This window comes from Carcharodon carcharias (assembly GCF_017639515.1).
Source record: "Carcharodon carcharias isolate sCarCar2 chromosome 27 unlocalized genomic scaffold, sCarCar2.pri SUPER_27_unloc_6, whole genome shotgun sequence".
Taxonomy (NCBI): Eukaryota; Metazoa; Chordata; class Chondrichthyes; order Lamniformes; family Lamnidae; genus Carcharodon; species Carcharodon carcharias.
In genome coordinates, this window is record NW_024470650.1 from 30382 (window position 1) to 102470 (window position 72089).

The window sequence follows — 72089 nt, forward strand, 5'->3', positions numbered from 1 at the left end:
TCTTCGTCTCCGGGCTCACTTCTTTGGGCAGGAGTCCTCTCCCAGTTCAACGGATCCTTTTACCCATCTTCAATATTCTCCCTCCACCTGGACCCCTCCCTCTGGATTCTTACCTTCTCTCGATCTTTTCATTGAGAACTGTCGGCGCGACATTAGTCGTCTCAATTTCTCTGCTCCTCTCACCCATTCTAACCTGTCTCTCTCTGAACTTACTGCACTCCATTCTCTCAGGTCCAACCCTGACATTGTCATCAAACCTGCTGACAAGGGTGGTGCTGTTGTTGTCTGGCGCACTGACCTCTACCACGCGGAGGCTGAGCGTCAACTCGCAGACACTTCCTCCTACCTCTCCCTGGACCATGACCCCACCACTGAACATCAAGCCACTGTTTCCAGGACTGTCACTGACCTCATCTCCTCTGGGGATCTCCCTCCCACAGCTTCCAACCTGATAGTCGCCCAACCTCGGACGGCCCGCTTCTATCTCCTACCCAAAATCCACAAACAGAACTGCCCCGGTAGACCGATCGTCTCAGCTTGCTCCTGCCCCACAGAACTCATTTCTCGTTATCTTGACTCCCTTCTCTCTCCCCTTGTCCAGTCCCTTCCCACCTACATCCGTGATTCCTCTGACACCTTACGTCACATCAACAATTTCCAGTTCCCTGGCCCCTACCGCTTCCTCTTCACCATGGACGTCCAATCCCTCTACACCTCCATCCCCCACCAGGATGGTCTGAGGGCCCTTAGCTTCTTCCTCGAACAGAGGCCCGAACAATCCCCATCCACCACTACTCTCCTCCGTCTGGCTGAACTTGTTCTCACGCTGAACAATTTCTCCTTCAACTCCTCTCACTTCCTCCAAATAAAAGGTGTGGCTATGGGTACCCGCATGGGCCCCAGCTATGCCTGTCTCTTTATGGGGTATGTGGAACATTCCTTGTTGCAGTCCTACTCCGGCCCCCTTCCACAACTCTTTCTCCGGTACATCGATGATTACTTTGGTGCTGCTTCATGCTCTCGTCAGGACTTGGAAAAATTTATTAATTTTGCTTCCAATCTCCACCCCTCCATCATTTTCACGTGGTCCATCTCTGACATTTCCCTTCCCTTCCTTGACCTCTCTGTCTCAATCTCTGGATAGACTGTCCACCAATATCCATTACAAACCCACCGACACCCACAGCTATCTCGACTACAGCTCCTCACACCCCACTTCCTGTAAGGACTCCATCCCATTCTCTCAGTTCCTTCACCTCCGTCGCATCTGTTCCGATGATGCTACATTCAAAAACAGTTCCTCTGACATGTCCTCCTTCTTCCTTAACCGAGGTTTTCCACCCACGGTCGTTGACAGGGCCCTCAACCGTGTCCGGCCCATCTCCCGCGCATCCGCCCTCACTCCTTCTCCTCCCTCCCAGAAACATGATAGGGTCCCCCTTGTCCTCACTTATCACCCCACCAGCCTCCGCATTCAAAGGATCATCCTCCGCCATTTCCGCCAACTCCAGCATGATGCCACTACCAAACACATCTTCCCTTCACCCCCCTTATCGGCATTCCGTAGGGATCGCTCCCTCCGGGACACCCTGGTCCACTCCTCCATCACCCCCTACTCCTCAACCCCCTCCTATGGCACAACCCCTTGCCCACGCAAAAGATGCAACACCTGCCCCTTCACTTCCTCTCTCCTCACCGTCCAAGGACCCAAACACTCCTTTCAAGTGAAGCAGCATTTCACTTGCATTTCCCCCAACTTAGTCTACTGCATTCGTTGCTCCCAATGTGGTCTCCTCTACATTGGAGAGACCAAACGTAAACGTGGGCGACCGCTTTGCAGAACACCTGCGGTCTGTCCGCAAGAATGACCCAAACCTCCCTGTCGCTTGCCATTTTAACACTCCACCCTGCTCTCTTGCCCACATGTCTGTCCTTGGCTTGCTGCATTGTTCCAGTGAAGCCCAACACAAACTGGAGGAACAACACCTCATCTTCCGACTAGGGACTTTACAGCCTTCCGGACTGAATATTGAATTCAACAACTTTAGGTCGTGAGTCCCCTCCCCCATCCCCACCCCCTTTCTGTTTCCCCCTTCTTTTTTTTCCCAATAAATTATAAAGATTTTCCTTTTCCCACCTATTTCCATTATATAAAATAAAAAAAACCCCACTAGAGCTATACCTTGAGTGCCCTACCATCCATTCTTAATTAGCACATTCGTTTAGATAATATCACCAACTTTAACTTTAACACCTATGTGTTCTATTGTACTATTGTTGTTGACATCTTTTGATGATCTGCTTCTATCACTGCTTGTTTGTCGCTACAACCACACCCCCCCCTCCACCTCTCTGTCTCTCTAACTCTCCGACCCTCACACACCCACTAACTCTGTTAGTTCTCTCCGCTCGACATTCTCTCACCCGCTCTGAGCAGCTTCGGACACAGATCAGCACTGCGCATACTCATGAACGGACCGCAATGCGCATGTGCGGAGAATTGCTGTCGTGAGAATAGGGCACATTCTGTCCCGCAGTGAATGCTGGGTGACCGCTCCGCCATTGAAGGGCGAAAATGTAGGTTATAAACCTATGTCCTGTAATCAGATACGATGGGTGCCACTGGGGCAAGGCATAAAATTGTTGGTTCAATTGATACAGCGACCAAATTGCTCTGGGCTCCAGCATAATTCTCTCCTGGGTGCAATGAACAGCAGAACAAACCCCTAGAGTTAGATCTGAACTCAGCGGAATCTCAGCAAATGGAGTGAGTTGGTGGCTTTTAAACCGTCCTTTGCCAATAGCAATCCTCTGATTGTGAATCAAATCCTTTGAACCTTTAAAGATGGAGTGTTAACATGTGGGCAAACTGAATAAAGCCCTTTGCTCACGTGAATGGCCTCCCACCGGTGTCTTGAAGCTATTAATGTACATAATATTTTGGAAAATACTTTCCTTTTAAAATAAAGGTTTAGTCTGTGGGTATATCTTATTTGGATTAAGGCTAGCTAGCCTGGGTGCTTTGATGTGTGCTAGTTTTGAGATGTAAGAGAAATAACGTGCATTTGCATTTTTAATCGCATTGAAAAAGTAGGGTGAAAACAGACACCTACCTAGCAGCTACCAAGCAGTATATTTATATTTTTAATAAAATTGGTATTATGAAAGGGCTTTCATTGTTAAAAGGTGGTGTTCAAAGAGGCTGGTGGGAAAATGAGAATTTGCATTCAATCAGTGATGGTAGGTATAACAAGACAACCATTTTGGGTGTGCAGAACAGAGGCAACGTCAGATCAAAAGGCAGATGCAAGCCTCTAATTGAGGAACAAATGAAAAGAACCTCATTTTGAATTCGTATGGTGAAAGTGCTTTGCCTAGTGTTTGGTTAAGTCTATGGGTTGCTGTTGCCTTCATGGAGATTAGTTTGGGAATTTGTTAAAGTTCTGACAGTAATAATTTGTAGCCATGTGTATATATATTTTAATCTGTTGTAAATTAATAAAATGTTTCATTTTGTTTCATTTAAAACTTGGAGAGCTGGTGGTCTGATTCCTAAATTTAGGGTCGCATCTCAAACATAACACATAAAATGATAGGTTGTGACAGTTGTTTAAGGTTTCCCTCTGGGAATTTTAAATAACTCCGCTTTACCAACTGCATCAGTCACTGCATCACTCGGCGAGACTGTGTTGCTGTATCAGTAATAGGGATGATAGGACAAATCCCTTTCCATTTCCACCTGGTGAACAATCTGTTTACAGTGTGAGCTTACCTGCACGTTTTCAGCTCAGACATGGATCTCGAAATCTGCTGGTAATGGGTTCCACATCCTTAACGCTACATAAGAACACGGAGCAGGAGTAGGCCATTAGGTCCCTCAAGCCTGCTCCGTCATTTAATAAGATCATGACTGACCTGACAGTAACCTGAAATCTGTACCCCGTCTACCCCCGATAACCTATCAACCCCTTGCTTACCAAGAATATATCCATTTCTGCCTTAAAAATATTCAAAGACTCTGCTTCCATAGTCTTTTCAGGAAGAGAAAAACATTTTTGCCTCTCTGTTTTAAATGGGTGACCACTTATTTTTAAACAGTGACCCCTCGTTCTAGATTCTCCCACAAGAAGTAACATCCTCACAACATCCACCCTGCTAGGTACGCTCAGAATCTTATGTGTTTCACTAATCAGGTAAAGAAAAGCAACATATTGCAGATGCTGGTCATTTGAAATAAAAGCAGAAAATACTGGAATTCTCAGCAGACCTGGTAGCCTCTGTGGAGAGATAAACATAGTTTTCATTTCAGGTCTGTAATCTTTCATCGGAACTGCATTACATCTGAACTATAAGTTATGCCTCTCAAATCAAAGATGCTGCCAGATGTAGTCAGGGAACTCAAGGAGAAGGGCGCTCTGGTACTTTTAAAATCTTGCTGCTTTCAAAAAAGAAAAATAAAACACCAACTAATCGCTGCAAGGCAGATATTCACCGTTGAAAGCAACTGGCAGGCATCAAATTCAAAGCACTTTCATGTCGCATCTCTTTTTGCTTCTGTGCCTGTCTTGTCTCCAGCTCCCGGGTCAATTAGCTGCTTGATGCAGACAGAGTCAGTTGGTGGGAATGTAAAACACAAGATGATAAGTTTGCAGACAACAGGGTAAAGAGACACCAGGATCTCATCTTCCTGATCCTCCCAGATTCTGATCCTCCCAGATTCTGATTGCAGATTATCCACAGTCACACTCTCCTTCTAGTCCATTTGTACGTTATACGAGCACATTCTAGTACGTTGTTCAGCTTTGAAATTGTTCATATTTTCACACTGGGTTTCAATGTGAAGGAAGCAGAGCTGTGATAAGCTTATATTATTCAGCAGATATACTGCAAGAAGGTACATAACAGGCTGATGGCAACAGTGCTCTTTGGACGCGGTGAGCTCCAGTGAAGGATTGGCACCATTAATGTGTCGTTCAATTAGTCTCGTGACAAACCTGGTACTAGAAATGATAAGAAAACTCGTTGAATTTTCTCCGTGTTTTGGTTTGTTAAGAGCTGAATACAATGTAAGAAAGTATATCTCGCTCGAGTGGGCTATAAAATGGCAGAATGACCCGTGCTGTTGGGAAACATAAAATTATAAAAAGTTAGAGCAAGGAAAGAGCAGTTTTGATTGGTTGATTGGTCAGGGGTGATCGCTGTGCCAGTACAAACAGTAAGGAGCAACATTTGTCCTTCTCCCGCCCATATTTGGCCTTGCACCACAATCTCTCATCAGTGCTTTGCAACCAGCCCTCCTTTTACAGTCATTCGCTCACTCCGCCTCTGTGTTCTCCACTTGTTCCAAGTGTGATTTTTCCAGCTCTGAGGCGATACTCTCACTCTTCTGCTTCCGGAAGAGCTGCTAAATGTTTTCAATCAATAAGTAATCAACACTTGTTTAAACAATTTCTCGAGATCCACAAACTTTTATTCCCTGAATAGCAATCAAACCCGGGCTGTGGCGGTGAAATCGCCGAATCCTGACCACTAGATCACCAGGGAATCTGCCAGTTTGTTTCTGGAATTGGCTTATCTACTCTCCGCTGCTTTGGCCTCTTTTTGTTCAACGGGTCGGAAATAAAAATAAAAGGCACAGGTAACATGGATAAGTCAGATTGTAAGGCTCGTGTGCAGCTTCCCTAGTGGTGTGGATTTGCCGCTTTCACTGGGCCATGGGCTGGGTTCGATTCCAGGTCAGCGAATGATAATTTATTGACCTCGTGCAAGCTATTAAAGTGAGTGTGGATAATTTCCTGATTAAAACGAGAAATGCAGACCACCTTTGCCACAATCAGTGGTGTGAAAGTGCAAGTTTTGCATCAGAGTTGGAAATGTCATCCGGTCGCAACGGCTCGAGAACAAACACAGAGGTGAAGATTGGGAATGAGAGAAGGGCTGTGATAGGTTGCAAAGCACTGACTATAGCGATGGTGATGCAAGACAAAAATATAGTGGTAATAGGGGAGATTTTACTGTTTACACCGATACAAATATCTCCCAGATCTGGTTCCAAATCCCATGTTAAATGAAGTGAAAACTTCTCGCTGAATCTTCCACTTCATAGCTGCACCTCCTTCCAAACAATGCAAACTCCTCCTGCATCTTCCATCCTGATATTTTTCTCCGTAACATTTTGATATGAAACTGCACAACTAATGTGAAAAAAGTTTGTGACAGTAAAAATGTGTTCACCTCTTCAGGAAACTGAACCACATTGACACACACAGAGGAACAGACACAGACATATATACCGAGAGTGACAGAGGACAAAGGGTTTGTCTCTAAGGAGAGACAAACACCCAGAAAGCAAGTATAACACCAACCTGGCTCTGTCTTTGTCCCACTACGACTCCAAGTTTCGTGAATGAACAGAAATAGGAAAATCCCGTTGGATGCTTTAGTGCTTGGATGGATTTGATTGGATCTAACTGATAATTAACTCTGTAGACACAGAGGTAAAACCAGGAATAATGAGCAGCGGGAAAACCCAATTGATTTGAACTCCATCGCTTTAACCACTCGACCACGGCAACTGGTACTATGGACGGGTTAATGTTGTTGGTATATAAGATGGCTGCAGCAGAGAAGGCGGGCTTTCAGCCCATCTTCTGCGTACCCTGTCTGGAAGAACAATTCAACTACTTCCACTGCCGTACATTCTCACACAAGCAATTACTATTTGTATTGCCTCTCCTCCTTCTCCCAATTAAAATTAAACCCAATACACGCCCGCATTCATTTTGAGCTGGCACTTTGACTTCAGAAGAGAGCATTCAAAGTGGTCCACAGGTCAACCACCAGTAACCTTGGCAGCAGTTCCACAAATAATGGAACCTGAATCCAGCACCTGAGGCTGTTTGGCCAGGCTACCTCTCTCAACCTGCTGTTTCCCGTCAACCTGTTGGTGTTTCCACTGAAACAGAACATTAAAAATTGGCTATAAGCTCCCTCGAGCCTCCACCACCACTTAATAAGATCATGTCAGATCCCCAAACTCTACACCAATTTCCCACCTAATCCCAATAGCTCTTCATTCCCTTAAAGCCCAAGAATGTATCCACCTCAGCTTTCAATATTCTCATTGGCTGGGGATCCACAGACACCCGGGCTACAAAACTTCCATAGATTCACAAGCCTTTGAGTGAAGAAATGTCTCCTCACCTCAGTCCTAAATGGCTGACACATTGTCCGGAGAATGTGAGCCCAGTTCTAGACGCTCCAGCCGGGGGGAAACAGCCTCTCAGCATGTTCACTGTCAAGCTGGCTCAGAATGTCAGACTTTTCAATGAGATCACCTCTCATTATTCTAAACTCCAGATAGAACAGACTCATCCACTTAATCTCTCCTCCTAGGGCAACCACCTCATCTCAGGAATCAATCCAGTGAATCTTGGTTACGCACAGACAGCGAGTGAATGGAGGGAACAAAGAGCACAAGAGTGAACAGAGATAGGGACACAGACAAAGATACTGAGAGAGTGAAAGAGAGCGAGGCAGATATACAGAGGCAAAGGGAGACAGTTAGGGACAGAGAGTGGAGAAGACACTGGGAACAGATACACTTCACCATTCCATACGATCGTTAACTTGGATTGACAGAGAGAAAGAAAGAGGAGAAAGAAAGACTTACATTTAAACAGAGCCTTTCACCAACTCAGGACAACAGGAGGCGCTTTAGAGCCAATGAAATCTTTCTGAAGTGTAGTTACTGTTGTAGTCTAATGACAGAGAAAGTTTGATACAACAGCAGATGACAAATCCGATTTTAAGAACTCCATCTCAACGTAGAATATTTCTTTCTATATATCTAAACATGTCATTGTTTGTTTGATGCGGATTCAAATGATGTAAATCTGTAGCTGAAGAAATATATTGCACCTCGAATCCCTGAAGAAACAACAACAAAGCATCCCATTTCTAGCAGGTCATCTCTCAGCCTTCTCTTTTCTGGAGAAAAGAGCTTCAGGCTGCTCAGCCTTTCTTGGTGATTATATCCGATCTGTTCCTTGAACATTTCTTGTTGAATTTTTACTTTCCTGGTCCTTGCGACACCTGACAGAAGTAGAAATAGTTTCTAATGTCCGAGGGATTTCAGGTTGGACTACTTGTGTTTACAAATTCATTGTCTCGATGTGTCCATTGCCTTAACCACTCAACTACAAGGACTCGGTGTCTGTCTGTTTAAATGTTGCTCAGTGACAATTTCAATCAACCTCCACTTTGAACCAAACCGACCCTTAGAAGCTGAAAAGTCTTCATTCAAAAAAGAGAGAAGGAAACCTCTCTTTTATATTTTAAAACAGCTCTTGTTGTTTTATATACCATCTCAACATGAAGCCACACAACTAACGTGAATAATGCTTGAATAGTAAAAATGAGGAACTGAAACACAGTGACGCACACAGATGAACACACACAGACATATACACCAAGACTGACAGAGGGCAAGGGGTTCTCTCTAAGGGGAGACAAACACCCAGAAAGCAAGCCTGACACCAACCTGGCTCCGTTTTTGTTTCATTTCTAGCTGCAACGTTTGTGAATGCTTGCAGACGAATGTAAATCAGAGCACGCTGGAGATTTTGGGTGGCTTCTATTCAACTTAATCGATGATTAATTGTGCAGGTACATTGAAAATTTCAGGAATGATAAGAGTAGCTAGTAGGATTCCAGCCTACCTGTGGAGATCCCAAAGCATTCAAAGCGTGTCACCTTAACAACTCAGTGACGAATACAAGCCCCGGATTTGCAATAATGACGTTTGTATAAAAGCATAAGCAGCTCCATCAGACGGTCATTTACCATGTCGTTCACATGCTGACTCTCTGGAAGAGCAAATCAACTGCCTTAATTCCACACCCAGCCTTTTCCCCCACAGCAATTCATATTTATATTGTCTCTCCTCGATCTTCCCAACAAAGTAAAACACCACACTGGATATAATGTGAGCTGGTATCTGTTGGTTCTAATGGGGCAGCTGCAGACACCAAAGAGAAGACTAAACATTTGGCCACGGTGGGATTCCAACCCACGCCTCCATAGTGACTGGAGCCTAAAGCCAGGGTCTGAGACTGCTCGGCCACGATAGAATAGCTGAAGGCATCAGCCATCGTTTCCTTCACTCGTGTTGCCACCAAAATAGAACAGAAGCAAAGGAGCAGGAATCGGTCATTGGGAAACTCGAACCAGCTCCGTCAGTTAATCAGATCATCCTACACTTTGTAACATACAGACATCATCTCCAGTGGGAACTTAATTATTTCAATGTTTCATTATTTCGATGTTGCAAATGATATTCCTTTTTTCCTGTGTGGCTGTGCGTGTTTACTCAATGAAATATTGGTACAAGGTAATTAGATTGTGTTTTTCCACTGAGAAAAATGAGGAGATGATTGGTCAGAATAAACTTTTTTCGAATGTTCGATTTGAAATCAACTATTTTTAAAATTTCCATAACTGTAAAATATTCGGAAACCAATTCTTCATGTCATTGAGCCAGGGAAACTTTCTTAATTTTCGCATTAATGCTCACACACCTCTTTCAATATTGCTTTTCTCAACTCAGAGTTTTCAAAGGGAATTAGACAAAGACTTTATGGGGGGTGGGGGGGTGGGTGGGGAATAGAGTTATGGTAGAGACAAAGAAATTCTGATTAATTAGAAAGCTCTTTGTACAAAACTGTTGTCGATCGGCCAAAATGCCTCTTACTGCGCTGTGCCATTTGATGATGACATTGTTGATCAGTCTGTCTCCAGCATTCCTAATGAGAACAGCCAAATTCCATTTCTTCAAAACAAAGACCCAAAGTACTGCTGCATGACCTCACCATTTAATATTTCAGTGAAGCCCATTGAGCTTTGCGGCTATCTCCAGTTTCTGCAGTGCAGTGATTGTCACATTTGCCTGACACATGATAAGATTCCTGGTTCAAGACTGCACAGAACCATTATCTAAATCTGCTGATTCACGTATGTTGAAGACAGTGTCTTACAGCCATGTGGCCTGGTCACTGCTCATCCTTCAACCAAACGCACCTGATCTGCTCATTGTGATTGGTTAATCAGGAGTGACTTTTGTCCCAGTCTGAACAACAGGAAGAAAAAATCCCTCTCATTCCCACCCACATTTTGTACCCTCATCCCTTTAGTCAGTTTCTTTCTCATGCCCTGTAACCTATCACACTCATTCCCTTTTGTCCTTTCACCACCTTCCCCTCGTCTCTGGACTTGTTTTCCACCTGTTACAACCCTGACTTTTCCAGCTCCGATAAAAGATCAACAAACTGGAAGATTAACACTGATTCTCACTCCACAGACGCTGCCAGGCCCACTTTCACTTGATAAGGAATCCCTGTTCATTGTGACAGTTCACACAGTGGGAGGGGAAAAGCTTTTCCTGGCTGGAAATTAAACCTGGGCTGCGGCAGTGAAGGCATCAAATTCAAAGCACTAAATTCTCCGCCTTCCGTTGAAGTGGAGGCAGTTTCCACTTATAAACCCAACAAATTTGATATTAACAAAGCGGGATGGAGAAAGACTCAGTTTGACCGTTGACACTGTCAGAGGAATGGAGAGATGGGGATCACCCATGAAAGCAGCAAAGTTTAAAAGCAATGGCGCTCATGAAGCAGCTCCAACTCACAACCGACAGGTGCAGTGTCATTCACTCTGCCAACTGATGATGTGTGCATCCACTTGTTCTGGTGTCTAACGTGCAGAAAGACAAATATGTTCCAATTGGAGCCTCAGTTTGTTCTGAAATTCAAAGTGTAGAAGGCAATCGACCTACAAAAGCCCCAGGGTTGTAATGCATTCCTTTCAATCATCAATAACATCATTCAACATAGAACCACAGAATTATAGGAATGTTACAGTGAAGAAAGAGGCCATTCAGCCCATCATGTGTTCGCCAGCCAGAAAAGAGGAAAAAGAAACCAGCCGCTCATTCTATTCTCACTTTCTGGCACCTTGTTGGCAACCTTGAGGGTTACAGCACTTCAGGTGTTGATCCAGGTACTTTTAAATAATTTCACCGTTTCAGCCTCAACCACAAACTTAGGCGTTGAATTCCAGACGCCCTCCACTCTCTGGATGGAAAATTTTTCCATTTTAATTTTGCATTCATGGGATGTGGACTTCACTAGCTGGGCCAGTATTTATTGCCCGTCCCTAGTTGCCCTTGAGAAGGTGATGGTGAGCGGCCTTCTTGAACCACTGCAGTCCATGTGGTATGGATACACTAACAGGGCTGTTAGGGAGGTAATTCCATGATTCTGACCCAGTGATAGTGAACGAACAGCAATATATTTCCAATCAGGATGGTGAGTAACTTGGAGGAGAACTTCCAGGTGGTGGTGTTTCCATCTATCTGCTGCCCTTGTCCTTCTAGGTGGTAATGGTCGTGGGTTTGGAAATTGCTGTCTAAGGATCTTTGGTGAATTGCCGCACTGCATCTTGTAGATGGTACACACTGCTGCTACAGTGCATCGGTGCTGGAGGGAAAGAATGTTTGTGGATGTTGTGCCAATCAAGGGGGCTGTTTTGTCTTGGACACTGTCAAGCTTAGTGAGTGTTGTTGGAGATGCACTCATTCAGGCAAATGGGAAGCAGTGTATCATACCACTGACTTTTGACTTGTAGATGGTGTACAGGTTTTGGGGAGTCAGGAGATGAGCTACTCGTCGCAGGATTCAAAGCCTCTGACCTGGCCTTGTAGCCACAGTATTTATATGGCTATTCCAGTCAGTTTCTAGTCAATGGTAATCCCCAGGATATTGATAGGTGTGGATTCAGTGATGGTAATGTCAAGGGGCGATGGTGAGATTCACTCTTGTTGGAGATGGTCATTGCCTGGCACTTGTGTGACACAAATGTTAATTGCCACACGTCAGCCCAAGCCTGGATATTCTCCAGATCTTGCTTCATTTGAGCATGGACTGTTTCAGTTTCTGAGGAACCGTGAATGGTGCTGAGCATTGTGCAATCATCAGCGAACATCCCCACTTCTGACCTTATAATGGAAGGAATATCATTGATGAAGCAACTGAAAATGTTTGGGCCGAGGACCCTACCATGAGGAACCCCTGCAGTAATGTCCTGGAGTTGAGGTGACTGACCTCCAACAGCCACAACCACCTTCCTTTCTGCTAGTGTGACTCCAGCCAGTGGAGAATTTCCCCTCTGATTCCCATTGGCTCCAGTTTTGCTAGCGTTCCTTGATGCCACACTCAGTCAAATATGCCCTTGATGTCAAGAGCAATCACTCTCACCTCACCTCATGAGTTCAGCTCTTTTGTCCATGTTTGAACCAAGGCTGTAATGAGTTCAGGAGCTGAGTGGCCCTGGTGGAACCCAAATTGGGTGTCAGTGTGCAGGTTATTGCTAAGCAAATGCTGCTTGATAGCACTGTTGATGACCCTTTCCGTTACTTTACTGATGATGGAGAGTAGACTGATGGGGAGGTAATTGGCCGGGTTGGATTTCTCCTGCTTTCTGCGTACAGGACATACCTGGGCAATTTTCCACATTGCCGGGTGGATGCCAGTGTTGTAGTTGTACTAGAACAGCTTGGCTAGGGGCGTAGCAAGTTCTGGAGCCAAGTCTTCAGTGCTATTTCCTGAATTTTGTCAGGACCTATAGAATTTGCATCATCCAGTGCCCTCAGAATTTCTTGATATCACGTGGAGTGAATCGATTTGGCTGAAGACTGGTATCTGTGATGTTGGCGTCCTCTGGAGGAAGCCAAGATGGATCATCCACTCCCCTCTGCTGGCTGAAGATTGTAGCAAATTACTCAACCTTATCCGTGGCACTGATGTGCTGGCCTCCCCCACCATTTAGGATGGGGATATTTGTGGAACCTCCTTCTGCAGTGACTTGTTCAGTTGCCCACCACCATTCACGACTGGATGTGGCAGGACTGCAGAGCTGAGATCTGCTCCTTTAGCTGTGGGACCGCTTAGCTCTGCCTATCACTTGCTGCTTATACTGTTTGTCATGCAAGCAGTTCCGTGTTATAGTTCTGGCAAACCTGTTGTTATTCACTTTACCATTTACCATGATGATAGATAACGAATGTGAATGAAGTTTGCAATAGTAAACATGTGTTCACTCCCCTGGGAACTGAACCACATTGAAACACACACAGACAAAAACATGGTGAGTGACAGAGGCTTGCGGAGAGAGAAATGCCCAGAAAACAAGAATACCACCAACTTGGTTCAGTTATTGTTCTGTTCCTGACTGCAAATTTAATGAGTGCTTGCTAATGAATGGAGATAAAGGAACATGGAAGCGAAGCAGAACAGAAGTCATGGGAACAATTTTATTCCATTTAATCAACTGTGGAGGAATTTGAAGGAAGAAACAGAGAACAACGCAGTCGGCAGGATTCAAGCCTGCATGGGGAGACCACAATGGATTTCAAATCGAAGAACTTAACCACTTGGCCACAACTAAAGCTGCTGGGTAAAACAGTCATGTTGTTCAACCAAAATCATAGAATTGTTGCAGCAAAGAAAACTGGAATCAGTCTCACCTATTTCCGGTCACCACACAATTTTTATCAATCCTCCTCATTCTTCCGAACAAAATGAAACTCTGCAGATATCGGCTTTCCCCAGCGCATCCTGAGGGATTTACTGAAGAGACCGAAAGAAAGCGAATTAGCTGGAATTTTGACAATGGTATGATTTGAATATAATTTAAATTCAGTTTCTGAAACCACTCAACCACACTTACACAGTGAACGTCCCTTCAACCATTGCTTCGAGTGCGACCAGCCCTGAATTAGAACAGAACAACTGGAGCAGGAATGGAACCATTTTGCCCCTCCAGCCCACCATAGTATTGGAGAATCAGAGACAATGTTACATTTGGCCCTGGTCTGACGAACATAGGAGTAATGAACAGCAGGAGGCCATTCAACACTTCAAGCATGCTCCAGTTTTCAATAAGATCATGGCTGATCTGGTTCTGATCTCAACTCCACTTTCATGCTCCCCCACCAGAGACCCCTCCACCTCCACCACCGTGCTCCCCCCCCACCCCCACCCCCGGCATAAGCCTTGATTCCCTTGTCTGTCAAAAATCTGTCTAATTCTGCCTTGAATAAATTCAGTGACCCAGTCTCCACTGCTTTCTGGGGAAAATAATTTCACAGACCAACGACCCTTTGAGAGAGAAAAAAAATCTCCTCATGTCCGTCTGAAAAGGGAGAACTTTTACCCTTATGGAAACTAACTGACCTGGTCCCACTCCCCCGCCTTTTCCCCGGAGACCTGCATTTTCTGTCCAATTCTCTTTTGAAATCCGCGATTGAATCTGCCTCCCCCACATTCTCAGTTAGTGCATTCCAGGTCCTAACCACTCGCTGTGTAACAGAGAAACCCCTTTGGAATTGTACAATTTATTTGATGTTGCCTCTCCTCATTCTCCTGACCAACATGAATCACAGTTCCCTCAATCAAATTTCAGGATTGTTTTTACAGTTTGCAGGAGGAATCCCCGCCATTGTATCAGTTAGCAGAGCGGTCAAAACGGGAATTGAATCTAGGCTGGGGTGGATGAAAGCACTAAACCTTTCTGACTTCCAGTGAAGCCAAAGGCAGTTTACATTCGTACAGGAGCAACTGTGATACTAACAAAGAGGATGGAGAAGGACTTAGTTTGAGCAGTGACACTGCTAGAGGAATGGGAAGCTGGGATTCACACATCAAAGCAGCAAAGTTTAAAAAACGGCGCTGTCCAGCGTGGGGCTTGAGCCCATGACCCTAAAATTAAGAACCATCTGCTTTACTAACTAAGCCATCGATGATGCTGTTGTTTCACATACTTCCAGCCCAACTGGAAATCAAAGAGTGAGAAGGAAAGCAGAAGAGAAGTGACGGGTTTTGTAGATCCCACAGGAAAGAGACTCCAGGATCAGTTCATTGTGACTGTTCACACAGCAACAAGAAAACAACATTCTCTGAGGAGGGCCAAACCCGGGCAGCAGGAGTACGAGCGCCGAATAATAGCATGTTTAGTTCAAACACAGAAGACTTGTTCAGCTAATAACCGTATCGAGTGTGTTAGATATGAACACGAAGTGAACAGTGAAGTGAAATATCGCCACAAACTGTGGATGTACAGCTTCCAGTATCCAAAACCCACCAACGAATCAATGCGGCTCCTCTGAAACTTTCAAGGCAAATATTGATCCTTTATAAGGTTCCGTTGCCAGAACTATAAACAGTCCTCCAGGTGTGATCTAACCGGGACTTTGCATAGCTGTAGCAAACCTTTCTCGTTTTTCTATAACCGCCTCTGTAACAGTTTGTACAGCAAGGGGAATTAAATTGTATATATCGGCTGAGAAAAATGAGGAGATGTTTGGTCAGAATAAAATTCCTTTGAAAATTCCATTTGAAATGAACTTCATTTTTTTTGAAAGCTGTTTAAGAAGCCCCAGGCTAAGTCTTCATGTCATTGGGTCGGGGGAATTTTGTTAATGTTCACGCACTGAGCATGGACACGGCAGAAGCTCCTGCACCTCTTTCAATAATCTTTTTCTTCACTCAGGGTTTTCAAAAGGGAATTCGAAAATGAATTGAAAGTGTCAAACATCATGGTTATGCAGAAAGAAAACGAAATTGAGACTAATTGGAAAGAACATTGTAAAAAGCTGTTATTGATATGATGGGTTGAATGGTCTCCTCACGTGCTATGCCATGTTATGCTGACATTATCAGATTAATTTGACGACAGCATTTCTAAATCTGCCACCTGAATTCCATTTCCGAAAATCAAAGGCCCAAAGTGCTGCTGCAGGACCTCACGGTTTAACATGATGTGTAGGTGCCTCTGGCTCTGTCAGGTATTGTTCTGTATTGGAGTGGTTATCACATGTGAAAGGTCCCCACTTTGAAACTGGGCAGAAACATGATCAAAATCTGTTAATTTAATGGTAAGCAAATATCCAAAAATACACGTTTGATGCTAAATATTAAGGGAATACAGTGTCTCACAGCCACGTGTCCTGCCAATCCGTCAGTCAACGTCACAAAAGCACACCATCCGCTCATTGTGACGTTGCTGGTTGTGAGAGTTTGCTGAGCACTAATTGGCTAAGTGTTTCCTACATCACAACAATGGCGACACTTCAAAATGTCCTTCATTGTCTGGAAAGCGCTTTGAGACGCCCGCTGGTCGGGAAAAGCGCTGTAAGCATTGACCAGGAGGCAGGGCTGTAAGGTGCTATATTCAACAAACTTGAATGAACGAAATGTGTTAATTTTTCTGCCCGATTTCGAACCACTTGTTAGGCAAACGTAATAACCACTACACTAAATACAAGTCTGTCTTTCTTTAATTATCCTAAATTCCAGTCCTCTGGCTAGTGACCCCCGTCAGTGGAAACAGTCTCTCCCTATCTGCTCCTTCAAACCGCCCCGTCCCCGTTGCCCCCACCCCCATCATTTTGAGCAGCTCCATGAATTCTCCATTTAACCTACATTGCTCTAAAGAGAACAAGCCCGGTCTCTATGATCTCTCCACAAAACTGAATTTCCTCATCCCTGGACAAGATGAAAGGCAGAGGATTGAGAGGAGATTTTGGAAAATATTGTCAGTTGGCAGGTAGGAAAATAGAGAAAGAACCAAACCAGAAACCCAGTCTCCAGCTTTGTGAATCTTTAGAAACTTATTGGGAACCAGAATCAGGGGAGAATGAAGGTTGAACTGCCCGACTGACCAGGGACAGTCAAGGCACCTTTCTCTTCTTTAAGATGCTGGAACATTGACTCTGATGTTATCAGTGAAATTAACAGATCTGAGACATTGAAAGGATTCTTGTTGCTGCACATCAGGAATTCAAACCTAATATCAGCTTCGGGACAATCAGAATACTTGGTAACAGACAAGACAGCAAAAGACTCGAAGGGAGATGGCACCGGTTGTAGGAGAGCTGGTTCCCAGTGACATAGATGTCTCTGCAGTGGGTGGGATCAGACTGTTTCCATGTATCCACAATGAATATCCCACTCATTTAGTTGGGAAGAGTAAAGCTGAGAAAGAATAATTGTCACTCCAGTAGCGGCAACCTGAAGCTGTCACTTGCTGAGCCATTGGTTTAGGTTATCTTATAGAGCATTTATGCCATTGCCAAGTCTCTGTGGTGCAATTGGTCAGCGTGTTTGGCTGTTAACTGAAAGGTTGGTGGTTCAAGACCACCCAGGGGTAAAGCTGTCACTGTTTTCTCCCCATCATTAATGCTCTGGTTTGTTTCGGGCCTCTGAAATCACAAGAAAATCCTCCCGCCCCCCACCCCCAAGTTGCAAACTCGGCTCCCACATCAAGCTTTGTTTATGGATATTCATTTCAGATATAACAAAGAAAATTAACGATCATGTACCACTGTCTAAATCAATACAGATCTATGAGGCGATTGGATTGAAACAAACCCATCAATTCGTCGCTCCACGGTAACTGAGACAGGAAAAAGTAACAATATTCCAGCCCCACACTCTCCAATCACCCGCTGCCAGCAGAAACATCTTCTTATTCTGCTGAATGTAATCTTAAGAAATACTGAAGAGTGAATCTAACGTGGCTGCAAGATCCAGCATTCAGTTCACATTCAACAACAAACAGGAATGAGAGTGATGTAACTTTTCCACAGTTGTGACAATGTTTTTCACGAACATCGAATGGAGTAACTTACACATGGCGAAATGAGTGGGGAAACCACAACGCTACAGAACCATTTCCCTGCCTGGATCCCAGTGGAGCTGTCTGGAATGTTAAACGGTGACGTCATGCAGCAGCACTTTGGGTCTTTGTTTTGAAGAAATGGAATTCGGCTGTTCTCATTAGGAATGCTGGAGACAGACTGATCAACAATGTCATCATCAAATGGTACAGCACAGTAAGAGGACCTTCCACCCACTTTATTTATACCAACTTTTTACAAAGGTCTTGCCAATTAATCCCAAATTCCTTCTCTCTTTCCATGGATCAGAATTTTGTCCCTTTCAACCATTGCCAAATTCCCTTTTGTAGAAGGAGTTTCTGCAGAATCCATGCAGTTTACCTTAATGAATAGTTATCTTACCCAATGAAATTAAGAGTTGGACTAGGGTTCCTTCTCCAGTTTTCGATACAAACATAAGTTATTTATGCAATTCCTTTCATGGTGAACTTACAAAATATGTTTATTTTGATCAGACATGTCCTCAGTATTTCCTCAGTCATGATGACCATGAAACAATACACTGATTGCCGTACAAACCCATGTGGTTCACCAGTCATTTAGGGAATTCAATCGGTCGTCCTTACCTGGTCCGACCTGCATGTGACTCCAGACACACAGTGATGTGGTTGATTCTCAACTGCCCTCTGAAATGCTTTAACAAGTTACACAGTTGAAGGGCAATTCGGGATGGGCAACAAATGCTGGCCAGTGATGCTCATGAAAGAATGAAGATCCATGATGAAGAGCGATACAAAGTGATGTTCTACCATCTCTCCCACTCCCTCATGTTCAATCACAGTATCAGTTGCATCTATCTTTAGGATGATGCTAGTCTTTGGATCACACTGGTAGTCATCGTTCAGTCAGTAAGTAACTGTGAATTTGCATTAGTAAACTCATTAATTTCTGTTGTTACCTAAAGAAACTTATTTTTTGTGCCTAGTCAGTTCATCCCTCTTGATCTTGGGGGAGTTTTTTGAGGCTTGGCGAAGGGCAGATTTAATGTGGCGGTGAGATGCTATATTCAATTAATATTCAACAACAGATGTGAGTTATGGAACTTTCCCTCACACTTAGATGTGTGAATCTCGATAATGTTTCGACCAATTTCTAGACAGGGGACATTTTGCGTGTACGTATTAACCACTGCACTACAGAAACAATGGGCAGAACCACATGGACTGACTTAGAGTATCAAACCGTGCAGTCTTACCGCACTTCCGGATCCTGTCTTGTGGAAGTACAATTCGGCTGAAAAATATAGCCATGCGGCAGAGAAACTGACCTGAAATTAGAATCATAAAATGACAGAGCACATGAGCAGGTCATTCAAACACTTCTCACGTGTGTGAACTATCCTATTGCAATTCGTCTGATTTATTGTCTCTTTCTTATAACCATGCCTTTTGGAGAAAATCATTCAAAGCCTGGGGAAGTGCCAATGTCACATGGCTGTGAGATAATGTATTCAGCTATTATTTAGCAACAAGCGGGAATTGTGCAACTTCTCACAATTAGATGACTCAATTTTGATTACATTTCTCTCGGTTTTCGAACCAGCGACCTTTCACATGTGAAGTGAATGTGAAAACAGTACTTGTTTCTCTAATTATTTATCGGATATGGACGTCGCTGGCGAGGCCACTACAGTACATAAACAAATTGTGAGAAAAAGGCAAAGGGACTTGTATGGAATGTCAAACTGTGTAGACATGCTGCACTGCAAGATCCTGTTTTACAGGAATAGAATTGGAGTGGGACATTTTGGAATGCTGCAGAGAAATTGATCTAATTGTAAATTGACACAGCTCATTAGAAGGCCATTCGACCCATCGGGTATGTGCTTTCTTCCACTTAGTTCCAATATCATTCTCTTTCTTCATAACCCTGCAGTTTTATTTTCCATTTCAAATAATTGCCCAATCCCCTTTTGAAAATTCTGATTGAAGAAAACCAATATTGAAAGAGGTGCAGGAGCTTCTGCAATGTCCATGCACAGTGTGTGAAAATTAACAAAGTTTCCCTGACCCAATTACATGGAGAGTTCTGCTGGGGATTCATATATGGTCTTCGAAATAAAAAGAAATAATTAGAATAAAGAGTACTCCTCACTCCATATCTACAATCTAATTCCTCTTGCTGCACAACCTGTTTCAGAGGCTGTTTTGGAACAGAGGGAAATGTTTAATATAGATACACGAAGCCCTGGTTAGATCACACTTGGAGAACTCTGTGTAGTTCTGGGAACGGAACTTTTTCAAGGATCAATACTGTTTTGCAGCATTGTCCAACCCATCGCCCACTTTTCTCCGGAACTTGGTTTTATCAGCTAAACCATATGCTTCAGCGAGAGTTGAACTCGCGATCCCTGGTTTACGAGACCAGTACTCTAACCACTGAGCTATGGAGCCAACTACCAAATATAATGCAAGGAAGGTTGACCATATTCAGTGGACGAGGATCAGGACGACATTTGATAGACCTGGCAATGTCTGAGAGGGAGAACAGGAAGTTAAAAGATGCGACATGAAAGTGGCAGAATTTGATGTGTGTCAGTTAATATAAACTGACGCAGTGCCTGGTGAATTAAATACTGGCAAAGGTACGAGATTAATAAAAACAGAGACATGGACAAGTCCAGCAATGAGAGAGACATGGTATAGGATAATAACAACAGAAACAGGGAACTGTGTGATATGAATGGAGCAGCATTAACTGAGACAGGGTCCAGTTTGATAGACACGTGGCAGGTTCTACTGGAGTAATAGCTGAGACAGAGTCTTGTGAAATGCAATTAAAAACATGTTCTAGTTTTCTATAACCAGAGACAAGCTCTAGTGCAGTGCCAACTGGGGCATGGCTTATTGTAACTTTAGCCGAGACCTGCTTCAGTACAGTCATGACTGAGATAGTGCCAACTGTATTGTGGCCCTCGTCCAGTACATAAACAACTGTGACTGAGCCAGTTACAGAAACAACTGAGAGGTGACCTTCTCTAATATGATCAGAGACATGTCCTAGTGTAATAGAAACAGAGATGGCGTCTAATTTAATATGAACAGAGACAGTGACATTTGCAGTAATAATTGAGACAGCGCTTGCTTTATGTGATGTGAGCAATCATGGTTACACCGCCATCCAATGGTAAAACTTTACTATTACAGGTGTTGTGAAAATGTTGATTCTATTTTCTGTTTCTGAGATCAATGGTCAAAATCAGAAATAATGGAAAACCTAGTCAGCAGGATTTGAACCTGTACAAGTTAACCCCAATGGATTTCAAGTCCATTGCCTTAACCACTCGGCCACGACTACAAGCCTTGACAGTAGAACATATATATTTCATATATGAAATCATAGAATAATTACAGCAGAGAAAGAGGGCCTTCTTCCTACCCTGTCACTGCAACAACCCAATCTTTTCTCCTTAACCCTGCAATTTATGCTGTCCCTCCTCGTTCTCCCTCATTCTGCCCAAACTGGGAATGAAAGAGTGAGAATGAGAGAGGAAGAGAAGTGATGGGTTTTGTAGATCCCAGGAAAAGAGAATCCAGGAACAGTTCATTCTGTCAGTTCACACAACAACAAGAAAACAACATTCCCAGAGGAGGGCCAGGAGTGGGAGCGTGTTTAGTTCAAACACAGAAGACTTGTTCAGCCAATAACAACATCGAGTGTGTTAGACATGAACATGAAGTGAACAGTGAGATGAAATAGTGGAATAGTTTCTTTACCCAGAGAGTGGTGGGAATGTGGAACCCGATGCCACAGGGAGTGGTCGAAGTGAATTGTACAGATACATTTCAGTGGAAACTAGGCAAGAACTTAAGGGAGAAGGGAATAGATAATTACAATTGTAGATTTAAATGAAGGTAATTTGGAGGAGACTGAAGTGGATCATAAACCCCGGAGCGGACTGGTTGGACCAAATTCCCATTTCTGTTTCCTCCATCCTGTGAGAATAATACTAGATTCTGCCGCCTCTCCACATGATTGAAATAGTTTATCCCTGTCACAGTTCATGTGAATACTGCCCATAACCTCTCCAAAGATTTTCCATCTTTCTCAAAATGGGAACATAATATTTCAGATGAGGTTCAATAAATGGTTTACAAAGATTCAGCACCATCAGTTTGATTTTGAACTCCAAGCCTCCATTAATAAAGCCAAGGACCACATGAGCTATTTTTAAAGAAAGCAGAAAGATCAGCTTATCCTGCTACCTTCGAAGATTTGTGTACATACAGCCCCACGTCACTCTATTCCTGTACTCAGTTCTCCACCAAACAACCTTTCACAGCCCGTGTGTTTTTTCTTTCATCTCCTCATTCCGAACACTGTCCACAAGCCTTGCAGAATGGCTCGTCCACTCCAATTTTGCCATTTCCTCGCTTCAGACCCGCTTCACCAGGAATAACTTTGTCTTACAAAATGGTGTGTTTACTTGGAAGTAACTGAGACACATCCAATTCAAAACACTGTCATGTCGCATCTGTTTCTGCTTCTGCACCTGCCTCTCCTCCAGCTCCCTCTGCCCATCCAACTCCCAGGTCAATTAGCTGCTTGATGCAGACACAGTCAGGTCATGAACACAAGCTTTCCCTGGAAAGCAGGGACAGAGAATGGAAGTCCCAAGCCTTCTGGAAGGGATGCGTTTGCAGATGACAGGGTAAAGGTAAAACACGATCTCTCTTCCTGGCTCTCCCACATATTGATTACATGAAAAGGACACAAGGGCAACCCACTGTCTGTTTAAATGTTGCTCAGTGAAAACTTCTATCATCCTCCGCTGTGTAACATTCGGGCACTGAGTCAACAAGCAGTCTGCACTCAAAAATAAACACAGCAAGTGGCAATCACATCTGGCAACATTTAAACCTGTTGTTATTCCCAGTACCATTTACCACGAAGACGCATTGCAAAAGTGAACAAATTTTGCGATAGTTAAAATGTGTTCACCCTTGGGTGAGCTGACACACTCAGAGGAAGACACACAGATATATACACCGAGAATGACAGAGGCCTAAAAGGAGACAACCACCCATGTCACCGACAGTTTTCTTCCATTTCTGGCGATTTGGTGAATATTTTCAGATGAACGGAAATGAAAGAGCGCGCAAGTGAAGTGGATAAAAAACATGGGAGTATTTGGAAGCTTCTGACTTCAGTTCAGCAGCAATTAGCAATGGAGACAGTGAAAAGGACAAACAGGGAAGCAGCAGGATTCGAACCTACGTGGGAAAACCCCAATGGATTTCAAATCCATCGCCTCAACCACTCGGCCACAACTACTACAGAAGCATAACAGTTCTTGAGCTAAAATTACAGAATGATTACAGTGCAAAACGCTGGCACTTAGCCCCACTTACTTCCGGTCACCCTGCAATTTTTATCGCCTCTCCTCGTTCTTTCTACCAAAATAAAGCACCGCAGGCGTCAGCTGCCCCAAGTGCATCCCAAAGGATTTTCGAAAAAGACAAACCAATTGAAATTTCGATCGCAGTGGGATTTGAACCCTCGGTTCAAAAGACATGCGTTTTATGAAACACTACAACCTAATTTCGAGGCCCTGGGCCGCTCGGACACACACCTACACCATAAACAGAAGCACCATAACTATCGCCCAGAGTGGTATCAGTGCTGAATTAGACCATAACAAATAGGAGGAGGAATGGAATCATTTTGCCCCTGGAGCCCCTCATAATATCACAGAATGAGAGCTAATGTTACACCACAGATAGAGGCCATTCGGCCGGGGTCATTGGAATATAGGATTTAGCAGCAGGAGGAGGCCATTCGGCGCTTTGCTACTGCTCCACCATTCAATAAGCTCATGGCTGATCAGGTTGTGGTCTCAATTCCATTATTTTGTTTGCCCCCAACCCCCATAACCCCTTCTCGATCAAAAACCTGTCTAATTCTGCCTTGAATAATTCAGTGACCCAGCCTCCACTGCTTTCTGGGGAAAATAATTCCACAGACTAACGGCCCTCGGAGGGAGAAAATATCTCCTCGACTCCGTCTGAAAAGGGAGACCTCTCACTCTTCTGGAAACTAACTCACCTGGTCCCACTCACCCACCTTTTCCCCGGAGACCTGCGTTTTCTGTCCAATTCTCTTTTGAAATCCGCGATTGAATCTGCCTCCCACACACTCTCAGGTTGTGCATTCCAGATCCTAACCACTCGCTGTGTAACAGAGAATTGTAGAATTGTACACTTTGTTTGATGTTGTCTCTCTTCATTTTTTCAGTCAACATGAATCACTCCATGCTTCCTGACACTAAATTCCAGGTTCGTTTTAACAGTTTACTGGAGGAATTCCTGTGCATTGTGACAGTTCACACAGCGGTAAGAAATAAGGTTTCCCCTGACTGGGAATTGAACCTGGGCTGCGATGGTGAAAGCGCAAAACCCTCTACACAAAACTCTCCAGCTTCCAGTGAAGCCGAGGGCAGTGTTCATTCAGAAGCCAGCGGCTGTGACATTAACAAAGTGGAATGGAGAGAGACTCAGTTTGAGCGATGACACTGCTGGAGGAATGGGGAACTGGGGATCACCCATGAAAACAGCAAAGCTTTAAAAACAGGCAGCACCCAGTGCGAACCCACGACCCCGACATATAGCGTCCCAGGGGCTACTGACTTAGCTAGCCGCGAACATTGCTTCCTTATGCAAAAGTTCAGGGAGATAAATGTTGTTTTCCACCTGGAGCCTCAGCTTGTTCTGAATTTCTAAGTGCAAAAGCCCCAAGGTTGTAATTCATTCCTCTCAATCGTCAATCACATCAATCACATCTTCCAATTCTTACCTTCACCTCCTTCCAAACATTGCATTATTCATACTGATGTTTTTCTCTTTGACATTTTAATATGAAGCTGCACATTTAATGTGAGTTAAGTTTGTGCTGATGAATATGTGTTGGCCCGTCGGGAAACTGAACCACACTGACACACACAGAGGAACACACACAGACATATACACTGAGAGTGACAGAGGCCGAAGGAGAGACAAACACCCAGAAAGCAAGGATGTCACCAACTTGGCCAATAATTGTTCCATTTCAGGCGCCAAGTGTAGCAAATGTTTGCATATGAACAGGCGTAAGAAACGCAGCGGGTTTGGGTGGTTTTCTTTTTCATTTGACTGATAATTTATTCTGCAGACAGTTTGTGTCAATTTGGAATGAGAAGAAGGGGAGTTGGCAGGATTCGGACCACGTGGAAAAACGCCTGAACCACTCGGCCAGGACAACTGGGTAAAGGCTGCATGTTGTTTGTTTAAAATAATAGAATAAATACAGGGAGTTCCAGTGAAAGAAGGTCTTCCAGTCCGTGCCATTGCCCCACCTTTTCCCAGTCACCCTGGGATTTACACTGTCTCTCCTCATTCTCCCAACTGAAATACAACACTGCACAGCTCAGCTGCTCCTTCACCGCACAGAGAATTTTTTTGGAAGTGTCTCAAATAACAATGCACCAGAAAGTTTAGCAGCGGTGGGAGTGAAGCCCAAATCACCAGCGAGATCGAAACCTGAACCAGCAGCTGAGCCCGCTCGGCCTCACTACCACATTCAGATTAGACACAAACATTGTCTTCACCAACGTAGACACTGAATTAGAATATAAAGAATATGATCAGGAATTGGCCATTCGGCCCCTCGAGCATTCTCAGCTACTGAATAAGATCATGTGAAAACTTCAATCATCCTCCACTTTGTAACATCTGGAAGTTTAGTTGCTGAACAGTCTCCACTTAAAATAAAGAGAGAAATGTCCTGTTAGCAGCTTTTTTTTTTGCTGATATGAAGTCAGAGAACTAACATGGATAATGACTGGGTGGTGAAAATGGGAAACTGAACCACATTGACACACACAGAAAATCATAAATATGCACGTTGTTAAGATTTGAAATTGTGCTTATTTTCACACTGTCCTTCAATGTACAGAAAGTAGAGCTGTGATCAGCTTATAGCTCAGAAGATGTACAGCAAGAAAGTACATAACAGGTGATGCTCACGGTGCCTGTTGGACTCGGTGTGCTGCATAAAACGATTGAGACTATTTAAATGACGTTCAAAGAGTCTGGTTCCAAATTCTGTGCTAGAAATGATAAGAAATCTCACTGAATTTGCCTATTGTCTTGAATTCAAAACATCACATTGAAGATAAGAAAGTTCATCTTAACCGTGGTGTTAGGAAACATAAAATGACAGAAAGTTACAGCAAAGAAAGAGGCCATTCGGCCATGTGTGCTGCTTCCAAAGAGCAGTGTGATTGGTTGATCTGAATGATATTCGTCACTTAGGAAGAATGGACAAAAGGGAAACAAGGTGGGGTCGCGCTGTTAATAAGGAACGAGATCGGTACATTAGTGAGAGAGGATCTTAGATTGAAGGGTCAAGATGTAGAATCAGTTTGGGTGGAGCTAAGAAACAGCAAGAGGCAGCAAACATTGGTGGGAGTTGTTTATAGGCCACCAAACTGTAGTGGAGTTTACTTTTACAAACTTCACCAAGGATAGGTTTCTTTGACCAAATGGTCTGTGTCGGATGAATAAAAGTGACGTGTTCAGCCAATCAGAAGAACCATTGCTGTTCGCTGGAACATGAAATCGATAATTTCCTCCTTTAAGACAGTTCTTAAAGCCTCCCCCTTTGACCGAGCTTTTAGTCATCTCACCGATTATGTGGCTCAGTGTCACACTTTGTGATAAAATGCTCCTGGGGAACGCCTTGTGACGTTTCATTAGGAAAAAGTAGCTTTATAAATATAAGTTGTTGTTGTAGTCCATACATAGAAAGAGACAAACTACTCTTATCTCTTTCATCCTGATATTTTTCACTGTAACATTGAAATGTGAAGTTGCACAACTAATGTGAATACAGTTTGTGCTCGTAAAAATGTGTTTACCTCCTCGGGGAACTGAACCACATTGACCCACACAGAGGAATACACTCGGAGATATACACTGAGAGTGACAGAGGCCTAAGGAAGGACAAATGCCATAATGAAATCGTGTCACAAAATTGGCTCCATTTTGTTTTTTCCATTTCCCACTGGAGATTTGCAGAAGGCTGAAAAATGAATGGAAATAAGAGAACATGGGTGTGTTTGGAGCACTTTTCCTCGATTCAAATGATAATTAATTCCATCTGTGTGCGGTTAAAATCAGAAATATGAGAAACGCAGTTGACAGGACTCGAACCTGCGCAGTGTAACACCAATGATTTTTCACTCAATCGCCTTAACCACTCAGCCAAGACTACAGAAACTGCGCGCATGCTACAATTGTTTGTATGAAATCATGCAATGGTTACAGCAGAGAAAGCTGTCTTTCTGCCCGTCCTCTCACTGCCATTACCTGACCTTTTCCCTGGTACCCTGCAATTTATCCTGTCTCTCCTCATTCTTCCGACCAAACTGGGAAAGAAAGAGTGAGAATGATCCAACCTAACCAATTACCGCCCCATCAGTCTACTCACCATCATCAGTAAAGTAATGGAAGGGGTCATCAACAGTGCTATCAAGCAGCACTGACTTAGCAATAACCTGCTCACTGATGCCAAGCTTTGTTTCCACAAGGACCACTCAGCTCCTGATCTCATTACAGCCTTGGTTCAAACATAGACAAAACAGCTGAACTCCCTGGATGAGGTGAGATCAGCATTTGACCAAGTGTGGCATCAAGGTGCCCGAGCACAACTGGAGTCAATGGGAATCGGGGGAAACTCTACGCTTGTTGGAGTCATACCTAGCACAAAGGAAGATGGTTGTGGTTGTTGGAGGTCAGTCATCTTAACTCCGCGACATCACTGCAGGAGTTCCTTAGGGTAGTGTCCTCGGCCCAACTCATCAAGGCCTTCGACAACACCTTCCAAACCCATCACCACTACCATTTAGAAGGACAAGGACAGCAGAAAGATGGGAACATCACCATCTGGAAGTTCCCCTCCAACTCACTCTCCATCCTGACTTAGAAACGTATCGTCCTTTCCTTCACTATCACTGGATCAAAATCCTGGAAGTCCCTTCCTAACAGCACTATGGGCGTACCTACACAACATGGACTGCAGCAGTTCAAGAAGGTAGACCACCTTCCCAAGGGCAATTAGGGATCAGCAATAAATGCTGGCGCAGACAGCGAAGCCCACAGCACGTGAATGAATAAAAACAAATCCAGGTTTACCTGCAAATTATATTGACTTGAACTTCTCACCAACATAAATCACTGCAAACATCAGTCCCCGGAGCAAGGCTGACATAATTGCTCAGGTGAGGGACCAGCTGAAGCTTTCAATATTGGTTTCCTTAACACCGAGTTTCCAAATGGGAATTGTTCAATGGCTTGAAAGTGAAAAAAACAGGGTTAAGGAGAAAGAGAAGTAAATTGTCATTAATTATAAAGCTCTTTGTACAAAACGGACATAGACACGATGGGTGGAAGATCCTCTTACTGCGCTGTGCCAGTTTTTCCAGGTAATTCTGTTTTTGTTAAGTACTTTCTTAGCTTGTTTTTGGCTCTTTCGAAACCGAAACATGTAGCAAATTCAACGAGTTTCCTTGTCATTTTCAGCATGAGATTTGTTGCGAGACTAATTGAACGACACGTTAATGGTCCCAATCCTTCCCTGGAGCTCACCGTGTCCAAAGAGCACTGTTATCAACAGCCTGTTATGCACCTTCTTGCAGTACAACTGCTGAACGATATAAGATTATCACAGCTCTGCTTTCTTCACATTGAAACCCAGTGTGAAAATCAATTTCAAAGCTGAACAACTGGGAGGAGAGAGTGACTGTGGATAATCGGCACTGGGCACATTCCTGTAATCAGTATCTGGGAGAACCAGGAAGATGAGATCCTGGTGTCTCCTTACTCACGAGTTTTACCCATTCCCACGAACTGACTGTGTCTGCATCGGGCAGCTAATTGACCTGGGGGCTGAACGGGCAGAGGGAGCTGGAGGTGAGGCAGGAGCAGAAGCAGAAAGAGATGCGACATGAAAGTGTTTTGAATTTGATGTGTGTCAGTTGTTTTCAGTGATGAATGTCTGCCTTGTAAGTTTCACAGGAGCAGCGGTGATCAGTTGGTGTTTTTTTTTAAGCAGCAATATTTAAAAGTAAAAAGATAAAAGCAAATAACTGTGAATGATGGAAATCTGAAACAAACAGAAATGCTGGAAAAACTCAGCAACTGGAGGGAGAAACAGTGTCAATGCTTCCAGTCCATACAGCTCTTATTCAGATTTTTAAGCGATGACCGTGCCCATGACTCTGACATTAAGAATCTCATGTTCAACCGACTGAGCTAGCGAGCCATGTGAAAAAGCTGTTTCATATCCAACATACATGGATAAACCTATTGCTTTCCGCCTGATAGCTAAGCTTGGTCGGAATTTTAAATTGTGGAACGTAATTGGCCAACAAATGCCCGAAGGCTGCAATGCGTTCCTCTCAATCATCAATAACATCATTCACACCTTCCCCTTCTTAGCTGCACCTCCTTCCAAATACTGTGATCCATTTTCCGCAGGATTTTTTTTCTGGATTTAATATTTATCTGCTTTGTGTCCTCATTTTGAAATCAGATTCAGTTCAATATCCAACACAATTTGAATTGCAAACCTAACGGTCAAATAATGGAAAACAAGTCACTCAGTAACACAAATCCTATGGTGCTCATTTTCAGATTCACAACAGTCAGCTTTTCAATAAAATAAAGGAATTTTACAGTGATAAGTTTAGAAAGTTGGTGTGACTTTTGTTTGTGATTCACTCACTCGGCTTATCTGTAAATGCTGCTCGAAGTTTTAGTGAGCGGGATATGATATGCATGTATTTTCCTGAGCCTGTGCTCGGTGTATTGGGAGGTTTGGCCTGGGTTGGATTATCTTGTGTCCCAGGGATGGGCAGTAATCCGCTGATTGAAGCTGCAGTCGCCGCTTTCTGCTGGCAGCATGAGGTTGGCGTGTGCGGGGCAGGAATATTGCTGCTTTTCCCTGACTCAGTCACTGTGGAGCTGAGGAAGAGAGAATAATTGATGGGTTCGTTTGATTCCAATAATTTCATGGATTTCTAATGGGTTAGATGAAGGTACATTGTGAGTCCAAACCTTTTCTCATTGTATTTGACAGAAAACGTAATTTTAAAAAGAAGCTGTTTTTGTGGGAGCTGACTGGACAACAAATGACCTGCCACCGTTTTGGGGATGATATCTTGCAGCCCAAGTACCCAAAGACAATCCAGAACTGTGTGGCAATGATTGGTGATGAGGGGGACAAACCTTAACCCCCCCTGGGTGGCCTTGAATCATCAACTTTTCAGTTAACAGGCAGATATGCTGACCAATAGCGCCACAGACTTTTACACCAACCTAACTGCAAGGTATCCCAACCAGGGTGTCAGTGAGTCTGATCTTCAGATTGCCACTACACAGATGGCTATCACGCTCTATCAGTTTTATTCTTCCAAAATAAAGGGTGAGACATTCATTGTGGATACATGGAAACAGTCTGATCCCACCCCCTGCAGACACATCCATGTCACTGGAATTCAGCTCTCCGACAAACGGAGCTGCCTCCCTTCGAGCCTTTCAGTGTCTTGTCTGTTACCAAGTATTCTGATTGTCCCAAAGCCGACATTAGGTTTGAATTCCTGATATGCAGTAACGACAATCCTTTCACTATCTCATGTCAGTTAATTTCACTGATAACATCAGAGTCAATGTTCCAGCGTCTTAAAGAAGGGAAAGGTGCTTTGACTGTCTCTGGTCAGTCGGGCAGTTCACCCTTCATTTGCATTGGATTCCATTCCTCAAAGGGGATTTTCATTGCTTTCTTGAGTTCCCTGATCACATCTGGCAGCATCCTTGGATTGAGAGGCATAATTATCATTTCAGATGCAATGCAGTTCTGATGAAAGGTTACAGACCTGAAATGAAAACCATGTCTTTCTCTCCACAATCACTCCCAGATCTGCTGAGAATTCCAGCATTTTCTGTTTTTATTTCAGATAACCAGCATCTGCAGTATTTAGCTTTACTTTACCTGATCAATGAAACATATAAGATCCTCAGGGTACTTGACAGGGTGGATTTGGAGAGGATGTTACCTCTTGTGAGAGAATCGAGAACTCGGGATCGTTGTTTAAAAACAAGGGGTCACCTATTTAAAACAGAGATGAGGCGATTTATTTTTCTTTCGGAGTGCCATGAAACTTTGGAACTCTGTTCCTGAAAAGACTGTGGAAGCAAAGTCTTTGAATTTTTTAAGGCAATGGTGGATATATTCTTGGTAATCAAGGGGGTGATAGGTTATTGGGGAGTGGTGGGGTACAGATTTCAGGTTACTATGAGGTCAGCCATGATCTTATTAAATGGCAGAGCAGGCTTAAGGGGCCGAATGGCCTACTCATTCTCCTTTTTCTTATGTAGTGTGAAGAATGTGGAACCCATTACTAGTGGATTTTGAGATCCATGCCGGAGCTGAAAATGTGTAGGTAAACCCACACTGTAAACAGATTGTTCACCAGCTAAAATTGGAAAGGGATTCATACTCATCCCACTTACTGACACAGCAACCCAGTCTTGCTGGTGGGAGACCAATCAGATACTTCACATGTACAAAGGGCTTTATTCAGTTTGCCCACACGTTAACACTCCAACTTTAAAAGTTCAAAAGATTTGATCCACAATCAGAGCAGAGATGCTTGCAAGACAGGGTTTAAGTGTTCCATGTAAAGGGGGAAAAGTCACTAGCTCACCCCATCTGCTGAGACTCCACTGAGTTGGGATCTAACTGTTGGGTTTTGTTCTGCATCCAGGAGAGAATAGCGGTGGACCTTGGAGCAATTTGGCCATTGCAACAATTGATTCAACAAGTTTATGTCTTTCCCCGATGGCACCCATCGTATTCTGATCACAAGATATAGGTTTCTATGCTAAAACATGATCTTTCAATGGCGGAGTGGTCACGCAGCATTCACTGCGGGCCAGAATGTGCCCTATCCTCATAACAAAAACGCACTACGCATGCGCACTTCTGAGTATGATGGGGCATGCGCATTGTGGTCTCTTTCATGAGCATGCGCAGTGCTGGTCTGTGACTGGAGCTATTCAGATGGGGGGGGGGTGAGAGAATGTCGAGTGGAGCAAAGTAACAGAGTTAGTGGATGTGTGAGGAGCATTGGTGCCAGCGGAATGGGAAGACAGGCTTCACAAAGACACAGTGTAGACCCCAAATAACAAGGTACCGGTCTTGTGTTTGCGGAGAACGGGCAAATCTGGATTTCTCCCTTCGCCAGGCCCGGGGTAACGGCCGCCATCTTTATAGGGGGCAATGTGCAGCAGGGCGCATGCGCCTTCATGCTGGTCCAGATAGCAGGAGGAGATAATGTTGTGAATTTCTATCCTGGACTGACAGGGATGGATTTTGGAAACTCCTTTTACAGGGGGTCAGAAGGGGAGGATTTACACACAGCAAACTCAAACCAAAAGTTCTTCCTCTCTGAATTTCAATCCTGGATTGGCCGTGATGGATTTTTTGAATTCCATTTACAGGATGTTAGATGAGGAGGGAGACGTGAAACCAAACAAGGCATCAAAATCTGAAAGTCACTTGTTTCACCAGGACCTGAATAACACCAGCCTTCAAATGTAAGCATTGAGTTCCAGGTCATTTTCAGTTACTGGGTAAAAAAATCTCTTCCTCACGTTGTGGATCTGACCTCAAATCTTAAATCTCTGTCGCTTAATTCTTTCATAATCAACTAATCGGATCAGCTTTTATTTAACTACCTTTCATAATCCTGTACACCTCTATCAAATCTCCCCTCAAGCTCCTTTACTCCAAGGAGAAGAACTCCAGTTTCTCGAATTTAATCTTACAATTAAAATCCCTCATCCTTCGAACAATTCTGATAAATCTATTCTGTCCACTCTCAAGGCCCTTCACATCCTTCACAATGTGTGGTGATCACTGGTTTGCACAGATCCAGATGTTCCATGTGTGTGACATCATCACACATCGACAATTACACTGTGACATCATCACACATCGACAATTACACGGTGACATCATCCTGCTCCCCGGATATTTCCTCAACTGGGTGATTTTTCACTGACTCCAGTGCTTCTGATATCTTTCCAGCCGCAGGCTCCAGCAAGAGAGTTTAAATTTGAAAATGGTGAAGTTCTATCAGAGGTGAGTATTTTTCACCATCCATGTACAATTTAGAGCTTTTAGTGCTGTGCTCTGTTTTCTGTGAGACGTTCCATATCTCTCGGGCTGGTTTGGCTCCTTTACTGAGGATCTGAATCCATGTCTATCCATTGCTCTGTTTCACATCTGCCGTCCCTGATCACCTCTCTGCCATTGTCCACCTTCCTCTGTCTCATAATGGATCTATTTGAGTTATGTTTAGTATTTTATTGTTACTTCTGCTGACCGTGTCTCAATGAAGTTTCCACTGCTGCCCATCACCCGACCATGTGCTGCTGTCTTCCCAGCTTTATCTCCCCACAGTATCTTTCAGAGTCAAGAATTGCTTTTCCTGCACTGTAGTCCAATTCTATTCCACTTCTGAGCTTATATTGACCATCAATTTCTGCAACCTTTTACTCCCTGTAATTCATTCTGTACACCATGAAATATTTACTGTTTCCCTCTCCACAGATACCAGCATCTATTGTGACCCCTAGTTACCTGTGGAGAAGATGATGTTTGACCTTCTTGAACCGCTGCAGTCCGTGTGGTGAAGGTGCTCCCATATTGCTGTTAGGTAAGGAGTTACAGGTTATTCACCCAGCGATGATGAAGGAACAGTGATATTTGTCCAAATCAATAACAACAATCTGTTTTATATCACACTTTTAATGTAAGACCATGTTCCAAGGCATTTCACAGAAATGTTACAAAGCAAGGTTTGACACATGAGGAGATACTAGGGCAGGTGACCAAGCGTTTGGCCAAAGAAGTGGGTTTTACGGAGTATCTTAAAGGAGGAAAATGAGGTAGAGAATGGGAGAGGTTTAGGGAGTGAATTCCAGAGCTTGGAGCCTTGGAAACTGACAGAATGAGCACGAATGTAGAACAATAGAAATCAGGAACACTCAGTAGGTCAAATTAGAGGAGTGCAGATATCTCCGAGGGCTGTGATGCTGGAGGAGATTCCAGCAACAGGGAGCAGCCATATAGGAAATTGAAAATAAGGGGTGGAGTCGGGCGATGTTACCGAGGTGGAAATACGGTGATGTGGATATGTGGTTGGAAGCTCATCTTGGGGTGAAATATTTCACCAAGGTGGTGAACCATCTGGTTCAGTCTCAGACAGTTGTCAGGGAGAGGGATGGAGTCAGTGCCGAGGGAGTGGAGTTTGTAGCGGGGACTGAAGACAATGGCTTCAGTCTTCCCAATATTGAAATGGAGGAAATTTCTGTTCATCCAGTACTGGATGTCAGACAAGACAGGACGTTGTGTAACTTGGAGGTTCACATACACCTGCACCTCTGGGCCTTCTAGGTGGTAGAGGTTGAAGGTTTGGGAGACTCTGTCAAAGTTCTGGGCTATTTGTAGGTCTATGAAAATCCCTCACCTCACCCTCTGCCTCTCCCACTCCTCTCTCCTTTTCTCCTCACATAGAATTCTCCAGCCCAGCAGGTTGTGGATGCTCCAACATTGAGGATATTTCAGGCTGAGATGGGGAGAGTTTTGGTCTCTCAGAGAGTCAAGGGATATGAGGAGTGGGCAGGAAAGTGGAGTTGAAGTCCAAGAGAAGCCACAATCATATTGAATGATGGAGCAGGCTCGAAGGGCCATGTGGTCTCCTGCTGCCCCAACACTTGCTTTATTATTGACACCATAGTCTTGTGTAGGCCCAGACTGGGTGGCAGGTTCCCTTACCTGAAGGACATTAGTGACCCAGTTGGGTTTTTATGACAATCCAGCAGTTTTGGTCACTTTTTTCTCGTGCCGTCCCCACAAATTCCCAGATTCATTCAGCTCAATTTCACAACCTGCCTTTGTGTTTTTGTGGGTTCTCTCTCACTCCCTTTTCTCTGTTTTAAATCAATTCCACAGGGTATTAGAAGGGGAGGATTTGCAGTCGGGAAACTCAAACCAAACATCACATCAGGATCTGATGGGAGTCGCCCAATTTATCGTAACCTGAATATCACTGGATTTTGAACATGGAGGGAAAAAGCACCGTTCACAGTGGGGAGAAACCGTACACGTGTTCTGTGGGTGGACGAGGATTCAGCCGATCATCTAACCTGTCAAAACATAAACGCAGAGATAACAGGGAGAAACTGTGGAAATGTGGGGACCACGGTAAGGGATTCAATTAACCGTCTGAACTGGAAACTCCTCGGCACAGTCACACCTGAGACAGACCATTCACCTGCTCCATGTGTGGGAAAGGATTCACTTGTTCATCCCATCTGCTGACACACCAGCGGATTCACACTGGGGAGAAACCATTTACCTGCTCCATGTGTGGGAAGGGATTCACTCAGCCATTCAACTTGCTGTCACATGAATGACTTCACACTGTGGAGAGACCATTCACCTGCTCCACGTGTGGGAAAGGATTCACTCAGACATCTGACCTGCTGACACACCAGCGAATTCACACTGGGGAGAGACCGTTCAAATGCTCAGAGTGGGAAGTGCTATAAAAGCTGCGGAGAACTGGTGTCCCATCGACGTGTTCACACTGACGAGAGACCGTTCAGGGGCTCTCACTGCGGGACTGGGTTCAGGTGGTCATCTCAACTCACAGTACACCAGCGGGTTCACAGCGGAGAGAGGCCGTTCACCTGCCCCGCGTGTGGGAAGGGATTCACTCAGTTACCCAACCTGTTGACACACCAGCGAGTTCACACTGGAGAGAGACCATTCACCTACTCCGAGTGTGAGAAGGGATTTACTCAGTTATCCCACCTGCTGAGACACCAGCAAATTCACAAGTGACAACAGTGATTGGATTTTACTGTTAATTGCATCCTGGACTGAATCATGTTGTTTGGGATCTGTTTCTACTAATGTTAATAAACTCCAACCCAGTTATAGCTGTTAATATTCTGAATAAAGTCAAATAAATCAGCTCTGTGTTAAACATACAAGTTATTTATTTTTGAAGGACTCTCCCCGTCCCCTGTCTCCTCCATCCTCACCTCCAACAACAAGTGTGAGGAGCTCATGGAGCTTCTTTGTCACTAAGATTGAGACAATCTGATCAGTTGCCTCTGCTACTTCCCTCCCTTCCATGAGCCCACCCAGACAAACTGTCTCTAAAGATCCCTCTTGTCCGAACCCTGAACCCACATCTTTCTTTAGTTTCGCTCCCATCTCCTCTCATGCCCTCTCAGTGCTCATCTTGTCCATGAGACCCACCTCCTGCTCCATTGACCCTATTCCCACTAAACTGCTGGTCACCCAACTTGCCCATTTTCACTGAGATTGTTAATGGTTCTCTCTCTTCAGTTATTGTCCCTCTCTCCTTCAAATCTGACATCATCAAGCCCTCTTCAATAAACAAACCTTTGGCCTTGTCCTTGCAAACTGCTGTCCCATCTCCAACCTTCCTTTCTTCTCCAAACTCCTCAAACATATTCACACCTCCCAAATCCATGCCATTGTTTCCCAGAACTCCCTGTTTGAATCCCTCCAATCAGGTTTCTGCCCTTGCCACTGGACTGAAACAGCTCTGATCAAAGCGCCAATGATATTCTATGTGACAGTGACAAAGGGAAACTATCCCTTCTCAACCTGTCTGCAGCCTTTGACAGGGTTGACCACACCATTCTGCTCCAACACCTCTCCAGTGTCATCCAGCTGGGTGGGGCTGCTCTCTACTGGTTCCATTCTTCTCTATCGAATCATAGCTAGAGAATTACTTGTCATGTATTCCCTTCCCACTTCCACAGTTACCTCTGATGTTCCCGCAGGATCCAGCCTTGGCCTCCTCATCAACATTCTCCCCACAACGACATCATCTGAAAACACAGTGTCAGTTATCACGTGTACACTGTCAGTGCCCAGCTCTACCTCACCACCACCTCTCTCCACTTCTCCACTTTTATTAATTTATCAGACTGTTTGTCTGTTATTCAATGGTGGATGTGCAGAAATTTGCTCCAATTCAATGTTGGGAAGACCGAAGCCATTGTTTTCATCCCCTAGACACCAACTTGATTCCTCCCACTGGCAACTGTCTGAGACTAAACCGGACTTTTTGCACAAGTGATGTCAGGTTTGACCCCGACATATGTTCCGACTCAGGTGTATGTGGCCTGGTGAGTTTCCAGTCAAATTATGATGTGAATCTTCCGCACAGGCAGAACAGACAAACATTTCTCCTTCCATAATCAAAGGCTGGTCATTTATGAATTCAGTGATTCTATAAGATCTTGTCAAGATTTTTAGTTTGAGTTTCCCATCTGAAAATGCTCTCCCCCTAATCCCCTGTAAACACAGTTTACAAAAGCCATCGCTGTCAACACAGGATAGAAACTCAGAACAGACAATTCTAGTTTCTTTGGAACATTCTTTCTCCTTTCATTCCCCCAAATCTATAAATCCCTGTCCCACACACTCCTCCCCCTCTCTGCTCATTGTTCCAGATTCAGTGCCCAGTCACCTACTAATTCTTTTCCCCTCTCCAGATTCTCTCTCTTCTTGTCTTTAAAGTGGTGACGCAGGCTGTGGATCAATCCCATTCCTTCACTCAAATTCTACCAAATAATTCAGTTCAAAACAACAAATCATCTTTAATTACTTGATTCGTCATATAGATGTTTGGAAAGAATCATCTTTTTCCCAACTGTGGAGAACAGAAGGTGCAGTGATTAATTTAGAGCTTCCTTCTCCCTAGGTCTGTTCCAACAAGCTGTGTCTATCTGAGTTACATTAATACAGACTCACTCACTCAGTAAGTGATCAGATCTCACTGAATTAAGACACAAGCTGTGTCTATCTGAGTTACATTGATACAGATCCAATAAGTGATCAGGTCTGACTGAAATACAACAACAAATGCAACAACTTATATTTATATTGAGCTACTCATTGTCCCAAGAAGTTTCACAGGGGCATAAGGACATATTAGGTCAGATGACCAACTGCTTGGTCAAAGAGGTCAGTTATAAGGAGTGTCTGAAAGGGGGAAAGTGAATTGGAAAGGTGGAGAGGTTTAGGGTGGAAATTCCAGAGCTTAGGGTCCAGGCAACTGAAGGCCCAGCCACCAATGGTCGAGTGATTAAAATCGGGGATGAAGGACATCCGGTAATGGTGCTCCATGTATGTGGGCCCCATAGCCCAGGCTCACGGCCCAAATCTGAACTTTGGGGCATAGCTTGACTGTCCCGGGTCTCAGAGAAAAACAATTCCCCAAATAAACATCTTGTAGGATTTTTGTTTATTGATAAAATAAAAAGTTTGGACCAGTTGAGTCCTCCTGTGTACTCGATGGAGATTGACATTAACATAATTAAAATTCTCTGTATTTCAGTGTCAGAATAATATGTTTTAGCAAAGCTAATAAGTATATAAATACTGAAATACTGAACAGAACAAACCTGGGGAAATACACAGCAGGTCAATCACCATTAGAAAGTGATAAGTTAATAGTCACTGTTTCAGGTGGGACTCCTTCAGAATGAACACTTCCCACCACCAGCACCAACCCCTCTCCCCCATCCCCCTCCCTGTGAACTGAGAATTCCTCCACCCACTCATCCACCCATTGCACATCCACCCAATGGCTCCCAGCCTGGATTGACGTTCAGCATGAACCCATTGAGAAGGTGAGCTGGCCCACGGGATGTCAGAATGGAAAAGAGCTGGAAGTGGTCCCAATCAATACATTTTCTGTGTCCTTGTTAAAAACAGGAAACTTAATATTTTGTCAAACGCCCATGTGCACACCTTTGGTGAATTACAATTTCTCGTCCAGTCCTTTCCTCTGGTTTCAACATGGTGCATCCTGTGTGGGTTCAGCAGAGGTAGAGACAGATTGCTCAGGAGATGGGGACAGAGTGTTGGGAGATGGGGGCAGAGTGTCAGGAAACGGGGCAAAGCATCGGGAGATGGGGGCAGAGTTGTCGGGAGATGGGCGCAGAGTGTCAGGAGATGGGGGCAGAGTGTCAGGGGATGGAGGCAGAGTTGTCAGGAGATGGGGAGAGTGTGTCGGGAGATGGGGGCAGAGTGTCGGGAGATGGGGGCAGAGTGTCAGGAGATGGGGGCAGAGTGTCAGGAGATGGGGGCAGAGTGTCAGGAGATGGAGGCAGAGTGTCAGGAGATGGGGGCAGAGTGTCGGGGGATGGAGGCAGAGTGTCAGGAGATGGGGACAGCGTGGCGGGAGATGGTCACAGGGTGTCATAAGACCATAAGACATAGGAGCAGAAATTAGGCCATTCGGCCCATTGAGTCTGCCCTGTCGTTCAATCATGGCTGATAAGTTTCTCAACCCCATTCTCCCGCAACATTCTCCCTTTACCAATCAAGAACCTACCTAACTCGATCTTAAATACACTCAATGAGCTGGCCTCCACCGCCTTCTGTGGCAATGAATTCCATATTGGGAGATGGGGCAGAGTGGGGGGAGGTGGGACATAAAATGGACATGTTTCTCGTCTTCATAATCCACAACACTATTCCTGATGTCCATGAGCTGCCTCACTTTCTTTCCCATTCACTCCATTTCCTGATCTATCAGTAATGGACTTGCCGCCATCTTGAACAAAACTGTTTTCACCACTAAGGCTCTGCTGGTATTTAATAGTCTTCATGACGTCATCACACTGGGACTGGAAGACATCATCGCACTGGGACTGGATGACATCATCACATTGGGACTGGATGACATCATCACACTGGAACTGGATGACATCCTCACACTGGGACTGGATGACATCATAAGAGTCCATTGTTTCTCAATGATCCACATCAATAACAAGAGGAAATATTAATAAACCTGAGCACATTATCTAGGCTGACACTCCAGGGTGACATTGAGGGACTGCTGCACTATCAGAGACAGCATCCTTCATATGGAACTTGTGGAGGCTCTGGTCACAATCTTCCAATCCTCCTTATACAGTAGTGGTGTCAAAGGACTGACAGATTGTAAATGTTACATCCCTGTTCAAAAACACAGCAATTCCAATTCCAGGACAATCAGCTTCACATCAGTGGTGGGGAAAGGCTGGAGACAATAATCTGGGAGAAAATCAATTGGCACTTAGAAAAGTATCAGTTATTTCCAGCATTTTCTGTTTTTAATACTGATACTTCCCTGGATCCCAAGGCTCTCTGGGAGGTGTGGGGAGTTGGGACTTATCCATGAGAGTAACCAAAGGTCTGAGAACTGAAAGAATCTAGAGTGAGAAAGGAGAAAAGATCCAAAAATGGAGCAGTTGGGAACAGGACATCAATTAGTCTCCTCTTATCCTGGAGAAATCAAGGACTCGACATTCTTAGAGATTGAAACAAAACTGATTTATTTAACAGACATCAAGATATTAAACTTCAGCCCAGTTACAAGGATTATTAACATCAATAGAAACAAACCACAGCTATCAGAATGAACATGGTTCAGTTCTGGATGTGATTAACAGCAGCAATAACAGCAGAATCCAACCCCTGCAGACACTTGTGAACTCGCTGGTGTCTGAGCAGGTGGGATGACCAAGTGAATCCCTTCTACATTCGGAGAATGTGAACAGCCTCTCCCCAGTGTGAACTCGCTGGTGTCTCAACAGGTTGGATAAATGAGTGAATCCCTTTCCACACTCGGAGCAGGTGGATGGTCTCTCTCCAATGTGAATTCACTGCTGTACACTGAGGTGGAATGAAGGCTGAATCCCTTTTCCACAGGAAGTACAAGTGAACGGTCTCTCCCAGTGTGAATTCGCTGGTGTTTCAGCAGGCTGGATAACTGAGTGAATCCCTTCCCACACTCAGAGCAGGTGAACTGTCTCTCTCCAGTGTGAACACGTTGGTGTGTCAGTAGGTTAGATGACTTAGCGAATTTCTTCCCACACTCGGAGCAGGAGAATGGTGTCTCTTCATTGTGAACTCGCTGGTGTGTCAGCAGGGTGGATGACTGAGTGAATCCCTTCCCACACTTGGAGCAGGTGAAAGGCCTATCCCCAGTGTGAATTCGCTGCTGCACTTTGAGGTTGAATGAAGTCCTGAATCTCTTTCTACAGGAAGTACAACTGAATGGCCTCTCCTCAGTGTGAATTCGCTGGTGCTTTAGCAGGTCAGAGGAGCCAGTGTATCCTTTCCCACATACCATGCAGGTGAATGGTCTCTCTCCAGTGTGAATTTGCTGGTATGTCAGCAGAGTGGATAACTGACTGTATCCCTTCCCACACTCGGAGCAGGTGAATGGTCTTTCCCCAGTATGAACTCGCTGGTGTATCAGCAGGTTTGATGACTGAGTGAATGCCTTCCCACACTCAGAGCAGGAGAATGGTCTCTCTCCAGTGTGAATTCGCTGGTGCATCAGCAGGCTGGATGATTGAGTGAATCCCTTCCTACACTCAGAGCAGGTGAATGGTCCCACTCCAGTGTGAACTTGCTGGTGTGTCAGCAGGTGGGATAACGGCTTGAATACTTTCCCACACTCGGAGCAGGTGAATGGTCTCTCTCCAGTATGAACTTGCTGGTGTGTCAGCAGGCTGGATAACTGAGTAAACCCCTTCCCACACTCGGAGCAGGTGAACGGCCTTTCCCCAGTGTGACTGCGTCGATGGATTTCCAGTTTGGAAGGACAATTGAATCCTTTCCCACAGTCCTCACATTTCCACGGTTTCTCCATGGTGCAGGTGTCCCTGTGTCTCTCCAAGTTTGATGATCAGTTGAAGCTTCGTCCACACAAAGAACACGTGTACAGTTTCTCCCCGCTGTGAATGGTGTGATGTTATTTCAGGCTGTGTAACTGGTTAAAGCTCTTTCCACAATCAGTTCACTGGAACACTCTGACTCGGGTGTGTGTGTGTCTCGGTGCTTTTCCAGTCACACTGATGTTTGAAATCTTTTCCCACAGACAGAACAGACAAACGTTCCTCCCTCCACATTCAAAGGTGATGATATTCAGGTCCTGATGAATCGAGTGACTCTGTCAGATCTTAATGTGATGTTTGGTTTGAGTTTCCTGCCCGAAAATCCTCCCCTTCTAATTCTCTGTAAAAGGAGTTTACAAGAGTCATCACTGTAAGAACAGGATAGAAATTCAGAACAGACAATTCTAGTTTCTATGGAACATTTTTTCCTCTCTTGTTCTGCGAAAGCTGCAAATCCCCATCCCACACACTCTCCCTCCTCCCTGTGCTGAAATCCAAACAGAGTTTTGGACAATTCCTTCTGTATCTTTTTAACAAATTTCTACAACTGGAGGTGACATTATGTCTGATCATTCACTTCAGAGATTACTCGTGACAAAACATTAATCTGAAACCCTCTGACCGAGGGAGAATAGCAGATGTTAACCTTGTGTCCAAAACTTACTGTGTGGAGATTTAATGAGCGATTGAGTAGGTGGTTTCTCCAAACATCCCAAGGTTTCCTACTTTCTCTCCCTCTCTAACTGAGTTAAACCTGGGATCCGTCTCATGGCCCATTCTGGTTCCTGTTTCCCTTCCTGATGATTAATTAACTCCAATTAAACACTGAGAAGACTGAAGACACAGTCTTTGGTCCCTGCTCCAATCTCCATTTCCCAGATACCAACTCCATCCCTCTCCCTGGGAACAGTCTGAGATTAAACCAGTCTGTTCACAATCTCGGTGTCACATTTGATCTTGAAATGAGCTGCTGACCTCATGTCTGTGCCATCACTAAGATCGCCTGTTTCCACCTCCATAATATCACCTGACCTCACCCCTGTCTCAGGAGTGTCTCATCTGCTGCTGAAACCCTCATGACTGCCATTTTTACCTCCAGACTCGACCATTCTTACACACTCCTGGCTGGTCGCCTACATTCTACCCTCTGTAACCTTGAAGACATCCATATTTTTGCTGTCTGTGTCTTCACCCACAGCTAGGCCCATTCCCAGACCTTCCTTGGTTCCCGTTCAAGCAGCAACTTGATTTGAAAATTCTCATTCTTATTTTCAAATCCCCCAATGGCCTCCTCTCTGTGGCTGCTGCAGACCCACAACCCTCTATGATATCTGCACTGCTCTAATTCTAGTATTCCCTATTTTAATTGCTCCACCATTAGCGTCCGTGCCTTCAGTTCCCTCGACCCCAAGCTCTGAAATTCTCTCCCTCTGTCTACCACACTTTCCCCCTTTAAGACAATTGAGTATTAATAAAAAAAGACATTCTGTCAAAACATTTTATCTTGTACTCATCAGGATAGAGGGAAGAATACCAAATTTCAAAAAGTATCAGTCAGGCTTGTAATGTGTCTCACTAACACTTGCTAGAAGCTCCGTATGTTCATCCACAGGGACCTGTCCTCTGCAGGCAGAAGGAACAAGTCCAGGCATGAGGTCTTTTGTGGAATTAAACAAAAGCGCAGGGGATGACAGCTCCTGGCTGTGTTCTCCATGGGAACAACCAATCTGCACCCTTTTCTCGTGCAGTAGAAATTGTTGTTCCCTTTGAAATTTGGGATTCTTGCATGTGTCCTGGTGAGTGCAAGTCAAAAAGCTTTGACAGCTTGTCTCTTTTTTCGGTAATAAGCAAATTCCGTACAACCAAGTGACTATTTAACTATTTTTGGTCACCTGCCCTAATATCTCCTCCTGTGTCTGGGTGTCACACTTTGTTTTATAATTTTCCTGTGAAGCTCACTGGGATGATGTATGATGTTAATAGAAGTTGTTGTTGTTTCTGACTGTTACCCTGATCTCCTGTTTTACAACAACCCATTGATTTCACACCAACCTCTATCTCTGATTTATTGTCCCTCCTGCGGGTCATTCATCCAGGTCTGCAGCCTCTGTAAAGATGGCGGCCTCGCATGCTTCCTGTTGGACATTGCCCCAACAAAGATGGCGACAGCACACGCGCTCTGCTGCTTCTTGCCCCCTATAAAGATGGCAGCCATTAACTTGGACCTACTTCCGGACAAACAGCCGAAGTAGAAGTCGTTGAACCGATGGTTCCTTATTGACGGTTTAGGGCAGAGACCTTGAACTCATCAAGCCTCTCAACTTACCCGCCAGCCCTATCTTTGCTCACGGGTATTTTTTCCAGCTCTCATTCCACACTCGGTCTTTGTAAATGCCGCATTTCAAATCCGCTCGCTCGAGCTCTCCCCACGTCTGACTTCACGCTCTGCGCATGCTCCAGCTCACAATGATTGACAGCAGCTACGGACCAATAGGAAGAGGGGGCTGGCCTGAGGCTAGAGCGTGAGCGGCTGGTTCTCCGACCATTCGGAGTGAATGAGGGGCGTGGCCGGTCTTACATTGAAGCATGCGCAGTACCAGTGCGGAACTAGGATGAAGGCGGTCGGGTGACAGTCCAGCGGGTGAGAAAGGGCCGAGTGCAGGAGAGGAATGGAGCCGGAGGGTGGACTGGGAGGGTTCACAAACATCCAGTGTAGGACTCCAAACCCGGATTAGAAACTCTCGGAGCCGAGTTTACACCAAGTGTCTGGAAACTCCTTTTCCAGAGGGTTAGAAGGGGAGGATTTACACACAGCAAACTCAAACCAAGAGAAATAATTGTCTCTTCTCAATTTCTACCCCTGACTGACAGGGAATTTTTTAATAATCTTTTTACAGGATTTCCAATGGGAAGGATTTGCAGATGGAGAAACTCAAACCAAACATCACATCAAGGTCTGACAGAGTCACTTGAGTCATCAGGATCTAAATGACTTTGACTGTGGAAGGAAAAAGGTTTGTCTGTTCTGTTTGTGGGAAAAGCACTGAGATTTTCAAAATCCTGGTTAGACTGCACCTAAACCACTGTAATAAAAATAAAAAATGCTGGAAGTGCTCAGCAGGTCTGGCAGCATCTGTGAGAGAAACAGAGTTAATGTTTCAGGTCAACATGACCTTTCATCAGAACAGGAATACAGTGTTCAGTTCTGGGCAGCACCTTAGGAAGGATTAACTATATTGGCCTTAGTGGGAGAGCAGTGCAGATGTACCTGAATAACACTGGATTCCAAGGGTTAAATTATGAGGAGAGGTCAAACAAATGTGTCAGAGTCATTGCAGCACAGAAAGAGGCCATTCAGCCCATTGAGTCCATGCCAGCTCTCTGTAGAGCAATCCAGTCTGTCTCATTGCCCCGCTGTGTCTTCAACTCCCTGCATATTTATTTCTCTTAAATGCTGGTCCAATTTAATTTTAAAGCATTGATCATGTCTGCTTCCAGCCTGCTCGTAGGCAGTGAGTTCTGGGTTATTACCACTTGTTGTGTAAAATGTTCCTCCCTGCATTTGCCCTGTATCTATTGCCCATAACCTTCAATCTGTGTCTCCCTAATCCTTGTACCATCACCAAATGGAAACAACATTTTCTTTGTCCACCTTATCTAAACCTGTCACAATCTTGTTCACCTCTATCAAATCTCCCCTCAACTCTGTAACTCCAAGAAGAACAACTTCAGCTTCTCCAATCTCACTTTGTAACCAAATTCCCTTTTTCCTGGAACCATTCTGGTAAATCTCCTCTGCATCCTCTCAAGGACCCTCACGCCTTTCCTAAAGTGTGGAGACCAGAACTGGATGCGAAACTCATGTTGTGACTTAACCAGAGCTTTATAACGGGTCAGCTTATTTTCCCTGCATTTATACACATTAAATCTGCTTATGAAGCCCACGATCTCATCTATTTTGCGAACTGCTCTCTCAATATGTCCTTTCACCTTCAAATGTGTATGCACATTAACCCCTGGATCCCCAAGTCCCTACACACTCTTTAGGACTGTACCATTGAGTACCCTATTCATTCTGCCAATATTCATCATCTCACTGTGAGGTTTGTATTCCCTGGAATTTAGAAGATTGAGGAGGATTTTCTCGAAGTTTTCATGATATTAATTGGAAATGGTGTGGTAGATAGAGGGGAACTATTTCCATTGGTTGGGGAATCCAGGACTGAGGAACATGGTCTAAAAATTAGAGCCAGACCTTTCAGGGGTGAGATTAGGAAAATCTTCTCCAGGTAAAGTTGGGAGAAGTTTGGAATTCTCTTCCTGAATTAGCAGTTCATGCTTGATCAATGTTCAGTTTCAATCTGGCATTGATAGATCCTTCCTAACCCAAGGTATAAATTAAAGGACATGAGACAAAGGGTCACAGATCAGCCGTGATCTGATTGCATGGTGGGACAGACTCGAGGGGCTAAATGGTCAACTCCCAGAATCATAGAAAGGTAGAGCACAGAAGGAGGCCATTCAACCCTTTGTGCTTGTGCTGTCTCTTTGAAAGAGCTGTCATGTTTAGTCCTACACACCCACTTTCGGTTTGTAACCCTGTAAGTTCCTCAATCCCAAATCCCTGTCAACTCCCTTTTAAAATTCTCGATAGAATCAGGTTCCAGCACCTTTTCAGGTAGAATGTTCCAGATCCTGACAACTCACTGTTGGTGCAGAAACTGCTGAACTCGATGTTGAGTGCGGAAGGTTGTAAAGTGCCGAATCAAAAGATGAGCTGCTGTTCCTCGAGCCCCCATTGAGCTTCATTGAAACAGTGCAGGAGGCCAAGGACAGAGAGGTCAGAGTGGGAGTGGGGTGGAGAATTACTCGCACCAAGTCTTATTCACCCATCACCCATGTGCTCACTGACCTACAAAGGATCTAGGATAAGAAGCACCTACATTTTAAAATTCTCATCCACTTTTTGAAATTCCATGTTGGTCTCGCCCCTCCCTATCACTGTAATCCAGCCTCACAACCCTCTGAGATGTTTGTGCTCCTTTCGTTCTGACCTGCTGAGCATTCTGTCAGTTTCCATGGCCCCAAGCTCTGGAATTTTCTCCCCAAACCTCTCTTCCTCTCTACCTCATTTTTCTCCTTTAAGACACTCCTTAAAACCTACCTCTTTGACCAAACGTTTGGTCACCTGCCCCAATATCTCCTTGTTTGGCTCAGTGTCAAACCTTGCTTTTAACCTTTCTGTGAAATGCTTGGAATATTGTCTTACATTGAAAGTGCCATATAAATACAAATTGTTGCTGTTGATTTGGACATATATCACAGTTCCTTCATCATCACTGGGTGAATAACCTGTAACTCCTTACCTAACAGCATTGTGGGAGCACCTTCACCACACGGACTGCAGCAGTTCAAGAAGGTCAAACATCATCTTCTCCACAGGCAACTGGGGATATCAAAATAGATGCTGGTATCTGTGGAGAGGGACAGAGTTAACGTTTCAAGGTTTGCAGAATGATTTTTCTAAATTCATGTGGGCATCACTGGCTAGGCCAGCATTCAGAGGGCAGTTAAAAGTCAACCACTGCTGTGGTCTGGAGTCACGTGTAGGCCAAGACTAAGGACGGCAGATTTCCTTCCCTAAAGGGCATTAGTGAACCAGGTGGGTTTTTACGACAATCATCATTGGTCATCATTAGACTTTTAATTCTAGATTTTTTTCATGGAATTGGAATTCCACCATCTGCCATGACGGGATTTGAACCAGGGTCCCCAGGATATTGCCCTGGGTCTCTGGATTACTCGTCCAGTGACAATACCATTACACCATCGCCTCCTCTCAGGGAGTAAAAATGGTGCAGAATTTGATGGTCAATATAAGCTCAGAAGTGGAATAGAAATGGACTATAGGTCAGGAAAAGCAATTCCTGACTATGAAAGATACTGTGGGAAGATAAAGCTGGGAAGCCAGCAGCACATGGTCAGGGGGTGGACAGTGGTGGAAACTTCATTTAGACACAATCGACAGTAGTAACAGTAAAATACTAAACATAACTCAAATACATCCATTATTAGAGACAGGGGAAGTTAAAAAATGGCAGCGAAGTGATCAGGGTGGGCAGAGGTGAAACAGATCAATGGATGAACATGGATTCAGATCCACAGTAAAGGAGCCACACCAGCCCCAGAGCCATGGAGCCTCTCACAGATACAGAGCATAGAACTAAAAGCTCTAAATTGTAGGTGGATGGTGAAAAACAGTCAACTCTGAAACAGTTTCAGTTTTCAACTTTAAACTCTCCTGCTGGAGCCTGCAGCTGGAAAGATATCAGAAGCACTGGAGTCAGAGACAAATCTCCCAGTTGAGGAAATACCCGGGGAGCGGGGTGATGTCACAGTGTAATTGTCGATGTGTGATGATGTCACAGTGTAATTGTCGATGTGTGATGATGTCACAGGCACAAAACAGAACATCTGGGTCTGTGCAAACCAGTGATCACCACACATTGTGAAGGATGTGAGGGTACAGAGGAGATTAACCAGAATGGTTCGAGAGATGAGGGGTTTCAACTGTAAGATGAGGTTCGAGAAACTGGGGTTGTTCTCCTTGGAGTAAAGGAGATTGAGGGAAGATTTGATAGAGGTGTACAGGATTATGAAAGGTAGTTAAATAAAAGCTGTTCCCATTAGCTGATTATGAAAGAATTAAGGGACAGAGTTTTAAGATTTTGGGCAAGATCCACAAGGGGGATGCCAGGAAGAGTTTTTTTTTACCCAGTGACTGGTAATGACCTGGAACTCAATGCTTACATTCAAAGGCTGGTGATATTCAGGTCCTGATGAATCAAGTGACTTTCAGATTTTGACGTGATGTTTGGTTTTGGTTTCTCATCTCCCTCGAGTTTGCCCTCCTCTTCTAACATCCTGTAAATAGAGTTCACAAAATCCATCACTGTCAATCCCGAACAGAAATTCAGAAAGGCCAAACATTTCTCTTGGTTTGAGTTTGCTGTGTGTAAATCCTCCCCTTCTAACCCCCTGTAAAAGGAGTTTCCAAAATCCATCCCTGTCAGTCCAGGATAGAAATTCACAACATTCTCTCCTCCTGCTACCTGGACCAGGATGACCGCGCATGCGCCCTGCTGCACATTGCCCCCTATAAAGATGGCGGCCGTTACCCAGGGCCTGGCGAAGGGAGAAATCCAGACTTTTTCGGCCCGTTCTCTGCAAACACAAGACCGGTACCTTGTTATTTGGGATCTGCGGCCTGCACTGTGTCTTTATGAAACCTCCCTGCCCACTCCGCTGGCTCCATTCCTCCTCACACACCCACTAACTCTGTTAGTTTGCTCCACTCACCTTTCTCTCACCCGCTCTGAGCAGCTTCTGTCACAGACCAGCACTGCGCATGCTCAAGAAACAGACCGAAACGCGCATGCCCCACCACACGCAGCAATGCGCACGCGCAGGGAGCTGTTGGAGTGAGGATAGGGCATATTCTATCTCGCAGTGAAACCTGGGTCTCCGCTCCGCCATGGGAAGATCATATTATAGAACAGAAACCTATGTCCTGTATTCAGAATTCGATGGGTGACATAGGGCAAGACATAAAATTGTTGAAGCAATTGATGCAGTGGCCAAATTGCTCAGGGCTCCACCACAATTCTCTCTTAGATATAAGGATCCTACAGTTAGATCTGAACTCAGTGCAGTCTCTGCAGATGGGGTGAGCTCGTGACTTTTCCCCCTAAACGTGGAACATTTAAACCGTGTCATGCTATTATCATTTCTCTGATTGTGGATCAAATCCTTTGAACTTTTAAAGTTGGAGTGTTAACTTGTGGGAAAACTGAATAAAGCCCTTTGCACACGTGAAGTATCTGAATGGTCTCGCACCAGCAAGACTGTGTTCCTGTGTCAGTAAATGGGATGAGAGTGAGTCCCTTTCCAATTCCAGATGAATCTGTTTACAGTGTGAATTTACCTACACATTTTCAGCTCAGACATGATCTCGAAATCTACTGGTAATGGGTTCCACATTCTTAGCACTACATAAGAAAAAGGAGCAGGAGTAGGCCATTCGGCCCCTCAATCCTGCTCCGCCATTTAATAAGATCATGGCTGATCTGATAGTCACCTGAAATCTGTACCCCACCTATCTCCGATAACCTGTCACACCCTTGCTTGCCAAGAATATATCCACCTCTGCCTTAAAAATATTTAACGACTCTGCTTCCACAGCCTTTTCAGGAAGAGCGTTCATAAGTTTCACGACCCACTGAGAGAAAAAAAAACGCCTCATCTCCATTTTAAATGGGTGAACCCTTATTTTTAAACAGCGATCCCGAGTTCTAGATTCTCCCATAAGAGGTAACATCTTCTCCAAACCCTCCCTCAGGGTCTTATATGTTTCACTAATCAGGAAAAGAAAAGCAAAGCATTGCAGATGCTGGTTATCTGAAATAAAAACAGAAAATGCTGGAATTCTCAGCAGATCTGGCAGCGTCTGTGGAGAGAGAGACATCGTTTTCATTTCAGGTCTGTAGCCTTTCATTAGAACTGCACTGCATCTGAAATGTTAATTAAGCCTCTCAACCCAAAGAAGTTGCCAGATGTGGTCAGGGAGCTCAAGAAGGAAATGAAAATCCCCTTTGAGGAATGGAATCCAAAGCGAATGAGGTGAACCAGAGAAAGTCAAGGCACCTTTCCCTTCTTTAAGACGCTGGAACATTGACTCTGATATTCTCAGTGAAATTAACTGATCTCAGACAGTGAAAGGATTCTCGTTACTGCACATCAGGAATTCAAACCTAATATCGGCTTCGGGACAATCAGAATACTTGGTAACAGACAAGACAATGAAAGGCTCGAAGGGAAATGGCACCGGTTGTAGGAGAGCTGATTCCCGGTGAAATGGATGTGTCTGCAGTGGGTGGGATCAGACTGTTTCCATGTATCCATAATGAATGTCTCACCCTTTATTTTGGAAGTATAAAACTGATAGAGTACGATAGCCATCTGGGTAGTGGCAATCTGAAGATTAGACTCGCTGACAGCCTGGTTGGGGTACCTTGTCGGTTAGGTTTGTGTAGGTCTCTGTGATGCAATTGGTCAGCGTGTTTGCCTGTTAACTGAAAGGTTAGTGATTCAAAACCACCCAAGGGGTGAAGGTTTTTACTGTTTTTCCCCCTCATCACCAATCATTGCCACACAGTTCTGGATTGTGATTGGATACTTGGGCTGCAAGATATCATCCCCAAAACGGTGGCAGGTCTTTTGCTGTCCAGTCAGCTCCCACAAAAACAGCTTCTTTTTAAAATTACATTTTCTGTCAAATACAATGAGAAAAGATTTGGACCCACTCTGTAACCCATTAGAAATCCATGAAATTGTTGGAAACAAACGAACCCATCAATTACTCAGTCTTCCTCAGCTCCACAGTGAGTGAGACAGGGAAAAGCAGAAAAGCAGTAATATTCCGGCCCCGCACTCTCCAATCACCCGCTGCCAGCAGAAAGCAGCGACTGCAGCTTCAATCAGCGGGTTACTGCCCATCCCTGGGACACGAGATACTCCAACCCGGGCCAAACCTCCCAATACACCGAGCACAGGCTCAGGAAAACACAGGTAGATTATATCCCGCTCACTAAACCTCCGAGCAGCATTTACAGAATACCTGAGTGAGTGAGTCACAAATAAAAGTCACACAAACTTTCTAATTCTTTTCACTGTAAAATTCCTTCATTTTATTGAAAAGTTGACTGTTGTGAATCTGAAAATGAGCACCATGGGATTTGTGTTACCGAGTGACTTGTTTTCCATTGTTTGTCCGTCAGGTTTGTAATTCAATTTGTGTTGGATAATGAAGTGAACCTTATTTCGAAATGAGGACACAAAGCAGCTAAGCATTTAATCCAAGAGAAAATCCTGAGGAAAATGTATCACAGTATTTGGAAGGAGGCGCAGCTAAGAAGTGGAAGATGTGAATGATGTTATTGATGATTGAGGGGAATGCATTGCAACCTTGGGGCTTTTGAAGGCCGATTACGTCCCACACTTTAAACTTTCGACCAAGCTGAGGTATCAGGTGGAAAGCAACAGGTTTATCCATGTATGTTGAGATACAAAGCAGTTTCTAAATGCCTGGCTAGCTCAGTCGGTAGAGCATGAGACTCTTAATCTCAGGGTTGTGGGTTTCGAGCCCCATGTTGGGCGCTACAATATTTTAAAAATCTGATTAAGAATCATACGATCTGGAAGCATTGACTCTGTGTCTCCTCCCAACTGCTGAGTTTTTCCAGCATTTTCTGTGTTTCTTTCAGATTTCCATCATTCGCAGTAATTTGCTTTTATCTTTTTCTTTTAAATCTTGCTGCTTAAAAAAACACTGCGGCTCCTGTGAAACCTACAAGACAGACATTCACCACTGAAAACTACTGACACACATCAAATTCAAAGCACTTTATTGTCGCAATGCTTCCTGCTTCTGACCCTGTCTCGCCTCCAGCTCCCTCTGCCCGTCCAGTTCCCAGGTCAATTAGCTGCTCGATGCAGACACAGCCAGTTGGTGGGAATGGGTAAAACTCGTTGGTAAAGAGACACCTGGATCTCATCTTCCTGGTTCTCCCAGATACTGATTACAGGAATGTGCCCAGTGCCGATTATCCACAGTCACTCTCCTCCCAGTTGTTCAGCTTTTGAATTGATTTTCACACTGGGTTTCAATGTGCAGAAAGCAGATCTGTGATAAGCTTATATTGTTCAGCAGATGTACTGCAAGAAGGTACATAACAGGCTGATGGTAACAGTGCTCTATGGACGCAGTGAGCTCCAGTGAAGGATTGGCACCATTAATGTGTCGTTCAATTAGTCTCGTGACAAATCTCGCGCTGGAAATGACAAGAAAACTCGCTGAATTTGCTCCGTGTTTAGGTTTCAAAAGAGCCAAATGCAAGGTAAGAAAGTACATCTCGCTCGAGTCGGTTATAAAGTGGCAGATTGACCCGTGCTGTTGGGAAGCATAAAATTATAGAAAGTTACAGCGCAGAAAGAGGCCATTCGGCCTGGGCGTGCTGTTTTCAAAGAGCAGTTGTGATTGGTTGATCCATCAGGAGTGATATTTGTGTCAGTGCAAACAGTAGGCAGCAAAATTCGTACTTCTCCCAGCCATATTTTGCCTCACACCAACATTTCTATAGTCAGTGCTTTGTAAACAGCCCTTCTCTCTTCCTTCACTGCCACTCACGAGTGTGATGTTTTCCAGATCTGAGGCGAAATTTAAACCCTCACTCCTCTGATTCTGGTGAAGCTTTTAAACGTTTCTCATCAATGAGTGATCAACACTCGTTTTAAAAAATTCAAAAGTCAACATTCCCTGATAGGGAATCGAACCCAGGCAGCAGCGGTAAGAGCGTCGAATCCTAACCACTAGACCACCAGGGAAGTTGCAGCCAAATTTTTTCGATTCGGCTTATCTAGGCTGCTTTTTCCTTTTGTTTTTCAGTTCAGATCTCTTTCAGCACAAAACTGCCAGTTTAGATTCAAGATAAACGACTTTGTCAGCTAATGAAAAGAATGATTGCCGTGAGCTGGAACATGAAACCGACAGTGAAGTGAAATAGTCCCACAAGCTGCTCATGTGTAACTTTCAATTTGCAAAACCCTCCACCCTATTCGCTGTTGGTCAAATGGAAGCGCCAATCCCGAGTCACTGGACTTGTGTTCGGTTGAACACAAGTGACTTCTTCAGCAATGAGAAGAACCATTGCTGTGAGCTGGAACATGAAATCGATACTTTCCCCCTTTAAGACAGTTCCTAAAGCCTCCCCCTTTGACGGAGCTTTTAATCATCTGACCGAATATGAGGCTCGGTGTCACACTTTGTTATATAATGATCCTGGGGAACGCCTTTTGACGTTCCAACAGGTCAAAGGCGCTTTATATATACAAGTTGTTGTTGTTGTAGGATATATATAGAAAGTGCCAGTCTCCCGTTTTATCTTTTACGCTGATAATTTTCTCATCGACATTTTAACCTGAACTAATGTGAATTAAGTTTGCGACGTTAAAAATTTTTCACCCCCTCAGGGAACTGAACCACATTGACAATCACAGAGAGATATACACCGAGAGTGAAAGGCCAAAGGAGAGACACAGGACCAGAAGGCAAGAATCTCACCAATTTGGCTCAGTGTTTGTTCCATTTCAGAAAGCAAATTTCCTGAATGCTGACAAATGAATGGAAATCAGAAAATACGGACGTAATTGGATGGGTTTCCTTCTAAATAACTGATAATTAATTTTGTTAAAATCACAAATGGTGAAAGCTTTAGTCAGCATGATTGCTGCCGTCGTGTTCATATTTACAACAAATGGAAATGATCGAACTTTCCCTCACTCAAATAAACACGCTTGGAAAATGCTCTTGCCAGGTTTCAAACCGCAGCTCCATCACATGTGAAGCGAATATGACCCCACTCGCCTCTATAAACCCTGCGCTGTAAAGATCCCAATGGAGCTGTCTGGAATGTTAAACGGTGACGTCATGCAGCAGCACTTTGGGTCTTTGTTTTGAAGAAATGGAATTCGGCTGTTCTCATTAGGAATGCTGGAGACAGACTGATCAACAATGTCATCATCAAATGGCACAGCGCAGTAAGAGGACCTTCCACCCATCGTGTCTATGTCAGTTTTTCTACAAAGATCTTTATAATTAATGACAATTTCCTTTTCTTTCTCCTTAGCCCTGTTTTTTTTCGCTTTCATGTCATTGAACAATTCCCATTTGGAAATCGATGTTAAGGAAATCAATACTGAAAGTTTCAGCTGGTTCCTCACTTGAGCAAATACGTCAGCCTTGCTCCAGGGACTGACGTTTGCAGTGCTTTACTTTGGTCAGAAGTTCAAGGCAATATAATTTGCAGGTAAACCTGGATGTGGATGTGGTACCAGTCAAGTGGACTACTTTGCCCTGGACGGTGTCCAGCTTCTTCAGTGTTGCAGGAGCTGCACTCATCCAAGCAAGTGGGGAGTATTCTATTACACTCTAATTGTGCCTTGTCGATGGTAGACAGGCTTTAGTGAGTTACACGTTGCACGATTCCTAACCTCTGACCTGCTCTTGTAGCTACAGTGTTTATATGGCTAGTCCAGTTCAGTTCCTGGTCAATGGGAACCGCCAGGATTTGATAGTGAGGGATTCAGTGATGTTAATGCCATTGGACATCAAGAGGCGATGGTTAGATTCTCTCGTGTTGGAGATGGTCATTGCCTGACACTTGTGGGGTGCGAATGTTACTTGCCACTTGTCAGCCCAAGCCTGGATATTGTCCAGGTCTTGCTGCATTTGGACATGAACTGCTTCAGTATCTGAGGAGTCGGGTATGGTGCTGAACATTGTGCAATCATCAGCAAACTTCCCCACTTCTGACCTTATGATGGATGGAAGTTCATTGCTGAAGATGGTTGGGCCGAGGACACTACCCTAAGGAACTCCTGCAATGATGTCCTGGAGCTAAAATGACTGACTCCAACTAATTATTGTTTGAATCGAGGGAAAGCGATCCAAACACACCCATGTTCTCTTGTTTCCCTTCATTTGTCAGACTTCTGCAAATCTCCAATCGATAACGGAGCCAATTTGGTGACATGATTTCATTCTGGCATTTGTCTCTCCTTAAGCCTCTGTCACTCTCGGTCTATATCTCTGTGTTCCTCTGTGTGGGTCAATGCAGTTGAGTTCCCTGAGGAGGTGAAACATCAATTGTGCAACTTCACATTTCAATGTTACAGTGAAAAATATCAGGGCGAAAGAGGTAAGAGAGTTTGTATCTTTCAATGTATGGACTACAACAACAACTTATATTTATAAAGCTCCTTTTTCCTAATGAAACCTCACAAGGCGTTCCCAAGGAGCATTTTATCACAAAGTGTGACACTGAGCCACATAATCGGTCAGATGACGAAAAGCTAGGTCAAAGGGGGTGGCTTTAAGAACTGTCTTAAAGGTGGAAAGTATCGAAATCATGTTCCAGAGAGCAGCAATGGTTCTTCTCATTGGCCGAAGAGGACACTTGTGTTCAACCAACACAGACCATTTGGTCAAAGAAACTTATCCTTGGTGAAGTTTGTAAAAGTAAACTCCACTACAGTTTGGCAGCCTATAAACAATGCCCATCACTGTTTGCTGCCTCTTACTGTTTCTTTGCTCCACCCAAACTGATTCTGCATCTTCATCCTTCAATCTAAGAGCCTCTCTGACTAATGTACCGATCTTGTTCCTTATTAACAGCGCGACTCCGCCTTGTTTTCCTCTTTGTCCATTCTTCCGAAATGACTAATATCTTTGAATATTCAGATCAACCTATCACACTGCCCTTTGAAAGCAGCACACAGGGCCGAATAGCCTCTTTCTTTGCTGTAACTGTCTGTCATTTTATGTTCCTAACACTACGGTTAAGATAAACTTTCTTATCTTCCATGTGATGCTTTGAATTCAAGACAATAAGCAAATTCAACGAGTTTTCTTATCATTTCGAGCACAGAATTTGGAACCGGGCCCATTGAACGACATTTAAATGGCCTCAATCATAAGATGCAGCTCACCGAGTCCAAACAGGCACAGTGAGCATCAGCCTGTTATGTACATTCTTGCTGTACATCTTCTGAGCTATAAGCTGATCACAGCTCCACTTGCTGCACATTGAAAGACAGTGTGAAAATAAGCTCAATTTCAAATCTTAACAACGTGCATATTTGTGTTTTCCTGTGTGTGTCAATGTGGTTCAGTTTCCCATTTTCACCACCCAAACATTATCCATATTAGTTCCCTGACTTCATATCAGCCAGAAAAAAAAGCAGTTAACAGGACATTTCTCTCTTTGTTTTGAGTGGAGACTGTTCAGCAACTAAACTTCTGGATGTTTCAAAGCGGAGGATGATTGAAGTTTTCACATGTTCTTATTAAGTAGCTGAGAATGCTCGAGGGACCAAATGGCCCATTTCTGATCGTAATTTTAACATTCTAGTTCAGTGTCAATGTTGGTGAAGACAATAGTTGTAGCTAATCTGAATGTGGTAGTGAGGCCGAGCGGGCTCAGCCGCTGGTTCAGGTTTCGATCTCTCTGGTGATTTGGGCTTTACTCCCACCGCTGTCAAACTTTCTGGTGCTTTGTTATTTGAGGCGCTTCCAAAAGATTCTCTGTGCGGTGAAGGGGCAGCTGAGCTGTGCAGTGTTGTATTTCAGTTGGGAGAATGAGGAGGGACAGTGTACATCCCAGGGTGACTGGGAAAAGGTGGGGCAATGGCACGGACTGGAAGACCTTCTTTCACTGGAACTCGCTGTATTTATTCTGTTATTTTAAACGAACAACATGCAGCCTTTACCCAGTTTTCCTGGCCGAGTGGTTGAGGCGTTTTTCCACGTGGTTCGAATCCTGCCAACTCCCCTTCTTCTCATTCCTGATTGACACAAACTGTCTGCAGAATAAATTATCAGCCAAATGAATAACTAAACCAGCCAAACACCCCCGCGTTTCTTAATCCTGTTCATCTGCAAACATTCATTACATTTGGAGTCTGAAATGGAACAATAATTGGCCAAGTTGGTGACATCCTTGCTTTTGGGTGTTTGTCTCTCCTTCGGCCTCTGTCACTCTCGTTGTATGTGTCGGTGTGTGTTCCTCTGTGTGTGTCAATGAGGTTCAGTTCCCCGAGGGGATAGACACATATTCACCAACACAAACTTGATTAACATTGGTTGTGCAACTTCATATTAAAATGTCAAAGATAAATATCAGGATGAACGATGCAAGTGGAGTTTGCAATGTTTGGAAGGAGGTGCAGCAAAGAAGGGGAAGATGTGAATGATGTTATTGATGATTGAGAGGAATGCATTGCAACCTTGTGGATTTTGTAGGTCGATTACCTTCCACAGTTTGAAATTCAGAACAAGCTGCAGCTCCAGGAGGAAACAACATTGAGCTCCCTGAATTTTCACATAGGAAATAACGCGCGTGCATGCCCGGCTAGATTGTGACAGAGACAGGGCGGGCAGAAGGCCCTCTTTGTCTGCTGTAACAATTCTATGACTTCATATAAATAATACAGGCTTAATGCCAACAGCTATAGTCGTGGCCGAGTGGTTAAGGCGATAGACTTGAAATCCATTGGGATTACCCCGTGCAGGTTCAAATCCAGCCGACTACGTTTTCCATTATTTCTGATTTTAACCATTGATCTCAGAAACAGTAAATGGAATCGACATTTTCATAACACCTGCAGTAGCAAAGATTGACCAATGGGTGGCAGTGGAACCATGATTGCTTCCATCGCATGAAGCAGGCGCTGTCTCAATTTTTACTGCATATGGCACGGTCTCTGTTCAATTAACTTAGACGCCGTTTCTGTTTCTATTACACTAGGACATGTCTCTGCTCATATTAGAGAAGGTCATCTCTCAGTTGTTTCTATAATTGGCTCAATCTCAGTTGTTTATGTACTGGACTATGGCCATAATACAGTTGGCACTATCTCAGTCATGACTGCACTGAAGCAGGTCTCGGCTGAAGTTACAATAAGCCATGCCCCAGTTGGCACTGCACTAGAGCTTGTCTCTGGTTATAGAAAACTAGAACATGTTTTTCTTTGCATTTCACAAGACTCTGTCTCAGCTTTTACTCCAGTACAGCCTGCCACGTGTCTATCAAACTGGACCCTGTCTCAGGTGATGCTGCACCAATACATTCTTCCATTCATATCACACAATTCCCTGTTTCTGTTATTGTCCTAAACCATTACTCTCTTATTGCTGTACTAGGGTAGGTCTCTGTTTTTATTGATCTCGTACCTTTGCCGGTATTTAATTCACCAGACACTGCGTCAGTTGATATTAAAAAGAGCCCTGAATTATGTGAAGCTGCACTAGACCGTGTATCAGTTTTCTAAAACTGGATCCAGTCAGTGTTATCACTAGACTAGGCAGATTCGTATTACACAAGATCCTGTCTCAATTATTACTGCACTCAGCACTGTCTCACTTATGTTTCACTAGGTCACGGCGCTGCTTATAACACACTCAATCATGTCTGCACTTATATTCCTCCAGACCGTATTTCAGAACAATTTACACTAGACTCTGTATCAGCCTGTATCACACTCGAGCTTGTCTGTCTTGTTAATTAAAATGGATCCTGTCTTTGCAGAGACTTTGTCTTTGTACCTCTGTCTCTGCTTCTATTACACTCTCCCTATCCCTGTTTTTACTCCACGACATCATATCTGTCTCTATTACACTGGTGGCAGTCTCCGATATTACGGCCTTAGACTCTCTCTGAGAAGCAATTACTCCGTGCGCTGTGCCTGTAATAACTGCCCTATTTCACTTGATGTTGATCAAGGCCCTGTATCGGTAACTATTGCACTAGACCCATCTCCGCTATTACAGCAGTAGACCTTGTCTATGTTAATATCGGACTCGTCCCCGCCCCTGTTATTCGTGCACTAGGTCACGTCTTTGCTGAAGTAACACTAGATGGCCTCTCTAGTCATGCCTCTGCTTAAATTGCACTAGGCCCTGTCTCAGTAATTACCACACCAGGCTTTGTCTCTGTTGTTACCACACTATTCTATGTCTCTATAAGGTGAACGTTGAGTTAGAAATGGCCTCTGACTTTGGCCTAAACTACAGGTTTTGACTGTTTGTTCCGCCCAGCTACTAATATTCAGTTTCATTACAGCCAACAGTATTACATATGAGACATCACCTGTTCTGATTGTCGTGTACAAAGCAATCATGTTGCATCATTCCACAAAGATAAAAGATTTATCTTCACCAGAATGTTTCATTTTATTTTATTTTCTCTTATTCAAACTGTAACCACAGATCGTCTAATAATGTAAATATTCATTGATAGTATATCCTGTTGTGTGCTCTTGTTTGGAAATTCATGTCATACCAACAATTTCTTTGCTAAGACGGGCACGTTTGTCACCACATTCACTTAAATTCTGTCATCTCTCTACCTGAGACAGCGTCTATCTCACTGAAACGTATTGATTTCCCTCTCTCAGATAAAAGCAAAATACTGCGGATGCTGAAAAACAAAAATACCTGGAAAAACTCAGCAGGCCTGACAGCATCTGTGGAGAGGAATACAGGTGACGTTTCGAGTCCGTGTGACTCTTCTTTAGAGCTAAGGAAATGGAGAAATGCGGTGAAATATCACCTGGTAGTGGGGGCTGGGGCAGGTTGAGCTGGATAGAGGGCCAGTGATAGGCGGAGGCAAAGAAGAGATGTCATAGACAAAAGGACGAAGAGATGTTGACGGTGGTGATATTAACTAAGAAATGTGCTAATAGGTAACATTAAGGGTAGAAATCAGGACGAGCAAGGTAGAGATAGCCCTAGTGGGGGTGGGGTGGGGGGTAGGGATCGAAATAGGCTAAAAGGTAGAGATAAAACAATGGATGGAAATACATCTAAAAATAAAGGAAATAGGTGGGAACAGAAAAAAAATATATAAATTGCTGGAAAAAAGGGGGATCAGAAAGGGGGTGGGGATGGAGGAGAGAGTTCATGATCTAAAGTTTTTGAACGCAATATTCAGTCTGGGTGGCTGTAAAATGCCGAATCGGAAGATGAGGTGCTGTTCCTCCAGTTTGCGTTGAGCTTCACTGGAACATTGCAGCAGGCCAAGAACGGACATGTGGACATGAGGGCAGGGTGGTGTGTTGAAATGGCAAGCAACAGGGAGGTCTGGATCATGCTCGCAGACAGACCAAAGGTGTTCCGCAAAGCGGTCACCCAGTCTGCGTTTGGTTTCTCCAATGTAGAGGAAACCGCATTGGGAGTATCAAATGCAGTAGACTAAATTGAGGGAAGTGCAAGTGAAATGCTGCTTCACTTGAAAGGAATATTTTGGCCCTTGGACATTGAGGAGCGGGAAGTAAAGGGGCAGGTGTTTTGCGGTAGGATGGGAAGGTGCCAAGGGAGGGGGTTGAGGTGTAGGGGGTGATGGAAAAGTGGACCAGGGTGTCCCGGAGGGAATGATCCCTGCAAAATGCCGCCAGGATGGGGGCGGGGTGGGGGGGGGTGGTGGGGGGAGCGGGGGGTGTGACGGGAAGATGTGTTTGGTGGTGGCATCATGCTGGAGTTGGTGGAAATGGCAGACGATGATCCTTTGAATGCAGAGGCTGGTGGGGTGATAAGTGAGGACAAGGGAGACCCTATCATGTTTCTGGGAGGCAGAGGAAGGTGTGAGAGCGGATGCACAGGAGATGGGCCGGACACGGCTGAGGGCCCTGTCAACGACTGTGGGTGGAAAACCTCGATTAAGGAAGAAGGAAGACAGGTCAGAGGAACTGTTTTTGAAAGTGGCATCATCAGAACATCTGACGGAGGCAAAGGAACTGAGAGAATGGGATGGAGTCCTTACAGGAAGCGGGGTGTGAGGAGCTGTAGTCAAGGTAGCTGTGGGAATCAGTAGGCTTGTAATGAATATTGGTGGACAGTCTATCACCAGAAATTGAGGCAGAGAGGTCAACAAAGGGAAGGGAAGTGTCAGGAATGAACCATGTGAAAATGAAGGAGGGTTGGAAATTGGCAGCAAAATTAATAAATTTTTCCAGGTCCAGACGAGAGCATAAAGCAGCACCAAAGCAATCATCGATGTACCGGAGAAAGAGTCGTGGACGGGGGCCGGAGTAGGACTGGAGCATGGACATTTCCACATAACCCATAAAGAGACAGGCATAGCTGGGGCCCATGCGGGTACCCATAGCCTGCACCTTTTATTTGGAGGAAGTTAGAGGAGTTTAAGGAGAAATTGTTCAGTGTGAGAACAGGTTAAGTCAGGCGGTGGATAGTAGTGGTGGATGGGGATTTTTCGGACCTCTGTTCGAGGAAGAAGCTAAGGGCCCTCAGACCATCCCGGTGGGGGATGGAGGTGTAGAGGGATTGGACGTCCATGGTGAAGAGGAGGCGGTTGGGGCCAGGGAACTGGAAATTGATGATATGATGTAGGGTGTCAGAGGAATCACGGATGTAGGTGGCAAGGGACTGGACAAGGGGAGAAGGGGAGAGAGAATGGTGTCAAGATAGCAATAAATTAGTTCCGTGTGGTAGGAACAGGCTGACATGATCAGTCTGCCGGGACAGTCCTGTTTGTGGATGTTGGGCAGGAGGAATAAATGGGCCGTCCAAGGTTGTGAGACTATGAGGTTGGAAGCTGTGGGAGGAAGATCTCCAGAGGAGATGAGGTCAGTAATCATCCTGGAAACAATGGTTTGATGTTCAGTGGTGGGGTCATGGTCCAGGGGCAGGTAGGAGGAAATGTCTGCGAGTTGACGCTCAGCCTCTGCGAGGTAGAGATCAGTGCGCCAGACAACAACAGCACCACCCTTGTCAGCAGGTTTGATGACAATGTCAGGGTTGAACCTGAGAGAACGGAGAGCAGCAGGTTCAGAGAGAGACAGGTTAGAGTGGGTGAAAGGAACAGGGAAATTAAGGCAGTAGCTTCCCCGGTGTTCGAGTGGTCAGGGTTCGGCACTTTATTAGCAGTAGCCTGGGTTCGATTCCCAATGAGCGAATGTAGATTTTTTTTATCTTGTTCAAATGAATATTAATTAGTTATTGATAGAAACCATTTAACAGCTCCACCAGAATCAGTGGGGTGATAGTTGAAGTTTCGCCACAGAGTTGGAAATGTCATATTTGGACAAGTCGAGAACAAAGAAGCGGAGTGAAAGAAGGACAAGAGAAGGGTTGGGTGCAAAGCACTGACCACAGAGATGGTGGCACCAGGAAAAATATGGGTGGGAGAAGGGCAAATTTTGCTGCCTACTGTTTGCACTGACATAAGTATCACTCCTGATGGATCAACCAATCACTACTGCTCTTTGACAGCAGCACGCCAGGCCGAATGGCCTCTTTCTGTGCGACAACTTTGTATAATTTTATGTTTCCGAACAGCACGGGCCATTCTTCTATTTTATAACCCACTCGAGCGAGATGTACTTTCTATCTTGTATTCGGCTGGTTTGAAATCAAGCACGGAGCAAATTCAGCGAGATTTCTTGTCATTTCCAGCACGGGATTTGTCACGAGACTCAATGAGCGACACATTAATGGTGCCAATCCTTCACTGGAGCTCACCGCGTCCAAAGAGCACTGTTATCATCTGCCTGTTATGTAACTTATTGCACTACATCTGCTGAACTATATAAGCTTATCACAGCTCTGCTTTCTTCACATTGACATCCAGAGTGAAAATATGAGCCTTTTCAAACAACTAGGACAAGACTGGAAAGGAAGTGTGATTGTGGATAATCGGCACTGTGCACATTCCTGTAATCAGTACTTGGGCGAATCAGGAAGATCCTAGTGACTCTGTACTCTGCTATCTGTAAACCGATCACGTTCTACGTTCGCACCATCTGACTGCATTTGCATCAAGCAGCTAATTGACCTGGACTGGCAGAAAGAGCTGGAGACGAATATCTGTCCTGCACAAGTTTCACAGCTAATTCAACGACCTCGCCTTTTCTCCACAGACATTTATATTTTATTGTCTCTCAGAATTTCTGTTAAAGTGAAACACTGCACACACCTGCTTTAAGTGTGAGCTGCCACTTTTTCGACCAATCGGGCAATTTTGGCAGCAGTGGAAGTGGTATTTGAAACCAAGCTTAATTACTACTGCCCATCGCCTTGCCTAGCATTGCTACTCAAACAGAACAGAATCAAAGCAGCAACAATACGTCATAAGGCCCCTCAAGCCTCCTCCGGCACTTTATAAGATCATGGCGAATCTCCAGCCTCAAATTCCCACCCGATCCCGATCGCCCTTCATTCCCTTAGATGCCAAAAATCAGGAGAATTTTTGGATGTTTTTTCTTCCATTGATCCGAGAGTTCTGTGGATACCTGGTTGAAATCAGCAATAATAAGAAGCACAGTCGGTAAGATTGGAACTTTCCTGGGGAAACCCCAGTGGATTTTAACAGCATCGTTTTCACCACTGGGACACGATGATTGACCAAGGCCCCAGTGCTTCCCACTCAATCATCAATAACATAATTCACAGCTTCCGCTTCTCAGATGCACCTCCTTCCAAACATTGTGATCCATTTTCCTCAGGATTTGTTTCTGGATTTAATGTTTAGCTGCTTTGTGACCTCATTTTGAAATCAGAATCGCTTCAATATCCAACACAATTTGAATTACAAACCTGACGGACAAACAATGGAAAACAAGTCACTCAGTAACACAAGTCCCATGATGCTCATTTTCAGATTCACAGCAGTCAGCTTTTCAATAAAATGAAGGAATTTGACAGTGAAAAAATTTAGAAAGTTGGTGTGACTTTTATTTGTGACTCGCTCACTCGGGTGTTCTGTAAATGCTGTTCCGATGTTTTATATGTCGTACCTTGTACCGGGATATAATGTACCTGTGTTTTCCTGAGCCTGTGCTCGTTGTGTTGGGAGGTTTGGCCCTGGTTGGATTATCTTGTGTCCCAGAGATGGGCAGTAACCGCTGACTGAAGCTGCAGCCGCCGCTTTCTGCTGGTAGTTGGTGACTGGAGAGTGCGGGGCCGGAATATTGCTGCTTTTCTGCTTTTCCCTGTCTCACTCACCGTGGAAATGAGGAAGACAGAATCATTGATGGGTTTGTCTGAATCCAATAACTTCATAGATTTCCAGTGTGTTGGATATCGGTACATGGTATGCCTAATTGTTTTCTCATTATATTTGAAATGAATGTTCGAAAAAAAGCCGCTTACCTGGGAGCTCACTGGATAACAGTGGAGCCGGCAACATTTCTGGGGTCTTGGAATTCAGCTCAAGTAGGCAATGACAATCGGGAACCGAGTGACAATGAATGCTGATGGGGAAAAAAAAGCAAACTTCGTCCCTGGGTGGTCTCGAACCACCAACCTTTCAGGTTAACAGCCGAACGCGCTGACCAATTGCGCCACAGAGACTCCTGCACAATAGGTGCATGACATCTGTGAGTTAAATTTTCAGATTGCTGCTACCGGAATGACAATTGTTTCTATCATTTTTACTCTTCCAAAATAATGAGTGGAGCATTCATTGTGGATACATGGAAACAGTCTGATCCCACCACTGCTGACACATCCATGTCACCTGGAACCAGCTCTCCTACAACCGGTGCCGTCTCCCTTCGAGCCTTTGCGTGCCTTGACTGTTACCAAGTATTCTGATTGTCCCGAAGACGAAATTAGGTTTGAAGTCCTGATGTGCAGTAACGAGAATTCTTTCAATGTCTCAGATCAGTAAATTTCACTGAGAACATCAGAGTCAATGTTCCAGCGTCTTAAAGAAGGGAAAGATGTCTTGACTGTCTCTGGTCAGTCGAACAGTTCACCCTTCATTCTCCTCTGATTCCGGGTCCCACAGTGTTTCTGAAGATTCACAAAGCTGGAGACTGGGTTTTCTGTTTTGGTGTCTTCTCCATTTTCCAATTTGCTAACTGACAATATTTACCAAAATCTCCTCTCTATCCCTCAATGCAAGGTGCATCATGTCCAGATATGAGGAAATTTAGTTTTGTGGAGAGATTATAGAGACCGGGGTTGTTCTCTTTAGAGCAAAGAAGTTTAAGTGGAGATTTCATTGAGCTGTTCACAATGAGGTGGGTGGGGGCAGTGGGGACGGGATGGTGCAGATAGGGAGAAACTGTTTCCACTGACGGGGGTCAGTAACCACAGGATTGGGATTTAAAGATAGTGAAGGAAAGACAGACTTGCCTTTATACAGCGCTTTTCCTGACCAGCGGATGTCTGAAACCACTTTCAAGCCAATTAAGCACTTTTTGAAATTAAGACAGAAAGCACTGGACAAACTCAGCTGGTTTCGCTTTCCACAGACGCTCTCAGACCTGCTGAGTTTTACCTGCATTTAATGTTTTCATTTCAGATTTCCAGTATTTTGCTTTTATTGAAGTACTTTCTGAAGGAGAGTCATTGTTCTCATGCAGGGAGTACGGCAGCCAATCGCTGCTCTACAAACAGACAAAGGCAGGGACTTGACAATGCGCAGATCTGATAATCTTGTTTGAAAGATAAACAGTGACCAGGGCACATGGCCACATCCTACAGTCTTCACCAAACTTCAATCTGCAAGTTGTGATGATGGTTCTGGCCAGTATCGAACGAGGAAACTATTCACATATGAGGTAAACATGATAACCACTGCCCTGCAGAAACAGGGGACAGAGGAAAAGATCAATGGTTCTCACTAAAATGTACAGCTGTGACGTCATGCAGCAGCACTTTGAGCCTTTATGTTGAAGAAATGGAATTCGGCTGTTCTCTTTGGGAATGCTGGGAGACAGTCTGATCCCATAATATCATCATCAAAAGGCACAGCTCTACAAGAGGCCCATAGTATCGATGTCAGTTTTCCCACAAAGAGCTTTCGACTTAATCTCAATTTCTTTGTCTCTTTCCATAGCTCTGATATTTTCCCCCTTTTCAAGTCATTGTCCAATTCCCTTTTGAAAACTCTAAGTTAAGAGAAACAAAATTGAAAGAGGTGCAGGAACAGCTGCCGTGTCCATGCTCAGTGTGTGAAAGTTAACAAAGATTACCTGATTCATAGAGATGAAGGGTTGGATTCTGAATTCTTTTACAATTATTCAAATTTTAAAAATATTTGATTTCAAATCGAATTTTCAGAAAACAAATGTCTATTCTGACCAATCATCTCCTCATTTTCCTCAGTCCATACCTTTTACCAACATTTCATTGAGCAAACACGCACAGTCACCACAGGAAAAAAACACATCATTTGATAGAGTGAAACATTGAAATAATGAAGTTAATAGTGGAGATGATTTCTGTATGTTACAAAGTGCAGGGTGATCTGATTAACTGGCGGAGCTTGTTCGAGGTTCCCAATGACCTATTCCTGCTCCTTTGCTTCTGTTCTACTTCGATGATAATACCAGTGAAGGGAATTAGAAACATGTGTAGATGAGATGGTAGTGTGGCCGAGTGGTCTAAGATGCTGGATTAAGGTTCCAGTCTCTATGGAGACGTGGGTTCTAATTCCATCACTGTCAAGCGTTCAGGTAGTCTAACTTATGGGATCTGCAACAGCCGCATTCAGATCAACAAATACTGGCAGAGTGTGTTGTGTTTTATTTTGATAGGAAGAACGAGGAGAGGCATTATGAATATGAATTGCTGTAGGGAAAAGGCGGGGTGTGGAATAACAATAGTTGAGTTGCTCTTCCACAGGGTCGACATGCTGAATAACCGTCTGATGTAGCCGTCTATGATTTTATACAAACATCATTAATACAAATCTGGGGCTTGGATTCGTGACTGAGTGCTTAAGGCAGAGGGTTTTGAATGCATTGGGATCTCCACAGGTCGGCTAGAATCCTGCCGATTACGCTTCTTATCATTCCTGAATGTTACAGGTGTACCTGCACAATTAATTGTCCGAATAAGTTAAATAAAACCATTTAAAACCGCCAGCGTTCTCGAATTCGTCTGTAAGCATTCACAAAAGTTGCAGCGAGAAATGGAACAAAAACGGAAATAGGTTGTTGTCAGGCTTGATTTCTGGGAGTTTGTCTCTCCTTAGAGACAATCCCTTGACCTTTGTCACTCTCGGTGTATATGTCCGTGTTTGTTCCTCTGTGTGTGTCAACGTGGTTCAGTTCTCCAAGGGCATGAACATCTTTTTCCCATCAAAAACTTAATTCACATTAGTTTCAAATTTCACAGAGAAAAATATCAGGGTGGAAGATGCAGGAGGAGTTTGCAATGTTTGGAATGAGGCGCAGCTAAAAAAGGGAAGATTCAGGGAGAAGTTTTCTTCTCACTTAACACGAGATATGGAACAAGATCTGGGAGGTATTTGTGTCGGTGTAAACAGTAAAGCCTCCCTTATTCCCGCTATATTTTGCCTTGCACGAACATCTCTATGGATAAGGTTTTGCAACCTATTACAGACCTTCTCACATTCCCTATCTTCACCTCTATATTTGTTCTCGACCTGTTGCACGGGTGATATTTCCAGCTCTGAGGCAGAACTCCAGCTCTCACTCCACTGATTCTGGCAGAGATGAGCGTCTTCTGTTTTTCATCAAGAAACAACCCAGGCTCATTTTAACAGTTTGCACGAGGTCAGTAAATCTCCATTCCCTGTCCGGGAATCAAACATAGACCACTGCAATGAAAGTGCTGAATTCTGACCACCAGACCACCGAGAAAGCTGCTCGCAAGCCTCACAACGTGGCATTTCTATGCTACCTGTGTCTTTTATTTTTGTTTCAGTCCTCTTTCACCAGAGACATGCTTCATAAGAACATAAGAACATTATAAATAGGAGCAGGAGTCGTCCATTCGGCCCCTCAAGCCTGCCCCGCTATTCAATAAGATCATGGTTACTCTGCCCCAGGCCTCAACTCCTCTTTCTTGCCAACTCCTCAATCTGCGATATTTCAAAAGTCTATCTACTGCTCTGTAAATACTCTCAGTGAGCTACCCTCCACAACTCTCTTGGGTAGAGAATTCCAAACATTCACTACCCTCTGGGAGAAGAAATTCCTTCGTATCTCAGTTTTAAATGAGTGCCCCCTGATTCTGTAACTATATCCCCTAATTGGAGGTTCCCCCATTAGTGGCAACATCTTTTCAACATCTACCCTGCCAACGCCCTCAGAATCTTGCATGTTTTAATAAGATCACCCCTCAGTATTCTGAACTCTAATGAATAAAGTCTTCACCTGCTTCACAGTTCTTGATTAGTCAACCCCTTCATCCCAGGAATCAGCCTTGTGAATCTCTTTTGAACTGCCTGCAATGCCAATATATGCTTCCTGAATTATGGGGACTAAAACTGTACACAGGACTCCAGGTGCGGCCTCACCAACACTCTGTACAGATGTAATAAGACTTCCCGATTTTTTAAACTCCAACCACTAGCAAAACAGGCCAAAATTGCATTTGCCTTCTTAATTACTTGCTGTACCTGCATGCCATTTTTGTGTTCCATGTATAGTGTAGGAGAATAAAATACATCTACAGGATGACAAAGGGTTAAGTGGTTAAGCCATAGTGGAAAACTACAACGAAGTCTCCTTGCAACATTAGCAGACAAACCTGCGCTGTCAGCTGTTGTGAAGGAAGAAAAACAAGTATCATAAACAAAAGACCAAGAGTCCTTGAACCAAAGTTAGGATTTTCAGCACATGAGACAGGGCCTAGTCATGCTATCTGTTGTCTGTCGAGATGACTAGTCGCCACATGGGCTACTCAAGGTTTTGTGTAACTACTCAAGGTTTTTGCGTAATTATAAACTACGACAGAAAAATTGTTTGAATGCCAAAGATAAAATTTCAATGTTATTATTTACTATGGGTCAAGCAGCTTTTGTAATTTGCATGACCTCTGTTTCACACGCTTTTACTATAACAATGTGTGTACTCTGATGCTTCCTCAGAGTGCCAGCTAGCTCCGTTGTATGCTGCTGGGCTCTCCTTGATATTACGATTCAATAAAGGCTTCCGAGACAAACCTCCTAGGTCTGAGTGTTCAATCCATTTTCTGTGACAAATTGGCATCGAGGATGGATTCGACTAAAGTCCAGCTACCTCTTAAGTTGGAGAGCTGATAATGAGCGTCCCAGCTACCTCTCAAGTTGGAGAGGTGAAAGGGAATTCTGGGCAGTCGGATCTCTAAAAAAGAACCCTCGCAGGCACAGGGAGAAACTACTCTCCCAAGTTGGGGAGAGTACGAACTGCATCCTACCTGAAAGGGGGAGTGCAGTTAAACAGAGTCCCAGCCACCTCTTAAGTTGGAGAGGTGAAAGGGGGACGAAAAGCATACTAGCTGAAAGGAGGAGTGCTTGAGAAAGGTAGCTACCGAACAGACTCAAAAGACCCAAGGAAATGGAAGACTTGTTAAGGAACTCCTAAACATCGGTGAGTGCATAGGGTAGGAAATGCGCCGCATTGATAATTGTGTTTTCTTTTCAGAAAAATGGGAGGTCGTAACAGCAGAGCGGGCTCTGCCACTCCCCCCCCGCTTCACAAATTACCAAGAAAAAACTGAAGCCAGTGAAACCGGAGCTTAAATCAGAAACTTTGAAGATGAGTGAGAAAATGAAAAAGTAGTCGTAGTATACCCGGGGGTTCGAGTTCCCTAGAGGTGAAAAGTAAGTAATTTCTGTGTTTTCTTTTGTGTATATTATTAAGTAAAATGGGACATATGACATCAAAGTAACCCTAGGTTCCCCCTTTGAAGAGAACCACAAATCTTATATGTATGTCCATTACGGTACTGAAATTGACCAATATGTTTCTGATTGGGTTGAATGGACTCAATGTAACGGAGAGAGCTTTCCACCAGCTGGAAGTTACAAGAGCTGTTTGTGCTGAAGAGAGAGAGAGAGAGAGAGAGAAAGGGTACCCCTAGGGGGTTAATGAGCAATTGACAAGCAGCAGCAGAGAAAATGTGAGCCTTTGTCAGTTTGAAGGTCCCTCTAGGTGGAGCCTTCAAGATCCCTTTATTCCCTCACTGCTACTCGAAGATTCGTTTAGAGTTAAGTTCTATATTATAGGAGTATCGATACATACCTTTATCTATGTGCTTGTTTGTGTGCAATGAAGCATTTGTATGTGAGCTTTAACGTGTTTTCTTACCTGAATTGCCTTTTGTGTGTGTAGTTGAGCACTTTAGAGTCGAAAGCCCCATATTAGATTAAAGGTAAAGTTTATTCAAAAATTCCAAAGTTTTGAGTATAAGGTTTAAGTTGAGAGTTCTGACAAAAAATCGTAATTTGAAGGTAGTGTAAAGATAAAACAGGGTTTGCCTTTGTTTGAGATGAACCAACACTTGTACCACCCCGTTGTAGACTAGTAGGAGATAACCCTCAACATCAGCTTCCAAACTGATTGGAATTAATACATACGAGCTAGTATTCTAAAATTCTGAGAAAAAGAAATTACTTGAATTTCAGAAGGATTCTCGGAAAACGAAAAGACATAAACACAATGTCTAGATGGTTTCAATGGATAAAAAGGGGTTTCTTAAGAATAAATGAATTAAATATTAAAGGAAATCTGCTTTCCAAAAGCACAGGAAATTGAATTTGGGACCATCTTGAGATGTAAAGTGTAGTGTAATTTAACAGCTTACTTTATCACTAGGATGCGATCTAAGATAAATAATGTGTCGATAAACATATGGAAATTATAACTTGGATACAAATCATTCCACATGCAAAAGAGGTGGTTTTAATTTTGATAGTGTAAATTACAGTTCTTACAAAGTTTAAAAAAGTGAGGTTTGGTTCTTGATAAATTTCTCAAAAGGGAATTTTCATTTTAAAAAGTCTGACAACAATTGACACTAATTCAAATGCTGCAAGCTTTTGTGTTTGTAAGTCTGTTCCCAAAATATGAAGCTAAGCTCAAGACCTTAACAAAGTTTGGCAGAAATCCAATATTTGGCCGAGTTAATGAATCTGGGAAAATTCCAAAAGAAAAGGGTCAGACAGAATTTAGTGGGTTACATTTAAGACAATAAAATCTTTGAGAAGAAGAAAATGAAGCAAAACATGTCAATACCTGATTTATGTTTTTAAAACAGTTATTTTAAAGAATATTTTAAAGTCTCTCCAGGGAAGTGGAACAAGATAAGATGGTAGCTGTTGCAAGTGTAAATTGGTATGAGGCAAGTAGGAGAATGAGTTAAGGAAAGAGGACATAATGTACAAACTCTTTTAAGGGAAATGAATTCGATAATCTGGCCATTAACTGAGGCATTGGAACTGCACAGGGGGAGATAAGCAAAGATCTGGAGACTGAGATCCCCGTTGAATTGGAATAGTTAATATGGCCCAGAGAGTAATAAACATTTTAAACAATCAAGACAATAGAGAAAATGAACTTAAGATAACCTTAGGATGATCATGGTCACGAAAAAAAACTTAGAGGTAAACTATGAGGAATCTTTAGTTCAGGAATTGAAATGTAAGGAGAAATAATAGTTAACAACAGTTTACCACAGGATGGATACAGGTAAAGGGAAAGCTGGAAAAAGGCTAAATGGATGTATTACTGATTATATTAATGTGCCTGTGAACTACAAAAAGTAAAACCAAAGGATTAACACCTTGATGACAGGCAGTGTTAAGCCGTTCCCAGAGAGAACTATCAATGGAAGTGAAGATACTGAGCCATTGAAAGATAGGATAAGAAGGTGCATTTTAGCGTTGTTTAAGGAATTGAGGTCTGCCATGAGACAGCAGCAGGAGGGAGTAAACTGGAAGGAATGGGGGTGCCTACCCAGATGGATTCAGATCAGGAAACTCATGTCACAAGGAAAGTCATTAAAGAAGTGTGTAATTTTATGGAGATTAAACAGAAATTCAATATTACTTACCACCCCCAGAGTGCAGGGATGTTGGAAAGGATGAACTGAACTTTAA

General features: G+C 44.0%; 5 non-coding genes across 5 annotated transcripts; 2 read left to right on the plus strand and 3 right to left on the minus strand.

Moving 5' to 3' along the window:
• Positions 1-20111: 20111 nt before the first annotated feature.
• trnat-cgu lies at positions 20112-20184 on the minus strand. Its single transcript has one exon. It is a non-coding gene; the product is annotated as a tRNA-Thr (tRNA).
• Positions 20185-21006: 822 nt separating this feature from the next.
• On the minus strand, positions 21007-21088 carry trnas-uga. Its single transcript has one exon. It is a non-coding gene; the product is annotated as a tRNA-Ser (tRNA).
• Positions 21089-51760: 30672 nt separating this feature from the next.
• trnak-cuu lies at positions 51761-51834 on the plus strand. Its single transcript has one exon. It is a non-coding gene; the product is annotated as a tRNA-Lys (tRNA).
• Positions 51835-57743: 5909 nt separating this feature from the next.
• On the plus strand, positions 57744-57825 carry trnas-uga. Its single transcript has one exon. It is a non-coding gene; the product is annotated as a tRNA-Ser (tRNA).
• A 6700-nt stretch (positions 57826-64525) lies between these two features.
• On the minus strand, positions 64526-64600 carry trnan-guu. Its single transcript has one exon. It is a non-coding gene; the product is annotated as a tRNA-Asn (tRNA).
• Between the last annotated feature and the right edge of the window lie 7489 nt (positions 64601-72089).